This window comes from Schistocerca serialis, chromosome 12 (assembly GCF_023864345.2).
Source record: "Schistocerca serialis cubense isolate TAMUIC-IGC-003099 chromosome 12, iqSchSeri2.2, whole genome shotgun sequence".
Taxonomy (NCBI): domain Eukaryota; kingdom Metazoa; phylum Arthropoda; class Insecta; order Orthoptera; family Acrididae; genus Schistocerca; species Schistocerca serialis.
The window spans coordinates 150,026,739-150,098,827 of NC_064649.1; the positions used below are offsets into that span (position 1 = coordinate 150,026,739).

The 72,089-nt window shown below is 40.6% G+C and overlaps 1 protein-coding gene across 1 annotated transcript; it reads left to right on the plus strand.

Moving 5' to 3' along the window:
- Positions 1-5,709: 5,709 nt before the first annotated feature.
- LOC126428012 (uncharacterized) lies at positions 5,710-49,995 on the plus strand. Its single transcript, XM_050089894.1, has 4 exons — positions 5,710-5,853; positions 21,553-21,814; positions 32,203-32,347; positions 49,149-49,995. Exons 1-4 carry the CDS (start codon positions 5,710-5,712, stop codon positions 49,153-49,155), a joined length of 558 nt encoding a protein of 185 aa, XP_049945851.1. The 3' UTR covers positions 49,156-49,995.
- Positions 49,996-72,089: the final 22,094 nt, after the last annotated feature.

Genomic DNA, 72,089 nt, shown 5'->3' on the forward strand with positions numbered 1-72,089 from the left:
TTCATAACTAATCAAAAGAATGGCCTAACATTAATAAACTGCATTACTGAGGTAAAACTTTAGTCTAACTGGCTGAGCAAGGCAGGATGTAAGGATTAAATCATGCCTATTTTCATGATGAATAGTCCAGTCCTTGAAGTACATTCTATGCAAACACACTAAGGGTTACTCTACTGGAGTCATTAATGACATACTTTATGTGCTGAACTACAGAATCCCGAAAGATAAAGGTTCACCTCTGTGCAACAGATTTGGAATCTGTATTACAATTCAGGAGAATACTATAAAAATTACTGTATGTCATATATTGAGAACATATCGACTGGTACATTGTTAAGCTGAAGGCTATTGGAAGTCAGCTTTGGAACTAGAGGATAGGAAATCAGACACAAAGCAGATAGCAGGCAGAGTGACAGTATTTAGAATACCAGAGGTAGATAGTATTGCCTCCAAATAGCAGGCACTAACAGTCCCAGGGTAGAATCTTCAGTTCAGAAAATTAAATGGCAGCTCCATCCACTGCCTAAATGCTGCTGAACAGTGTCACTTTAGAAGATGGCTGCCTACACACCCACCCACTTACCACCCACAAACACATAAAATGTCTTATTATGGGCAAGTATCAAACCTGCTGCCTATGCTAACTGCAATTTAGTTTGTTTACACAGGTTAGAATCTGATGAGAAAGGGGAACAGTGCTGCAACATCACTCCCCACTCATGAGATGCCTCAGGGTAGTGCCAGGTGACATAGAACATGGTTGTTGCTAGTCGTAATACGAAGTGCAGTGACCTTCAGCATTCGTTGCTACAAAACTTGGAGTTAATTTAGTGGCCAGATCGTCACCACCTACACAATAGGAGAAGAGAAACGATACAAAGTTGCTAGCCCGAGACACCAGGGAAGTACAAAGCCACAATGCACAATGCATGTGGTATGGGTGGATTGGTTGGCGAACTACAGATAAGGAGAATTAGTGTGCTGCCACTATCCCTTAAAACCCCATATTTTTTATTCAGGGCAAGTTTTCGATCTGACCATTGGGGCCCCAACTCCTTGTCATTTATAGCCAGCCTCTACTTCTACATTGCCCCAGCAGATTGCCACAACTCTGGATCTCTTATTATATTGGCCACAGTAGTGGAGAGGAGATGGTCCACTTCACATACAAGTGGTGGAAACTAGGGTCTCCATACCTGTACTGAGGGATTGCCAATCAACACTTACGTTTACTGGAATAATTTTTCTCTTGTTTTTCAAGCACGTGAATTGTCTCAATTATGAACCTTGCAAGAATGCCAGGGTTCTTGGCTTATCCCAAGCAGACGATATCAAGTACTGATACTGCCTGGTCTCTATCATGACCTCTCTCTCCAGACATTGGAAACCTTTCATATGCACACTAACACACAGTGGAAATTACAATGGGTTTATTACTGAAGTTAAATGAGAATCAATCATATAACAAAGTAATTTCCACTAGAAAAACATCATATGCTGCCAGCTGACCCAATCTAACACTTCTACAAGCATAGTTGATAATGCACTGCCACTAAGTCTTATTTTTTCATCCTATGCAGTACCAGTTCATTCAACACAAGATGGTATGTGCAAACTTGCAACCAGTGAGATCTGAACTTATGCATATTTGACAGAGTTGTCAAGTCCTAATGGTCTGTCTTATATCTATGATGTGCATCTTAGGTGGCTTTCCGTACCTTCACTTCTGCAAGATACCAAACGGCAACCCTCCAGAATTATGGAGGGGTACAAAGTTTAACAGAAATTATCATTGTTCAGAGCCAATAACTCCACTGACACTATGATCTCAAATAATAAGGAGAACAAGGCTACATTATCACATCTCCTCCACACGGATCAGCCAAACAGTACAGGTACAAGGCTGTAGACATTTCAAATACTGAAGTTGAACAACAGTTGCATTGCCCCATATTTGGTTCTTAATAACTAATACCTCGAACAGATACTTCTCTGAAAATGCACCTGTTCTGGTGAGAGAATTTTTTTTTACCACCCAGTCTCACAAGCTATTAAAAAGATTTCTCTAATGAAATTTTTGTGTTTTTCAAGCTTTTTGGCACTAATATTGCAGATATGATAGTATCCCTTACTACTAAATATACTGACAACCTTGAAAAAAAGTAAAAAAGTACAAGAGATTGTATAGCCATGGATAGTCATGAAATTATGCCAATATTTGGCATTTTGCATTTGACAAGTATAGAGAAAGGTCAGCATGTAAATGCAAAAGAATTTCGCGAGTCAGGCAGTACACATATGAATATCCTGAATGCCATAATGAGCTACGAGACATTTCTGCTTGTAATACATTGTATGAGATTTGGTGACATTTCCACTCCAAATGAAAGGAAAAAAATTGACAGCATAATTGACTGCAAAGGAATGTGGACATTTTCTGACAGCAACCTGAAGTGATTCTATAATCCTGCTGATTATGTTACAGTCCATGAAATGTTGACTCTGTTTAGAGGCTGCTACTCCTGGACCCTATATATACACCACACAAACCCACAAAATATTCAATTAAAATATGTGCCATGAGTGACTGAAAAAAGTTTTATACCAGTAATATTGAAGTATATGTAGGAAAGCAGCTAGATGGACCATTTCTAGTAACAAACAGCCCAGCAATAATTGTAGGAAGGCTTGTCAGTGACATCAAAGATACACACAGAAATGTCATCATTGACAATTGTCACACAAACTGCCAGTAGTGGAGGACACGGAGAAAAAATTGACCATTCTAAGCACTCTTCACAAGAAGTTAAGGGAGATACCTCTTGAATTTTGCATCTAAGAGACCAACCTGTGCTGTTTGGTCCCTTTAACCTCAAACAACCAACCAACCAAGACCAACCTGTGGGGTTTCAAAATGTTGCTTCCAAGCTAATAAATTCATTTTTTGTACCCAACCAAGAAGTAACTGTTTGCTGATACTCCTATCTACAATGCATGACATGGATGATATCAACCCCAAAACAGGGAAGCCAATTATCATTATTTTTTTACATTCACACTGAAGGAGGAGTGGATACTGTAGATAAAATGATTACAGGTTATTCTGTTTCCAAAATCAGAAAAAGTTGGCCTATGGTGTTATTTTATAGTAAGGTAAACACATCTGGGATAAATTGCCAAATTTTGTATTCACTTTCAAAACCAAAAGGAACCATAAAAATTTGATGTAATTTCCTGAAGAATTTAGCATTTCCATTAACAAATGAACACTTAAAAAATAGATTGGAAATCATATCACTCAGGAGTAAAATTCGGAGTAGGTATTAAAATCCATGGAGAAGAAATGAAAACTTTGAGGTTCACCGATGACATTGTAATTCTGTCAGAGTCAGCAAAGGACTTGGAAGAACAGTTGAACGGAATGGACAGTGTCTTGAAAGGAGGATATAAGATGAACATCAACAAAAGCAAAACGAGGATAATGGAATGTAGTCGAATTAAGTGGGGTGATGCTGAGGGAATTACATTAGGAAATGAGGCACTTACAGTAGTAAAGGAGTTTTGATATTTGAGGAGGCAAATAACTGTTGATGGTCAAAGTAGAGAGGATATAAAATGTAGACTAGCAACGGCAAGGAAAGTGTTTCTGAAGAAGAGAAATTTGTTAACATTGAGTATGGATTTAAATGTCAGGCAGTCATTTCTGAAAGTATTTGTATGGAGTGTAGCCATGTATGGAAGTGAAACATGGACGATAAATAATTTGGACAAGAAGAGAATAGAAGCTTTCAAAATGTGGCTCTACATAAGAATGCTGAAGATTACATGGGTTGTCACATAACTAATGAGAAGGTATTGAATAGAATTGGGGAGAAGAGGAGTTTGTGGCACAACTTGACAAGAAGAAGGGACTGGTTGGTAGGACATGTTCTGAGGCATCAAGGGATCACCAATTTAGTACTGGAGGGCAGCGTGGAGGGTAAAAACCGTAGAGGGAGACCAAGAGATGAATAGACTAAGCAGATTAAGAAGGATGGAGGTTGCAGTGAGTACTGGGAGATGATGAAGATTGCACAGGATAGAGTAGCATGGAGAGCTGCATCAAACCAGTCTCAGGACTGAAGGCCACAACAACAACAACAACAACAACAACAACAACAACGACGACGACGACAATCCTTTCAAATTAGGTTTTGAGTTAAAGTTTTGGGAACTATTTATTAATAGAATGTATTATTTCCTTTGAAATTTTCATCCTAGTGGATGGATGATTGTTGTATCTTCATTTCTACGAAAATGTACTCTTTGTGCCTCCTACCAGCAACGTGTGAACCCATTTGTTTAACTACTGTTGCATTTTTAGCAGTTACATGGAAGAATGATTTAGCCAACAAGATTGCAAAGCATACTCAATGTCAAGAAATAAAGAAATTCAAAAGCAGATTTCCATATCCACTCTGTGAGGAAATATACTGAAGATGCACATATATTCCATCAAAAATAGCTAGTATGGAATTTTCCCTCACAAATGAGAAAATATGAAAATCCAGTGCAAAAGAGAACAGTGCCAATATGAGCAATTTACGTACAATGCATTTAAATCTTGCAGTCCAAACACAGATTTCTGAGCAGGAACAGAAATACACGAGAACACAGATCATGTGGTGAAACCATATACGATTTCATTTCGTATGATACAGAATCTGAAGTCTGTAGAAACCCTTACACTGCTGCACCTCCACCACCACTATTGCTCATTAGAGTAGTGCACTGTTCACTTGCTCTGTGTCCCATACAGAAGCCACTGATCTCAATCCTGCACCTCTACTGCCTGCAGCTGAAACAGAGATGTCCTTGGCAGGCAAATGTTTCTCATGTAGCTACCTACCTCATACTTATGCTGACACGTCCTTACTCACTAACTAGACCATTTCTAACAGCCACGCATTTTATTGGGTCCAGAGTTAGAAAACAAGTGTAACCAAGTATAACTTTCAAACACTCAGTTTGTGTGACTGTTTCTTCTTGTATCTTACCTACAAATGTGGTACCTCTACCACTTGTCTGGCACCAGCAATTTACTATAGCCACCTCGGAAAAACTAGTGGCTACATTGATGGTTCAGTTTCCACCATCACAGGTGCTACCCACGATGGTTTATATCATACGACGACTCTGCTGAAGAAGTGAAACATGAAAACTGGCTACACCAACACCTCATTGCATTCAGGATAATTGACACATAAACTTAAGGGTTTGTTGGGGATTCCTGCCATGTGTCCAACAGTAGTTGTGCTTTAAATGAACTGGCCTCACACTTTTGATGAAACGTGTAGTTTGTCATCACCTTATAGCCACAAGCGCATTCAAATCAGTGTCACTTGGGTAGAGTTTTACCAGTAACACAGGCAGTCACATCAGTCTTATCAGGATTAGGTAGCAGAGCTGAAGGGTTTTAGGGCCGTAAGTGTCACTTTGCTCCTAAAAGCTCCACAGAATCTAACGCAGACTTTGCAGTTGATGATATGATCATCTGCCTAGTGCCGAATAAGGATATTCATCAGAGAACCCCTTGAAGTGAAGATGTGTCTTCAGAAAAATTTTTAATACTGGTCATTCTCTAAGTCCCCCATGCAGTAGCCTACCAAATCAAAGAACCAGGCAACGTCACCATCATTTACAGTGAACAACTTCTGCACATGGCACAAGATGATGAAGACATTGCTGCTCAAGCTGGGAAGCCTAGCTGAGATGGATAAACCCAATGATGATGCTGACAAGGAAACCGTGTGGCACTTGCAACAAATCCCTCTCACTTTGTGCGGCGTGAGGAGGCTGCTTGCCCCCCAGATGGTGAGAGTTGTGGGACAACAAAAACTACATGGCTTCAATTTGTCACACCCAGCCTTCCTCAATATGAATGGACCTTGACATTCATTCCATTTCATTATTGTCTACAGGTTAGAATGAACTTTTTATTTCAGTGTTGGCACTGAAGAAACCGTTATCTCCAAAAGTGAACAGCATATCAACTGTTTCACTCCTCTGCTCTCAGACTCGCACACAGATCAGCTCCCTCCGTCAGCAACCATCAAATGCCATGTGCTAAACTACAAACGAGCAGCATACTACAATTCTCACTCTGTTTCTGTCCACCACAGCTCATATGGTTGAACGGACTGCAGATGTGTATTCGGTTATTAATGAAACTGACACCAAAAATTTGTTTGGGTTCCATGCTTTTGTTACTTTTGAATTTTCTATAAATTAAAATATGTATCTTTTGTCAGATCTGGTTCCTTATCAAGACCTAGATTAATTGTGTTCTGAATTTTTGGATTTGTTTTCTGTGGGATTATGGTGTGTGAACAACTTCACAGCACAAATCAATGTAATAATTTGGCTTGACTGCATTTTTTTCATGTCCTTACATGAGTGAGTACAACTGAATCTCGAGTCACCAGGCATAATTCAGTTGCTTTAGACAAGTGAGTGGGCTACATGATTATTTATTTATTTAATGATAAAAAAAAAAAATAAATAAACAGGTGTGTCACCTCCAACTTTGTGGAGACATGAAATTTATCACAGTCATGTTATCGGCACATATCAGCTCCTGGCAGAAGGTGAGTTACTTGCAAAATTGCACTAATCCTTTTCCCAAACTGACTGGGGTATGGTCTCCCTCCAGGTTCCATTAAAAGACCAGACACTGCAGCTTTCCAGTTCACAGTACCACTCTCATGGAGGAGGCCAGCAACTGTGCATCTCTGCACACACGACTTTCACTCCTACTCAGCAGTCCACACAAAATTCGAACTGTTGACACCTGTCATGACCGCTTCAAAACTATGGATGTGTCAACTTTAGTGCACCACAGAGGTGCTGGCATCTGGTCACTTTTCCCCCCGAAGCAATGAGAGTTTGTAGTAACATACACACTACTGTACCTTTGCCATCACTAATGTACAGTGTGTTGGTATGTGTGCTGATTTGGGTAGCATGCTGTTCAGCTGTTGTGTGCCCCCACCCGAGAACCCTGACCTCTGTCCAACACCTTTATCACATGCAGACAAAAGCCTAGTGCATGGCATGTAGGAGCTCCAACTGGAAAACTTGTTTATGGTCTCTAAACTGTATTGTACTTATGCCCTCACACCGTGACCTAATAGGTATTAGGTTGGGGTATAATTTTGTAGCTTTTGTGTTTTGCATGTTGTTATTCCAATTGCTATGAATTTATTTATTGCTTTTTTTTTTCTGAGGTTCACCATTGCTTGTCAAGTTTATATATTGTCATTTTTTCAGTTAAAGGCACCTTAACCCATGATGAACTACATCAGTGTACTTGAGAACAGGGAAATACGATTAAGTGTGATCGTTTTACCATATGTTACATTTGCATGCAAAAGGGGAATATTCAAAAACTGTTTTTACAGGTATCGTGTGCTCCAAGCCAAAATCACAAAAATCGGCAGGGGTACATCTGTGCCTCACTGCTTGATCGGATTCTAGTGGTTCATTAAGAACACCAATGATTCCTATCCTGTATTGTCACTGGCCTTGAGAAATGGTGTGTCTATGCTAACACAAGGAAAAGAAAGGAATGACTGCGTTCAGACAAAGCAGCAACTCCCCATACAAAGATCTGCACACATCAACAAAAGATTTACAAAGAAAATACATTCATTTTAAACAACTACCACTTCTTGCAGATGCAATCTAAGAACAATGACCAGGAAGACTGTATGAAGTGATGCTGCTCCATGATAACAGCCTCTATCATTCTGCTAGACTGACAAAAAATATTGTACAGGAGTTTATTTTAGAAGTCATTCCAGACCAATCTGGTTCACTTAATCCTGTGCACTCACTCAGATTATCACCTTTTTTGCTCTCTGCATAACAACCTTTGAGAGACTTACTTCCTTTCTTTCTGGATGAAAAGGCACTGTGAACATGGATTGGTGAGTTCTTTGCCTCAAAACCACACAATTTCTAGTCACAGAGTAGTAAAGTTGCCCCAGTTTTGGCAGACTGTTGTAAATAGTGAAGAAAAACACATTACTGGTGACTGAAATCTCTTATGTGTGTGTCTTGTGTTTATCAAAATTGGAAAAATGATATGAACATATACACCAACCCAGTAGTTGCTTTCTTACTGCCATGACTTTCATCAAGTTCACCATACACACTATCATGTTCTCTCTAACAGATGTAAGTGAATGTCAAGCTCAACACACGCAACATGTTAACAGTTCAATTTGGAGACTGTAAGATGCAGAAGTCCTAATCACATACGGAGGACAAGAAAAAAATCACACAATGAGATCTACACATTGGACTGAAAAACGTGGAGCACTTCAAATGGCCTAAGAGCATACCAGAATTGTGTTTCCAGAAGTCCCTGCACGAGTTTCAGTCCCCCTGCTGTCATGCACAAATGGAAATTGCATCTTTCATTCTGATATCGAAACTCCTGCTTTCTACACATTAGTTTGTGTGGTGTTTGTTTCCTTTTCTTTTGTTTTGTATTTGGGTGCAAAAGCAACTATAATGATATGCGCCCATATCAGAACTATACAACATGAAGACTAAGAGAGGAGGTAGAAATGACTACACTCTATTCACAATCGATGGAACAGAAGAATGCTAAAACAAAGATGTGGAGAAAAGTGTATAAAGTATGCCATAGAGTAATGGAGGTCCTGAAATAAAAATTACATGGTCTTCGCCATAATGCTTTTATGGATAAAAAGTAACACGCAGTCAACAGCTCGCTTGTCGTTCGCTAAAACGGGCGATAATTCCGATGGAAAACTCAAACAGGCACACAAACTATTAAAAAAAAAACTCCATTCTGCCAGGAAATGCCTGACATTTTAACATTGCACCCAATGTCCACAACATGCTGGGGGAGCGCCACTTAACAAATGGCAAAGGCTGAAAAGGCAGTGCAAAATACGCAGCCTAGATAAAATGACCTCATGAAGGGAGGGCTGACAGGAGTTTGTCCAAGCCACAGGGAGAATCTTAATAACCCAGAGCTTATTCCATTGAGTACCGAGCGAGGTGGCGCAGTGGTTAGACACTGGACTCGCATTCGGGAGGACGACGGTTCAATCCTGCGTCCGGCCATCCTGATTTAGGTTTTCCGTGATTTCCCTAAATCACTTCATGCAAATGCAGGGATGGTTTCTCTAAAAGGGCACGGCCGACTTCCTTCCGCATCCTTCCCTAATCCAATGAGACCGATGACCATGCTGTCTGGTCTCCTTCCCCAAACCAACCAACCATTATTCCATTGAATGGAGAACCAGTGAAGCTAAAGTGACACCACCTCCTGACAGATGGCAACACAGTAATCATTAGAGGGAATTTATGAACCAATGGGCTGAGGTAAAATCACTGCAGCCTTGGCACCAGTATCAGTAGCTTTGTTTCCTGCCACACTGACATGGGCGTGAACCCACACAAACATCTGAGGGGCTCTATCACGAGTGATCAAGTGACAGTTTTCCTGTAACGATTGCACTAAGGGATGGGTGGTGTACAGCCCACAGAGGCTTTGAAGGGTGCCGACAGTGTCTGACACATCTAAAAAGCCTGTGTCGCCAAATGTATTCAGTGGCCTGATACAGGGTGAAAAGCTACACTGTAAATACTGAGCAGTGCACCAGAAGCCAATAACTAAAGACGTTGGCACCAATGACAATGGTGTACCCAACACCATGGTCAATCCGAGAACCATCAGTATACACAAAGGTACAGTCACTGAGGAAGGAATACTTGGGAACACTATCTTCAGGAATAAAGGTGATTGACAAGAGAGAGGACACTTGGGCCTTGAAAACTCAGTCTTTGGAAAATTCCTCAAGGAAATAGTTCAGGCTGCCATGGAAGTCACCTGTGTAGAGAGTGCACAGGATACCAGTCACGGAGCAGGTGTCGTAGGTTTTCTCCAAATCATAAAATATGGTCATAATCTGGGTTTTCTGCAGGAAACCATTCATAACACGGGTGGACATAGTGACGAGATGGTGATTTGCAGAACAGCGTCCTCGATATCCACACTGTGCAGTGGTTAGTAAATTGCGAGACTCGAGCCAACATACCACCCAGGCATAAATCATATGCTGCATCACCTTGCAAACAAATCTGGCAAGAGAAATTGGGTGATAACTAGAAAGAATGCGTTTGTCCTTACCGGGCTTAGGTATGGGTATGACAATGGCTTCCCACCAGTGACTGGGAAACGTGCATTCTGGTTGTCCACAAGAGAGTATTGCTCTCTCATATCACAGGCAGTACTGTGCCTCACAATTCAGAGAAGGGAAGGGTATCACTAGAGCCACCTCCATTCATTTCTGATGGAAGAAGGCCGGGTGACAGTGGGAAGAGCTTGAAATTTCCGCAAAATGATGACCTAAGGTGTTTGACATGCATTGTATAGACGAAGAGCAGGGAACAGAACGTTCTGCGGTGATACGGATAATGTTTGTAAGATATTCTACCTGGCATCACAATTGGGGAAATGTTGGTCATTGTAAGGACAATCACGATGAGGATAAAGGTCAAGGGGTTTCACCTCAGTGCTCTGGTGGCACGGAGGCTGGCCAGGTGAAGGTAGTACACGATGACACCATCGAAGAGTATCTCCGAGTCAGTTTAGGAGAAGACCGTTTGCCTTTGTTGGATTTCTTGAGCCTTTCCAGTTGGCAGAGGAAGTGTTAGATGTTGGTTGACTGAAAGGAGATAGGAAGTCTTCATGGGAGTATTTCATCTGTCCTTTCCAGCAGGTCGGTTGTGTATCTGGTGACTTCTCCCATTGTGGCGAGGGTTTGATGGCTTGTTGCACAGCTGGACAAGGGGCTGGTGATACTACCATGACAATGGGAGATTTCACAATCTCTGAGATGTATTTGAGGTCACATGTCTGCATGGCCATGTCCTTCATGGAGCAAGATGAAGCAAGAACCACATTATAAGTGCCTGACAGTAGGACACAGGGTTTTTAACTAGCCAGTAACTTGCGAGTGACCGGGTAAGGAACTTTTTCCTTTACCCAGATCTCCTAGACAGCTGCTCATCAAAACATAACAGATAATTACGACAGGAGGTGGCATGATAACCATTGCAGTAGATGCAGCAGCAAGGTGGTGGCAGACAATAGGTCTGGTTACCTTCCCTACATCAAGTTACACAGTTGGCCGCTTGTCAACAAGACTATAAAGTGTATCTAAAAACAAAGATGATGTGACTTACTGAACGAAAGTGCTGGCAGGTCGATAGACACACAAACAAACACAAACACACACAAAAAATTCAAGCTTTCGCAACAAACTGTTGCCTCATCAGGAAAGAGGGAAGGAGAGGGAAAGACGAAAGGATGTGGGTTTTAAGGGAGAGGGTAAGGAGTCATTCCAATCCCGGGAGTGGAAAGACTTACCTTGGGGGGAAAAAAGGATGGGTACACACTCGCGCGCGCACACACACACACACACACACACACACACACACACACACACACACACACACACACACACACGCGTCAATCCACACATATACAGACACAAGCAGACATCTCACAAGCAGACATATTTAAAAACAAAGAGTTTGGGCAGAGATGTCAGTCGAGGCGGAAGTGAAGAGAACAAGGAGATAGCCTCGACTGACATCTCTGCCCAAACTCTTTGTCTTTAAATATGTCTGCTTTTGAGATGTCTGCGTGTGGATGGACGTGTGTGTGTGTGTGTGTGTGTGTGTGTGTGTGTGTGTGTGTGTGTGTGTGTGTGTGTGTGTGTGTGTGCGCGCGAGTGTATACCCATCCTTTTTTCTCCCTAAGGTAAGTCTTTCCGCTCCCGGGATTGGAATGACTCCTTACCCTCTCCCTTAAAACCCACATCCTTTCGGCTTTGCCTCTCCTTCCCTCTTTCCTGATGAGGCAACAGTTTGTTACGAAAGCTTGAATTTTGTGTTTGTGTTTGTTTGTGTGTCTATCGACCTGCCAGCGCTTTTGTTCGGTAAGTCACATTATCTTTGCTTTTAGATATATTTTTCCCATGTGGAATGTTTCCCTCTATTATATAGCCTATAAAGTGTGGTTGAAATGATGACACTGGGAGCAGCACTTCAGGTTCATAATCTACAGTCAGACTGTGATAACTTCATAGCCTGCTTTGATCCTGGACAGATTCTCCCACTGTAACAAAGATGGGAAAAATAGTGCTTGTGGGCACTAAGGAGGCATCTACCTTTTTTTGTCACCCAATGGACTGCAATGCCACCCTGATCAGACATACATTTGGATTTAGGCCTCTGTTAGACTGTTGAGCAGCACTGTGATGCAGCTGGGAGGGTCTTTGAATTGGGAGCTTCATTCCATCTATGTTTGGTAGACGTGGACTGCAAAGATGATAATTGGCTCACTTTGAGGAAATCTCCCATGACTGCCAGCATGTCTGATGGCTTGCTCCTTCCAACTGGGTGCCCCTTTCAAATGGGCACACAGCAGCCTTAGGTGATTGGTCCCTGTGCCAGGTGCTTGGGGCATGTGACTTAGGAGTGAACAATCAGCAATTTAGGAAGGTAGCAGTTCAGGCAATCGCCCCTCTCTGGGCCTGGCCTGCACCAGGTGGTACATGCAAACATTACCGGTTGGCCCAAGGCTGGGAATTACATGTTACCCCGTCACCTACAACATTTTAGATGCATTGACTGGCCTTCGCGTGGACAAAGGGAGGAAGAAGGAAAAAGAGGAGCCTCAAATATTGAAGAGGGGGAAGGATAGGAGAAGGTGAACGAAGGAAGGAAAATAGGCATGAAAACCAGTGGTGAGACTGTTTGTATGTCAGCTATGGACAGTGTGCAACATTCCCAAAAAAAAAACACCAGACATGTTCTCCAAGGAAAGGGAAAAATGATACTAACATGATAGACATGCAGCACGAAAGGGAAAAGATGCTGCAAAGGCTGGGAGCCTGTGGTAGCCAAGCATGAACCCACCAAAGAGCGGCGAGTCCCCTGGAGGTTGTGAGCTCAAGGTTGAAGTGTAAGGTGGGCATTATGTTGTGAGCGGAGAGTACTGTTAATGGATGTGATAGGAGTTGTTAGTAAACAAAATGCACAGCACACATCTTCAGCATTGGCGGTGTTGTGATATTTTTAGTGCAATACAGATACTGAGCAATCTGGCATGAAAGCAAATGGAATGCAATAACTCTGAAATGAGTTACTGGAGAGCGCAGACCCCTTATGCCAAAATACTGAAAAGGTAACCCTAAATAACCTCTGAAAGCTGGTTGGCGGAGGACTGTTTCACTGTACATGTGGAGTGCTGCTGGATCTGTCTTACGACAGATTTAAACTGGAGTCAGTCTGTCTGTCCTGTTCTGACTATCTTTCTTCATCTGTTTCTATGCACATCTTCTCCTATGTCGTCCATCACTTCAATTCTTTGTTATAGACAATTCCCACACAGTATACATCAGAGGAATACTACTAACTGAAGAAGTGAAATTGATGGATGGATGGATCAGTGAATAACTGCTGATGAGATCCAAGACAGTCAGAGTGGCAGCAGCTCTAACAGATGCAAGAGCTGGGAGACCCCGATGCTGTACATTAGCCACCCTTCCTTTCGCTGCCCCATTCAGCCACTGATTGATACAGGTGCGGTATGGTACATATGCGTGTTCGTGGGCTCAACCACAGGTGCTCAACCATATGAAAAAAATGTGGAAGTCGGGAGATGCTTAAAAACTGTCAATTAAAACATAACTGACAAGAAGAAAACTAGGAGTCACAGGGGTGTATGTGGCTGGCTGACCATTTACAATATACACTGAAAAAGTATTTATAGGTGAGAGGTCCTTGAGGAGCAGAAGTTGGTCATATAGTAATTTAATAAAGCAAGTCAATTTTGTAACTCCCCATGAAGGCTCTACAAGTTATTCATCCAAAGAATGATGAAGTCAGATTTTATTTGGGGGGGGGGTTATGAAACAGTCTGGCTTCCAAGTATTCCGTAACCCCCTTGATGTTCACATGGATGTTTAAATCGTAATTCTTGTGTTCAAAGCGGTTTCTGGATGTTACAGTAAAATAGTCTGGGTATTACTGAGCTAACGAATAACATGGGGATTCTAGTAGCAGTCACAAGACATTTGTGTCGCAGGACCAACAGCAACAAAAGAAACTGGATTCTGATCAAATGGCTGTTAACTTAGTGGGGAATGGAAAATGCAATATTTTAAAGCTGCCACAATGTCCCTCGGATGACACTTTTGGTTGGCTAAGTCAGAGAAGGAGGCAGCAACAATGAAATTAGCATGTTGAACTATGTTACCAGCGAATCTCCACCTAATGTAATGTAATTAACTGTCAGAGATAAAGTTTATCTCATGCGAAAAGTACGATGCCCACAGTAGAGAGTTAAGGTAACTTCATTATGTTGCCATACAATGTGTTTAATTTATTTATTTATGAATATTTTCTTTTATGATAAATAATGGATTTGTTTGAGATGTTAAATGTTGTATATTTATATATATTTATTTATAAGTGTCTTTGGAGAGTATTAAGGTCAGAAGACCAAAGAATCTGGAATGCAGGAATGTCTGCAACTTCCGGGCACATGTTGGCTTGCCCGCCACTTCTTTGTCGGTATTGGAGGGAGATGGACGTGTTTAAGTGACCAGTACAGTATAATGCATTTTTAGAGTATCAATGTTCGTAGTGAAAATATTGTAGTGACTAAACAAAAAGTACGAATAAATATTATTTTTAGCCGAAAGTAATTCGTATCCGGTAGTGTTTATTTCAAACAAGAAGAAAACCCAGACCATGCTTGTTAGAGTAATGATTTTGCAGACAAAACTTCGAAAACCCCTAGACAAACGAGATCTGCAGTGTGTAATCTTTCAGCAGCTACTAATAAATAAGCCTTGCTGAATTTGTGCTGGAACTACTCGTACTATTCTCAATTACATACACGTGGTGCGAATGTGGTCCTACCACAATATACCGCGAAAGATTTCACATTATTCAGTTATCAAGAAACGAGATAGGTAACAACCAGTACAATATGGTGGCGTCGTCCGGGATTATTCAAAATGTTACCGAAATAAACTACCACCGAGATTGCGAAGAAAACGACAGAATTCGTACATCCTGGCTGAAAATGTTAAAGGAAGTCGAATGCTGATACCTTCAAGACAAAGGAAGTCGAATGCTGATACCTTCAAGACAAAGGAAGTCGAATGCTGATACCTTCAAGACAACGGGATGCAGTTACTGGAGCAAGAATAACGGCGCAATAAGTCACGAAAGAAGAAAAAAGTGTAAAGTGTTGTGCAACCAAAAAAGCAATATTCATATAAGTGTAGTGTTTCAGTGTTGTGAATTCCATCACGCACCAATCAACAAAGAAGACCTTATAAGAAAATAAGTAAACTGTGAGTAAAATAGTTTAGTATCCTTTAGAAAAGATAAATTTGTTGTGTTTTGTTTATTCCTGTGTAAAAAGATGACTATTGTAAAAGAGGAAAGTATTGACGACGGTGTCGCCAATGCTAGTACAGAGGTCATCCACATGAATGCTAAAAGGAACTTGTTAAACTTCAGTTAAATGATAAATCAGTCTAATCTAAAAGCCGTACATTCAACTAAGTAACTAGGAGTTACATTTACGAACAACTTAAATTGGAAGTAACACATAGAAAATGTTGTGGGGAAGGCTAACCAAAGACTGCGTTTTAATGGCAGGACACTTAGAAAATGTAACAGACCTACTAAGGAGGCTGCCTACACTACGCTTGTCCGTCCTCTTTTAGAATACTGCTGCGCGGTGTGGGATCCTTACCAGATAGGACTGATGGAGTACATTGAAAAAGTTCAAAGAAGGGCAGCGCGTTTTGTATTATCGCGAAATATGGGAGAGTGTGTCACAGAAATGATACAGGATTTGGGCTGGAAATCATTAAAAGAAAGGCTTTTTCGTTGCGACGGAATCTTCTCACGAAATACCAATCATTAACTTTCTCCTCCGAATGCAAAAATATTTTATTGACACTGACCTACATGGGGAGGAACGATCACCACGATAAAATAAGGGAAATCAGAGCTCGTACGGAAAGATATAGGTGTTCATTCTTTCCGCACACTATACGAGAGTGGAATAATAGAGAATTGTGAAGGTGGTTCGAAAAAACCCTCTGCCAGGAACTTAAATGTGATTTGCAGAATATCCATGTAGATGTAGATGTAGAAAATCGATCAGATGAGTGTTTTGTAAGCCTCTTCTTTTATGCCGAATTCTTGCACTAGATTTTGGCATGGTGCTTACCTTCCATACGTCTAGTTTCCTGTGGTTGTTCCACTTTATTTCATTCTGTTTATTGGTAAATTTAATCTGCCAAGATTAGGGTCAGCAGGCTCCCTTACCTCTTATTTGGTACTGTTATATCCGTGAGCAACCAGATACCAGGGCATGCATCTGAACACAGGAGGGAAATGGATGAAGCTGCGAGGTGGAAGGGTCATCTGCAGAAGAGAAAATGACACCAAGCGGTAGTTGAGCTAAACGAGGCTCACAGTGAGCAATCAGGACACATACTAGGACAAACCCAAAGCAACCTATGTGACAAAGAGGTGCAAAGCAGAAATCTTTGGCACAATGATGCCAACAGGTCACAAGCAAAGAAAGAAACAGTTTGAATTGGGGCTAGAGAGAAAGACAAAGTGCCAAGTGAGATTGTCATCAAATAGTCTATAGTACAGCAAGGATAGTAATGGAGAATACGAGGTGCGGCTAGAAAAAAACCGGACTGATGCTGGAAAAAACATTTATTTACAATTATTTACAATTTCATGTTATCTCCTTCAATGTACTCTCCTCCTCGGTCTCTACACCGCTCCATACGAATTTTCCACTGTTCATAGCAATGCTGCAGATCATTTTCGGTAAGTCCATACATTACTTCCGTCGCTTTTTCTTTTACTGCTTCAACAGTCTCAAATCTAGTTCCTTTCAAAGCTGACTTGACTTTAGGGAAAAGAAAAAAGTCACAGGGGCCAAATCAGGTGAGTAGGGTGGATGATCTAAGATGGGAATGTTGTGTTTTGCCAAAAACGTCTTCACTGACAATGCACTGTGAGCTGGGACATTGTCTCGGTGAAGGATCCATGACATTTTTCTCCACACATCGTTCCGTTTTCTCCGTACTCACTCACGTAGGGTAGCCAGGACGCTAATGTAGTAATGCTGATTCACTGTTTGTCCCTCTGGTACCCAATCAATGTGCACAGTCCCTTTGATGTCAAAAAAAAAACAATCATCATTGCCTTGAATTTCGATTTTGACATTCGTGCTTTTTTTTGTCGTGGAGAACCAGGAGTTTTCCAATGCATCGATTGGCATTTAGTTTCGGGATCGTAAGTAAAAAACCACTATTCATCGCAAGTAACAACATTTTGTAAGAAGGTGGGATCACTTTCAATGTTTTCCAGGATGACAGAACAAATCATTCTTCGGCGTTCCTTCTGTTCAATTGTGAGACACTTTGGAACCATTTTCGAACACACTTTGTTCATGTTGAAACTTTCATGAAGAATCTGCCTAACACTTTCCTTGTCAACTCCTGTTAACTCAGACACTGCTCTGATTGTTAAACGACGATCTTGTCGAACAAGTTTACCGATTTTTTCAATGTTTGCATCAGTTTTTGCTGACAATGGTCTGCCAGTGCGAGTGTCATCACTGGTGTCTTCGCGGCCATCTTTAAATCGTTTAAACCACTCAAACACTTGTGTTCGCAATAAACAATCATCGCCGTACACTTGTTGTAACATTACAAACGTTTCCCTTGCAGATTTTCCTAGTTTGAAACAAAATTTGATGTTAACGCGCTGTTCTTTCTGTACACTCAACATTTTCCGACGCACAGACAAAACGTCAACTACTTAAAACAGACGCCACGGGCAGACTGAGTGCAGGAGGCAGATGAAACTCGAGCAGTAGGCGGAGCGAGAGTCACGTGACAGGCCACGCGACTTTCAGCCTTATTGCATTCGTTTTATTGTTTCACCAGTACTAGTCCGGTTTTTTTCTAGCCACACCTCGTATAAGATAGGAGTACAGAACTGGCTGACGTTTTTCTGGGTGGTCGTATCTATACTGGCTGTGAGGAATGCTATTGGTTGACATAGTCACATGGCAGGATGAGTGGCGTACTTGCTACGCAAGCACAGAACTGTGGCAATACTGTCCCCTCTAATGGCCATCTAAGTCAATTTCTTCTATCGAGCAGAGGGCAGTTGTTAGAAATAACTCAGTGGAAGAACAACTCACATAGATTTGATATCAGTAAGGGCTCAACCTTAGCCCTCCTCCTCTTCCTTCTTTTTGTTAAAGATCTCCTAGAAATCTGCCATCCACAGTACCTGCATTATTTACATATACCCACAGCAGATGAGAGCTCACTTGGTTGACTGAAAGGAACCTGTACTGGCTTTATGATCACAACCTCATACTTAATACGGATAAACCAGCTCAAATGGTCTTCCACTCATCACAGAACCATACAGCACACTTAGAAACAGTAGTCATAGATAATCAACTAATTTAACTACTCACTGGGACTAAATTCCATGGGCTGTGGGTAGATAAAATGGAATATACACAGAAGCAGACTGCTGTGCAAAATGATTAGCTTCTTTTATGCTCTTAGTTATCAATCAGAGAGTGACTTGGCCACTATTAGAACTCTATACCTTGCTCTGGTTAACACAGTCATTTTATACTGTATTCCTTTCTGGGGTCAATACAGCAAAGTATTTCTCATGCGAATATGAATTATGAAGATCACAATACGATTGTCATCAATTTTCAAAGAACTGGGAATATTACCTGTGCCATGTATATACATCTTAGGAGTGTGCTAGTCCTGTTCAGTTTTCTTCATCCTTAGTGGATTTAAATGTCAGTGTTCAGACCTTTGTTTGCTAAAGTAGTAGAACACAGTTCTCAAAAATGCTATTAAAAATGGAAAAAAAATCACATTTGAGGAGTAGAAGATTTCAGTGTGCTGTAAAGTACTGCACATTTCCAACATTTTAACAGGCTCACCTATAGCAGAGTACATAGTCCTGTAATCACGAAGCCCCTGTTTCAATCCTTGTTAGTAACCACATTTTTATTTAAATTCTGTATTTATTACCAAAAGGAAATGTTATAAGTATTGAATAATATTTTTAAATAAAAATAACATTCTTTCTTTTTTTGAAAAATGGAAGGATTAGAATATTTCTGATCAGTGTTAAGTACAAAAATAGTTGCAGGTTGCCTAATGTGTACCATAAAAGTCTTGGAATCATGTAATCGTCCATTCTAAAGTCAGTAGTTGCTACATCTTTATTAAGAAAAACATTAAAATCTATACTTTTTATCAAATGCAAATGTTAAATAACAAATATTAAGTCATAATGTTTTGATAAAAATAACATCGTTTTATTTTTAAGTAATGGTCATACAAAAATAAATTAGAATTTTGTACATATGCGCAACACCATAGTGTTAAATTAAAAAATTATGTATAGCAATAATACTGTTCAGATTGTAGAAAAAAGAGAGTATTTCATTTTCAATTTGAAGCCCCAAACTTTTGTATCAAATTTTGATTTATTGTGAATATTTGCATTTTCATGTGATTGTTAATTAAATGTACCAATATGTCATTTTTATTAAAAAATTATCGTTCAGTATCTGTCAGTTTCCATTTGTTACATAAATATGGAACTGAAATAAAAGCAAAATAAAGTTACTGCTAGTGAGATTTTAACCATTGACATTACGATTACAAAACTCTCAAGCTCCGTACTCAAATACCGGTTACTACAGTATTTAGAGGGAAATATTTTTTGCTTAGCAGCACTCAGAAATTTTCTAATCTCGTATGAGAGGCAAAGGAGGCAGTGGCATACGACCTGCAGGACAAGAGAAGGATGTAGGACCACAGGATTTCATGTATCCTCTCTCTCCCTCATTATCTGACCTACCTCCTCTATCGTGCCTCTCCCCTCCTTCCTCCCACCCCCTCCCTGTTATCACCATATTTGGTCCACCATCTCCTTCATCATGGATCTATATTATCAAAATGAAATTCTGATGGTATGGGGAAGCTCATCTGTGGTGTAGTAGTATTTTTGTACAAAGCACCTCACATAAAACTCCTGTCCATTTGTGCAACTTTTTTATTTCATGTTTGTAAACTGACATTAATCATATTTTTGTGAACATAACACTATCTCAAACTAAGTCTGTAATATGAATATAATAGAGGGAAACATTCCACGTGGGAAAAATATATATAAAAAACAAAGATGCTGTAACTTACCAAACGAGAAAGAGCTGGTATGTTGATAGACACAATAAAAAAAAAAAAAAACACACACACACACACACACACACACACACACACACACAAATTTCAAGCTTTTGCAACCCAAGGTTGCTTCATCAGGAAAGAGGGAAGGAGAGGGAAAGACAAAAGGATGTGGGTTTTAAGGGAGAGGGTAAGGAGTCATTCCAATCCCGGGAGCGGAAAGACTTACCTTAGGGGGGAAAAATGACAGGTATACACTCTCGTGCGTGCGCGCGCGCGCGCCCACACACACACACACACACACACACACACACACACACACACACATCCATCCGCACATATACAGGCACAGGCAGACATATGTAAACGCAAAGAGGTTGGGCAGAGATGTCAGTCAAGGCGGAAGTACAGAGGCAAAGATGTTGTTGAATGACAGGTGAGGTACGAGAGGGGGCAACTTGGAATTAGCGGAGGTTGAGGCCTGGTGGGTAACGGGAAGAGAGAATATATTGAAGAGCAAGTTCCCATCTCCGAAGTTCGGATAGGTTGGTGTTGGTGGGAAGTATCCAGATAACCCGGATGGTGTAACACTGTGCCAAGATGTGCTGGCCGTGCACCAAGGCATGTTTAGCCACAGGGTGATCCTCATTACCAACAAACACTGTCTCCCTGTGTCCATTCATGCGAATGGACAGTTTGTTGCTGGTCATTCCCACATAGAATGCATCACAGTGTAGGCAGGTCAGTTGGTAAATCACGTGGGTGCTTTCACATGCGGCTCTGCCTTTGATCGTGTACACCTTCCGGGTTACAGGACTGGAGTAGGTGGTGGTGGGAGGGTGTATGGGACAGGTTGTACACCGGAGGCGGTTACAAGGGTAGGAGCCAGAGGGTAGGGAAGGTGGTTTGGGGATTTCATAGGGATGAACCAAGAGTTTAAGAAGGTGAGGTGGACGGCGGAAAGACACTCTTAGCGGAATGGGGAGGATTTCATGAAGGATAGATCTCATTTCAGGGCAGGATTTGAGGAAGTCTGTAATATGTTTTCCAAGTGCTTATACATATTGTAGCTGAAGACTAGCTCAGTACTTACATCCTACACTGAGCAGCTGTAAAATAGTGGGTCTATACAGACTTTTTATGCCGACGCAACTTACTGGTACCGTTGCAGCTGAAGCCCACAGTGGAAGTGCAGGCAGAGGCTACACCTGCCAGCTTCGTGTCCCCCGAGAAGCCCGTCGCATACTGCGAGGAGGGCACACCCTGTTTCTCCCGCGTGAGCTCGCTCAGCTCCCTGGCCAGCCACCCCGCGGCACCGGACGACCACAGGCACCTGGTGGGCACCGCGGCGTCTGCCCAGGCCGCAGTGCCGACCGGACGAGCTCTACACCCGCAGGAAACGGTTGTGGAGGAGGCCAAGGAGCAGAGGGATGGTGAGTGAAACTGTCTGTCTGTGTGAGTGATGCTTTCAGTTGCTTCTGGCTTCAGTACTTTCCTGTTATCAGATTTTAACTTACACTTCAGTCAACTTTTGGCACCGACGGTTAGCCGCGCGGGGTATCCGTCAGTGCGATCTGAGGTGCCTCGCCACGGTTCGCGCGCCACCCACCCACCCTCCGTTAGAGATTCGAGTCCTCCCTCGGGCACGGGTGTATGTGTGTTGTCTTTAGCGTAAGTTAGACTGAGTAGTGTGTAAGCCTAGGGACCGATGGCCTTAGCAGTTTGGTCCCATAGAACTTACCACAAATTTCCAATTTCTGCACCAATGGTTACTCTTATTAATGGCATTTCAGAAATTTATCAAGGAATTACTAATTTACATTTCATACGTATTTTGTTGTTGTTGTGGTCTTCAATCCACAGTCCAGTTTGATGCTGCTCTCCACACTAATAAGTAATGCAACACTTTTTTTTGTGAAAACAGGTTGGTTGTATCCTGAGTTTGAATGCTCCATATTATTCCCCACTCTTTTGGCTACAGAATGCTATTTTTCAACTCGGTCTCCCGTGAGCTCACAAGGTATCTACTTGTAGACGTCGGAGCCGACATCTCGCTGCACCGATAACCTCCCCCGTCATCCACATGCTGCTTCCCACGGAGTGCGTACTTCATTAGGCCAGGCGGATGGGAGTTTGAAAGTGCAGGATCCGAGCTGCGTGGTGGATGAGGAAGAACCATCCAGTGAAGTTTTGTGAGCTTCTCTCGAGCTCACAGACTTGTGTGGGGCTTCACATTGTCACGGGTAAAGAGCAGTCATTAGCACTTCTGTGGCAACGGACATGCTGAAGTTATTTCTTCAGTTTCCAGGGTAGCAGTATAATTCAGAGTTGGTCATTGCATAGTGAGTGAGGACATCAACACGTTCAGAGTACCAGAAGACTGTCGCCGTGACTTTACCGGCTGAGGGCGTGGCTTTGAGGTTTTTATTTGGAGGGGAGATGGTGTGGCGAAACTCTCTAGATTGCCTTTTTGTTTCCAGTTTGAAATGATGAAACCCTGTTTGATTGCCAGTACCGATTTTTGACAAAAAATTGTCAATCAACCTCGTAATGCACAAGCGGTTCTGGACATATGGTCCTCCAATGGCTATTTACGGTCTTCTGTTTGGTAGCAAGGAATACTGTTGGCACGCACCTTTGAGTACCACAGCTGGTGGATGATTGTGTTAGCACTACCAACAGAGATGTTCAGTTGAGTGGTGGGGTGGTTGATTGTGATCCTTCAATCAGCTCAAATGAGAGTGTCTGTGTTTTACAAGTTTACAGGAGCCTCAGCTGTTAGCGGCCAGCCGGCACACGGGAGATTAGACCGGTTTGTGTGACCTTGTTCTGACGATGACAGACGCCTCGGCGAACAACTCGTCGTGCTTTTGTTCACTGCCAGGTCTCCATAGACATTCTGCGTATGCTTACGAATACATGCAGTGCTCTGGTTTTCTGCCAAAGGAAACCCAATGACAGCTCTGTTATGAATGCATATCTGCTACAAATGCTATTTTGAAGGCTGTGTACAGTGCCGCCACCTATCAGAACATCATGGAACTATATGGAGTGAAGTGAGAATATTCTACGATGTCCCACAACAGTTGGAATGCCCCTCATACGCCCACATTTAAGTATGTATTCTGCAATTCACACTTAATTTTTTGGTAAGGTGGTCTTAGAACTTTTTTCAGACAGTTTCCAGACCGTTTCACTATTGAATAGCAAGTAGGAAAAAGCAGTGTTTAAACCTTCCTATGCGAGCTGATGTTTCTTATTTTATTGCAATGGAGAGTTCTTGCTATGGAGGTGGGAATCTGCAGAATATTTTGGCATTTGCAGGATAAAGTTGATGTTTCAGATTTTGTGAAAACCACACAAGGAAAAACATCTTTGTTTTAATGATTACCACCCTAATGTGCTTATTCTATCTGTAATACTGTCTCCCCTATTCTGTGATAATACAAAATTAATTGCCCTTCTTTTAGTTTTTTTAGTGTCCTCCATCAGTCTTATGATGTAAGGATATTGTACTGAGCAGCAATAATCCAGAAGAGGACAGACAAGCATATGGCACTACTCTCCAGGCAAATACATTCACAAAAGACATCTTGACATTTACGTTTGTATTTGTTGTTAACGAATTTCCCTTTTGCAGAAAGGCCTTTATTGCTAGTGTGAGTGCAAATTTTATTTCCTCTCAATTTTATCCATTGCTTTACAAATCACAGAACTTTTTTAAGTGTCTCATTTCTTAATCCAATTACCCGCCACGTTAGCCGAGAGCACTAATGCGCTGCTTCCTGGACTCAGGTAGGTGCGCCGGCTCCGGATCGAATCCGCCTGGCGGCTTAACGACGGAGGCCGATGTGATGGCCAGCCTGGATGTGGTTTTTAGGCAGTTTTCCACTTCCCACTAGGTGAAAACTGGGCTAGTCCCCACATCCCGCCTCAGTTACACGGCTCGCAGACATCTGAACACATTCGCACTATTCCATGGATTACACTAGGTGCAGACAGTTGGGGTACACTAATTCCGTCCCGGGGGGTACGGGGTGGCGGCAAGAAGGGCATCCGGTCACCCCTTAAATTAACCTTGCCAAATCCGATTAACCATGCTGACCCTGCATCATTGCTGGAGGAAGGCACAACCATAAGAAAAAGAAAGAAGATTTCTTAATCCAATTATCTTAGCCTACCCTGCATTTATTTGGATATCCTTCAGTACCCTTGATTAACATACCTGTATGTTGATGTTCATGTTCGAATGTCTTTCAAGACACTATACATTCCATTCAACTGCTTTTGCAAGTCCTTTTGCTGTCTTTGACAGAACTGTAGTCTCGTTGGCAAACCTCAAAAGTCTCTATTTCTCCTCTGATTTTTAAGTCCTTTTCCAAGTTTCTATTTGGCCTCCTTTACTGCCTGTTCAATGGTCAGATTGAATAACTCGAGATATAGTAGTTTATTACACATCTTTAAGTCCTCAGGCTAAAATGTTAGTGACATCTAGAGGAACATACCAGACGGCAAGTGTGTTGCATTGTTATAACAACAATGTTGGTTAAGTGAGGTGGCACAGTGGTTAACTCTTGAGACTCACATTTGGGAGGATAGCGGTTCAGATCCCTGCCCAGCTCTCCAGATTTCGAAATTGTGCAAGGCAAGTGCCAGAATGATATGCTTTGAAAGGATGTGGCTGCCTTCCTTGACATTCCTTGCCTTGGTCTGAGCTTGTGCTCCATCCCAGTGATCTTGTCTTCCACAAGATGTTCAGTCCTATCTTCCATCCTTCAGGTGACTGTGCAAATAGTGTATACTAGTAAACCCCGATGCTTTAAAAAAATCAATCTCCCGTTTATAAAACAGCTTCAAACATCTGATTACTTTACAAGTGAATTAATGTGTTAAATATGAGGGTGAGGCAATAAATAAATCACAAATGTCAGAATAGCACATACTGTTTTACATTTCGTACCTGTACATATCTAGAAGGTGGTAGAACACATTGTGTGGAAGGTAGCCGATAAAAAGTAATAATGATCTCCAGCCAGACCAAGAAGGCAGGAGTGCTATGAGTGTGTACCCGACAAGAATGCAGTTCCTGTGAGTGGAGGGAGTGCCCGCAGAGCGCATCCAGAGAAAAATTTGTCCTGTATATGGCTAGAACTTTATTTCATGGAAATTTGTGTTCAACTGGATATTGGAATTCAACAAAGAACAAGAAAAAGTCACAAACAAGGAATTTCCTGGCCATCCTGCTTATCGAGTAGTGGTACATTCATCTCCTGTCTAGGGGTATTTTGCTACTTCCCAGGACATACCGTATTTACTCGAATCTAAGCCATACTCGAATCTAAGCCGCACCTGAAAAATGAGACTCGAAATCCAGGAAAAAAAATTTCCTGAAACTTAACAAGGGAACCTCCCCATCGCACCCCCCTCAGATTTAGTTATAAGATGGCACAGTGGATAGGTCTTGAAAAACTGAACACAGATCAATCGAGAAAATAGGAAGAAGTTATGTGGAACTATGAAAAAAATAAGCAAAATATACAAACTGAGTAGTCCATGTGCAAAATAGGCAACATTAAGGCTTATATGAGCCCAGGAGCGCCGTGGTCCCGTGATTAGTGTGAGCAGCTGTGGAAGGAGAGGTCCTTGGTTCCAGTCTTCCCTCGAGTGAAAAGTTTAGATTCCTTATTTTCGCAAAGTTATGATATGTCCGTTCGTTCATTGACGTCTCTGTTCACTGTAATAAATTTAGTGTCTGTGGTTTGCGACCGCACCGCAAAACTGTGCGATTAGTAGACGAAAGGACGTGCCTCTCTAATGGGAACCGAAAACCTTTGATCGCAAGGACATAGGTCAACCGATTCCTCCACAGGAAAACACGTCTGATATATTCTATACGACACTGGTGACGGCATGTGCGTCAAATGACAGGAATATGTTGTTGACCCACATAACTTGTACACTTGGAGAATGGGAAAAAAGATTCTTCTACCTTGCCCGGTTTAGGTTTTCTTGTGGATGTGATAATCACTCCCAAAAAAGTGATGAAAACATAAGAGTTTGTCACATAAACTGCAACAAATGAATGCAACAGTTTCACAGTCACACAGTTTTCCCTGTGCTCTGTCAAAACATATGTTTTTAATGTTTTCAAATTTTTCCGTGTGTAGACCGTCAAATCCTGCATATGTCCAAGCAAATCTGAACATGTCCTGGAATTTTGGAGAGCGAAGTTGATTATGTGTGAGTGCCTGAACTTTGATAATTGACACACGATCACGTAAACAATACTGCTCTGTGTACCTGTGCAGCTTCGCAAAATAATTGTCTGAAAAATAAGAAATTAAACTTTCCACTCGAGGGAAGACTTGAACCAAGTACCTCTCGATCCATAGTTGCTCACACTAACCACGAGACCACGGCGCTCCTGAGTTTACACTATCCTTTATGTTGCCTATCTTGGGCATGGACTACTCAGTTTGTATATTTTGCTTATTTTTTTCATAGTTCCACACAAATTCTTCCTGTTTTCTCGATTGATCTGTGTTCAGTTTTTCAAGGCCTATCCACTGTGCCAACTTATAACTAAATCTTAGGGGGGTGCGATGGGGAGGTTCCCTTGTAAGCCGCACCTGAAATTTGGGACTCGAAATTCAAGAGGAGAGAGAAGTTTTAGGCCGCACCTCCAAATCAAAACAAAGTTGGTCCATTGTAACACGAGACACAATTTAGGTCGAATGAATGATGATACACCTACAGTAGTTTGGTTCGAGTCGTAAGCTTAGCAGTTAAGCTTTACCAGATAGCCATTGCTATGCGTCAGGCCCTCCGTCCGTATTTATACGGGTACCCTTCCTTTTTCACATGCTTCATCTGGTTTGAATTGATTGCTTATTTTTCTTTGATCTGATAAGTGCCGTTCTCTTTGTTATAGGTGTTTACGTCACTCTAAGCTGAAAATGCATTACTGTACTGCGTCATGCATTGTTTGCCGCATTCTGATAATGAGTGTTTACGGCCTGTGACAGCTCGCGGCATGGGTTGCTTTTGTGCATGATACCGCCGCTTATAAATAAATAAATTAAAAAAAAAATTGTCTCATTATCGAAACAATGGCAAGAGACTGCTATTTCTTGTTACTTACACTGCTGCTTTCTTTGATAATGATCAACAAGAACCAAACAATAGACTGCGTATGATAGAAGATGTTCTGAATGAGAGTTTAGCAAAAATTTTTCTCATTTTGAAAATCTTTGCAGATGCCTCTCTAGTACATTACATTCTGCACAGAAATTAGAGTCAACTTAGATTTAAAAATCTAGTCTATTGCCGTGCTTCAATTCTGACTGTACCACTATTAGGCATAAGAATAATACGAATATAAACATGACATGATATGTATATTATTCCACATTTGCTGTTGTCTCTCTCTAGTTTCGTAGTTTATTAGGCAGACAGGATTTAAATGAGATAGCAGCAAACATAAAAGAATACATGGCAAAATGTTTATATTGATATTATTCTTATGGTGAAGAGAATACTGCATGTGATATCACAATTCATAAAAGTTCCTATTAGCAACCATCTCTTCTGACAGATAGGAAAAAATTCAGAACGTAGAGTTGGCCATATTGACAAACATCCCAAACAGTCTTGCCAGTTGGATTTTCGTAGTACATTGAAATGCTGCTACATTCGAAGATAAACAATACAGAATTTGTATTTACTTTGTTGGGTAATTTATGAAAATGCAGTGGTCGAAACTCGGGGCGGAGAAGAAAGCTCATCTTCCACCTTTTCTTTTTTTTTTTTTTTTTTTAATTTATTTACTGACGCAGAGGTTTTGGCGCCAGTATTTATCTTTGTGCCTGAAAAGCACGCCTGTGTAGCGCTACATATATTCGACGGCAGAAGTTAGTTGTGGCAGCACTTACCAACATTTTTCAGAACTTCCGCTTACTTTGCACTCGATTCTAAGCCGCAGGCGGTTTTTTGGATTACAAAAACCGGAAAAAAAGTGTGGCTTAGATTTGAGTAAATACGGTATCGGTCTTGTGGGTTGCAGAAATTTAAGGAACGAAATAAACTTATATCCTCAGAGATAGATCTATTCTGCTTTTCAATATACTCCCCTTGTAAACTTAAATACTTACCTCACTATTTGACAAGGCATTATAAACCTACAGCACAGAATTCTTGTGGCAGTGTTCGCATCTAACGAGAGCACGGAGACCGATTAACACATCTCCAGGACCGCGAGCATGAGCTAACAGTGTTGAATTCACCACTGAAGATGCTTCACAAATAAAAGAAGTAAAATGCATATGGCAATAAACAAGCTGACTTTAATTAGTTGAACTTCTTGTCTGCTGTAACAAATACACCACCTCCATTTTTCATTAGCCTATCCTTTCGATATGCACTTAATGCTCCCCAAAAATCTCAGTGCTATCAGTATCACCCTGCAGCTCTCTACCCTGTGGCGCAAGTGCAGGAAGCCGAAGCCTAGTTTGTCACAGAACTTTTGACGTCTCTGGTTCATTCCTACCACTCGACTCAGAATCGAGGGGGCACGATCAGTTCTGGGGACAATGCAGGAAATTGCAAGCTTCCTTGAAACTCCTCATGTGAGGTTGCTCTTCCCAACCTTCTCTGCCAGTTGTTGGAATGATCCAAGTACGACCTCAGAGCCCCTATGACAGGCATCATTTGTTCCAACATGCATCGCAATCTGCTGTTTCCAGATTGAGATTTTCACTCTGCAGCAGAGTGTGCGCTGATCTGAAACTTCCTGGCAGATTAGAACTGTGTGCCGGACCAAGACTTGAACTCGGGACCTTTGCCTTTCGCGGGCGAGTGCTCTACCAACTGAGCTACCCAAGCATGACTCACGCCCTGTTCTCACAGCTTTACTTCTGCCAGTACCTCACCTCCTACCTTCCAAACTTAACAGAAGCTCTCCTGCGAACCCTGCAGAATTAGCACTCCTGAAAGAAAGGATATTGGGGAGACATGGGTTTGCCACAGCCTGGGGGATGTTTCCAGAATGAGGTTTTCACTCTGCAGCGGAGTGTGCGTTGATATGAAACTTCCTGGCAGATTAAAACTGTGTGCCGGACTGAGACTCGAACTCGGGACCTTTGCCTTTCGCGGGCAAGTGCTCTACCGACTGAGCTACCCAAGCATGACTCACGCCCTGTTCTCACAGCTTTACTTCTGCCAGTACCTCACCTCCTACCTTCCAAACTTAACAGAAGCTCTCCTGCGAACCTTGCAGAACTAGCACTCCTAGAAGAAAGGATAATGCGGAGACATGGCTTAGCCACAGCCTGGGGGATGTTTCCAGAATGAGATTTTCACTCTGTAGTGGAGTGTGCACTGATCTGAAACTTCCTGGCAGATTAGAGCTGTGTGCCGGACTGAGACTCGAACTCGGGACCTTTGCCCATCGCGGGCAAGTGCTCTACCGACTGAGCTACCCAAGCACGACTCACGCCCCGTCCTCACAGCTTTGCTTCTGCCAGTACCTCGTCTCCTACCTTCCGGTAGAGCACTTTCCTGCGAAATGCAAATGTCCCGAGTTCGAGTCTCGGTCCAGCCCACAGTTTTAGTCTGCCAGGAAGTTTCAATCTGCTGTTGCTTGCACCTCATTCTCTCAGTTTCTGCCAGAACAGGCTCTTCAACATGTTGAATGAGGCCCTCAGGCATACACATTGAGTGCACCTGACATTCTGTCCTCTCCCTTGCTATCATTTCCTTCAGAAGTACCGTCGCTCACCACAAGTTTCAACTGCGGATGATTAAGAGACCTCTACTCTTTTGCATTTGCCTCCTGTTGACACCGACCAAAACAAGTTTTCCCAAAACAGGTTAAGTGAGTCCCACTGGCTCAGTTTCAGTGAAAGACAGCAGCTCAAAATTGTTGGTTAGGGGGATCAGTACAACACCCTGAGCCGTCCATAGTCCCCATGCACATCGTACAGATTGCCTAGAGCTACCATTGAAATGCCACTTGCAGTCGAGCTGATGAGTAATGACACATCCCGTACTTTCTGCAAAGGAAACAGGATCCACAGGAGAGGATAGTACTTAAGGCACCTTTGGTACTGGTACCACAGATACATGACTCTCACTGTCAGTGATGATGCCTCAAGAAAATAGAGTTTATAACTAATACTAGTCTTACTGAGTTAAACTTTTAATGTAAGATTAGACCTCTTAGTGAGTAGACTACTGCAGGATTTTAAATTGAGTCAGTGATTATGAAAAGTATAGAAAATCAAATTTTCATTGCCCCTGGAAGTCATTAAAGAGGCAACCTGCAATTGGTACGGTATTCTGGGTTCTGGGATAGCTGCTTAGTAATATAGATATCTTTTACAAAGTACATTTGTTATATTACAGTAGTATTTCTCAGTGGATTTCTTCACAGACTAGTCTACTGAACTTTTTTTTCAGGCAATGTGAGCGTGCTGTCTGGAAATCTGCAACTGTCTATTTTACAAGACAAATTAGAATAGCTACCTGTATGTGTGATGCAGACAACTGTTTTAAATTTATTTTCTATTAAAAACTGATGTATTGTGAAAAAAAAAAAAAAAATCTGCAACTGTCTATTTTACAAAACAAATTAAAATAGTTACTTATGTGTGTGATGCAGACAACTGTTTTAAATTTATTTTCTATTAAAAACTGATGTATTGTGAAAAAAAAAAAAAAAAATCTGCAACTGTCTATTTTACAAAACAAATTAAAATAGTTACTTATGTGTGTGATGCAGACAACTGTTTTAAATTTATTTTCTATTAAAACTGATGTATTGCGAAATTTATTATCACCAGTGCTGATTACTGGTACACTGTATCATTACACAACTTGCTTCACATAAAATGTATAGCTTTTGTGTTTCAAGTAGTGGGGAAAGAGTGGTGCGATGTGACTATCGTGGCTGTGGAAGTGAGTGGATTGATTGATTTCTCTATTACAGTTATTCTGGTCGGTAGGTATGTGCCTCTTCTTTTGGAAAATAATCTAGTGTTGATGTCTGAAGCAAATAACATTTATTATTCTGTGGTCTACTATTTGTTGAGCAACTGAAGGATCTAAAAAGTAGGTGGATAGTCAGTACTTGCAGTCCACAGCTATCATCCTAGTCCCTTGGAATAGCCCTCACTCTCATTCCTCAGCTGCCCTTTTTTGATTCTGTCTTGGCTTTGACGCTGGTCATGCTGAGTCTGATAGTAGGAGCCAGCCCCCAGATAACACTGTACTTTATTTAACTCGAATCACGACTTTGAAACTGGTTGTGAGTCTTTTTGAAGTTTTGTAATCCACACCTTGAATGGCCTTTCTTTGGAAATGGGGAACTCTTGAGGTGTTATTCATATGCTGTATATGTGTTCAGCAGGTGGATGGGTATTGTAATGCATTAGCAGCTATTGTTGCATCCATCAGTGGGCCAATTCTTACTGTGGGAACCTTGTGCGATCATTAGTATCTTCAGTTTTTGTTTTAATTGTTTATTTTTTGATGTAGTTAAATGTTATGAGAATGAGGAAACAAAAATCACCACATTTAAAACCATTCTTTTCATCATCTGTGTCACTCCAAGAAGTCTTCACGTTCTCTGATTCAAGAGATATGGTTCAAATAATTTCACAACACGCTTTGCGATATTCTATATATTTTGCTTGAATATTCATTTCATTTTTTGGTTTTTGTTTCGTAGTTGAGATATGATGTTATAACTTCTCTTGCACAGGTCATTTGTTTGATATGCAAAAGAGTGCAACAGGCAATGCTTTGACTGAGTAACAATTTTCAGGTGCATGTGCTAACAAAGTCGTCACCTTTGCTGGAGCAGAGGAGACACCACTGATGTTTTCTCGATGCAGTTCTCTCGGGTCACTGAGCAGCTTCGAGCAGCATTCGATACACGATGACCGCAGCTCTGTCATAAGTGATTTCAGGTATGTCTCTTAAAATGTGTAGTAAATTTTCTTCTGACTGTAGTTTTTGTAGTTTTGAGGCAGAACAGGCTGAAAATGGGGGAGTGCAATAAATTAATTTTCCACAATACAGTAAAAAAGGGTAATTATGAACTTGTGGGACAGAATTGCTGGCCAATTCTAACCTACAGGAGAAATGTTGAGTACTGCCAATAGACACACACAAAAATACTTAAGTTTACTAGATTTAGGAACTTATGAGTTGTACCAGTAGGAGGGAAGATGGCTATGGTGGGGAAGGTTAGAAAGGAAGGGCAGCTCATGCAGCTTGCAAGATGAGAGGGATCACCACAAGAAAGTCTCATTGGCTGCCTTTGCTTTTTAACCTGTGTCTTGCCTGAGAATGGAACTATCAGTCCCGAAAGTTAGAATAGTGTGTGTACTCCTGTAAATGTCTACTAGTAAACCCTCGCTTCTGTTAAGGATCATACTCTCATGTACAGAACAGGTTTAAACTACTTCTGATTACTTTTCAAATGAGTTAATATGTTAAATATTAGATTTTAAGAATGCGCTTGCCACTTCTCCTGATATAAATGGGAGACTTCTGGTTTTCTACTTTTTATCCCACCTCCTGAGTATTCCACTATTTCTCCATATTTTTAGTTAATTATCGTCAAACCTAAGACATTTGTTTTGAAAATGTGCCATTTGATTTTTGGCTAATAGGCCAGCAGATTCTGCACCGAAATATTGCGGCAGGAAGTTGCAAACATCTGGCAGTTCGCCCAAAGCACTGGGCGAGTTCATTTGTTTGTTTCGAAGGGAACCTTTTGGCACCGAGCGAGGTGGCGCAGTGGTTAGACACTGGACTCGCATTCGGGAGGACGACGGTTCAATCCCGCGTCCGGCCATCCTGATTTAGGTTTTCCGTGATTTCCCTAAATCGCTCCAGGCAAATCCCGGGATGGTTCCTTTCAAAGGGCACGGCCGACTTCCTTCCCCGTCCTTCCCTAATCCGATGAGACCGATGACCTCGCTGTCTGGTCTCCTTCCCCAAAAACAACCAACAACACCCAACCAAACCTTTTGGTCAACAGTGTCTGAAACCTTTCGGCTGGTCGGCCATGACAGAATCGAGGTGCACGCCCTGCAGTCTTTCTCAAACGATTTTACACAAACCAGTTGGTAAAAACATTCATTTTTGCTTTACTAATAGCTTTGTACGTCATGTTCATGGTGATGTGCCCATCATTTCATTCATGGTCATAGTTATTGTGATATTTATGTGGAAGTAAAACACTGTGTGTGAAATTCTAAATAGTTTGCAATGAAAAATAGAGGTTGCTACGAGTTTGCGTTTGGTGCATATTACATAATAGGTTACAGCGTATGAAGTTTAGCTTATATATTGAATTTTTCTTTAGAATTGCTTTGAGGTATTTGTCACCAATCTCCAGAAAATTGATCTGACGTAGCACACTCATTTCTGATCGCGCTGTGCCAGGAATAAAGCCTGAGTGAAATATTCACAACATTCCTCATATGTAATAAACAGTGTGAGATACTGAAATGAGATTGTGGCAAGTTATAGCGCCCAAAAAGGAGAGTATTTTGCCATATGGGTATTATGCAAAACTTCATTATCTGTCATGTTCTTCCACTAACTACAGGTTTTTTGGATCAAAGAATGCAATTTTTAAGGGCCATCGATAGCTGATGAAATGAGAAATGCTATGTGTTTTGGAACAGCATAAGTGAAGACATTGCACATTTATTTTGTACTGAGAACGTGCTTTTTAATAAGCTAACCACTTTTTCGGAATTGTTTTCCAATTACTTTTGCACGACATATTAGTGAGGCGAGATTGTGTAAACTCTGCTGTGTTTTGGGAAAAGAAGCAAATTTTAACATGACAACCAGAGAAATGTGTAGGTTTTAATCAAAATTCGCCACTCATTACCCTTCTCTGAAAGTTACAAATGGTTAACTAGCCAGCTGAAAATAAATCACTACATTTTCGGCAAAATTCATATTAGTACTAACCAAAGCAAAAGTGACAGTAGATCCTTTCGAATGGTCACCGTGCAACTGTGACCGAGGAGGGTCTCCCACTTAATATTTACAGAAAATGTGAGCGTAGGCTTCAGTTAAGAACGGCACTCTCGCTCTCCAGCACTCGGCATTTCACGTACAGCGGCTGTCCGTAGCCCCCACCACTACCGCTATCCCCACGCACGCCCTGCCATCTGCGCATCTACCAGCCACAGTATTCTGCGTGCCCTGTACACGAGCATTCATTGTCAGTTCCAGCCTACGTGAGCTTTTGTATCAAGTCATTGGGGAATGGCATCACAATGGCCAAGATGGGGAGTACTGGGGTCTCTAAGAGCTTCTTTTTAAACTCAAAAGGAAATACTTTTTTATATTTCTGTAATGAGTGAAACAATGCTGAAGGTTTCTTACAGACTGCAGATGTGTGCTCAGTCTCACTGACAGATTTGCTTGCATTTTAGATGGGTGAAGTTTCAGACCTCTATTCTGCACCCACTCTGATAAGCAAGTAAGTCAGCATTTACGTGCTAGATGGCTGTGCACAGGTTTGTCAGACTTTTGCTCAGGTATAACTGAAGGTTGTCGGCGTATAAGAGATATTTAATGGATTCCTTCCACCTCGCTGTGCTTCTGTGAATATGACGAGTCTGAGAACGGTGGCACAGTGGTCCACGATTGCACAATCTTGCTGTTGTAAAATAGCACTGAAGGACAAAATGATTAGTTGTTGGGATTGGATGGCCCCTAAGAAAACTGTTTTGTGAGATTATGGAGGGTTATAACACAAAAATTAAGTGATGCAGTTTATACAATTTCAAAAATGTGTTCCATAAGATGAAGAGTGATGTCTGGAAAAAAGTTCAATGCTATACTCTATATATGCAACACATTTTTTATCTGTGTTCATTTATTTTATAGTTTCCTCGAGAGAACTTTCCTCTGGGACAATGAAAAGAGTAAATCTGTCCTTAAACTGTAAGTTATTCGAATACTACATGTTCAGCTGGACCTGTTGGAATTGGTATACCCGTATCAGGAATAACTGTTTGCATTCAGCCACTTTAACAGTACTTGATAAAACACAGTCTACATCTACATCTATACTCTTCAAACCACTGTGAAGTGCATGGCAGAGGGTACATTCCACTATACCAGTTACTATGGTTTCTTCCCATTCAGTTCACATATTGAGTAGCAAAAGAATTATTGCTTAAATGCCGCTGTGTGTGCTGTAATTAATCTAATCTTGTCCTAACAACCCCTGAGTGAGTGATACATAGGAGGTTGTAGTATATTCCTGGAGTCATAATTTAAAACCGGCTCTTGAAACTTTGTATGAGGGTGGTTTAAAAAGTTCTCGGAACGTAATAGAAAAAAGTACTTACATCACTGAAACTTTTTTTATGTTTCAATGTAGTCTCCTTGTACCTTAATGCACTTGGCGCAACGATGTTCCAGTCCCTCGATCTCATCTCGAAAATGAGTATCCTCCAGGGCTGCAAAATAGTTGTCAACTCCAGCTATCAATTTTTCGTTTGAAGTGAATCTTCGTCCACCAAGAATAGTTTTCAGTTTTGGGAAGAAATGGGAGTCTGATGGAGCAGTATCAAGTGAATAAGGCGGGTGTGGCAACAATTCATACCTAGTGTATTCTGGAAATCAGCATGAATGTCCTTTGCTTTCATACCTTTCTTTACGAATTACTTAATCTCTGCTATCAAAAAGAATCCTCCGATTTAAGAAAATCATAACTTTTATGCTATTTGAGAAGATATGTGCGTGAACGGTGTACTGTTGGAAAGAACAAACTCTCAAGTTTCACACAGTTCCCTCTTGGTAGCAGCAGTGTGTGCTCACTTCAGTTCTAGTAAAAATGGTGTTGGGACAACAGAAAGCATTTTGTGTTTGACGTTTTGCACAGTCTGAGTCAGTAAAAACTGTTCAGCGTGACTTACGTACTAGGTACGGTGCTCTTACATCTAACTTCAAGACACAGCCAGCTCAGTTTCTTTAGCATCTTTGTGACACTCCCCCATAGGACAAACATACCTGTGACCATTCATGCTGCCCTTCTCTGTATACTTTAAATATCCTGTGTTAGTCCTGTTTGGTGCAGGTCCCACACACATCAACAATGTGTCAGAATGGGTCTTACGAGTGATTTGTAAGCAGTCTCAGCCAATAAACCGAACTCTGTCACTTACTTTACACATGACTGAACCTATGTGATCATTCCATTTCATATCCCTGCAAAGTGCTACACCTAGGTATTTGAATGAGTTGACCGATTCCAGCTGTGACTCGTCGTAGGATACCTTCTTCATTTTCTTCCTCTCTCTTTCTCCTTTATATTTTTTTTAGATGTGACTGAATGTGTATGCAGCATCATCTGCAAAAGTATTAGTTTATTATTAATATTGTTTGCAAAGTAATTAATTAAGAACTACTGCACCTACTGACTGCCTTGATCCAAAACTTTCAGTATGTCATGTGAGAAACGTGTGAGTCAGGTTTTGCGTGATCAGTGTTTTTGTGATCCACGCTGGTTGGGACGGAGGAGGCCATTCTGTTCGAGATACTGCATTACGTTTGAATTCAGAATATATTCTAAGATACCACAAAAATTTGATAACAAGGTATTGGATTGTAGTTTGGATCTCTTCTGCTACCCTTTGTATAGACAGTTGTGACCTGTGCTTTCTTCCAACTATTGGGCACAGTTTTCTGTTTGAGGGATCAGTGATAGATTACAGGCATCAGAGGGTCTAATTCAGCCCAAATTCAGTATAGAATCTGATCGGGATTCCATTGGACCCTGGAGCTATGTTCATTTTTAATGATTTCAGCTGTTTCTCAGCGCTATTAACACTAACTCTTAAACCAGGGCAATTGCCCTGGAATTTCTTATGTAAAGGACCATTTGAAAACAGAGTTAAGCATTTCAGCTCTTGCTTCACTGCCTGCAATGTCAGTTCCTGTCTCATTCACGAGTGACTGGATGTTAACTTCAGTGCCAGTAACAGCTTTTACATACAACTAGAATTTCTTTGGGTTTTGTGAAAGATCATTTGACAGTATTGCATTGTTCTCTTGACAGCGAAACATGTTCCATTCAACATCGCTCTTTCTATATTCCTGGGCTTTGTTCACACATATTATGCAGTATTCTCCATTTCTTTTGAAATTTCTTTGTAGTAACTGTATATGTGTACCATGGTGGGTTGTACTGGGTACGTATCTGTGGAATGCATTTAAATTATTCCCGTACATGCTGTTATCATGTCCTGAGAGTTATTCTTTGTGCTTTGGTAATTGTTTTTGATACGACAGTGCCATAGTCGCTAATACCAGCTTTGATGTGAACATCCTCAAAGAAGTCAGTCCTATTTATAGTCATTAGATCTAATATATTTTCTTCATGAGTGGGGTTCTGAGCTAGGTAGTTTTCAGAGAAGGCATACAATTTTTAGAGGATGTCTTATAGTACTCACCACTAACGAAACTATCGGTTTCCCCATTGATTGTTGGATGATCAAATAACATATTTCAGGAGACAATCCTCTCATCTTCAGGTCGTTGATAGCAGTTTGTGGCATTTAATGTATTTAATGAATGCTACAAACTGAGTGTCAACAATCTGATGATGAGTGTATTGTCTCTTGAAATGTGTTGTTGTATTATATCTAGTACTATTAAAGTGGCTGAATGCAAATAATTATTAGTAATAAAGTAGAACTATTACCTTAAATCAAATATTAAAGATGATATGCTGTTGCCTTTCTCCTATCTGTGAAATGACTTACCCAGTCAGTTTTTGGGTGACGCGAGCATCATGTTTAAAGTGTGCAGATTATCCTTTTTCACGTAACTCATGAGTCCCCAAGTTAAAAAAAGAGGTAAGCAACTGAGAAAAATCCTAGAATGAACTGGACTGTCGAATTTGTAGCAAGGCATCTATCTACGGAACCACATTCCACAATAAAGATGGATTAAAAATAATGGTTTCCCTTTTTTCGGTGTGGTTGCTGAAAACTCCATACTTCACTGGAAGAAGTGGAACTTTTTACCTGACACTCCATGTGATTTTCACCATTATTAGAACTTTCTGTAATGCAAAATGAACTGTGAAACTTTTAATTGTCAGATATCATAATTTTTTAAATCATTTGACTAAAGTATTAGGGACCAAGTGAGGTGAGACAGAACACACCAGAATCTCATAGGAGAAGAGCAGTGTTCATATTCTGCAGTTACTAAGTTAGGTCTTCTGTAGTCGGGGTCTCAGTTAAACCTCACTTCCTTTCTTAAACTACTCGAGCCCCCTCAAAAGTGATTAAGTTCATTACTATTACAGGTTGTATACGACCCGGGAGATCCGGGAAAAACCTGGGAATCCTTTCATTCGGGATAAACCCGGGAATTTTTCATTGTTTTAGTTTTCAGTTAAATTTTTCTGATTTTGACGGGTAAGAACCAATACTCTAACAAAGGATATTACTGTATCCCGCTTCTGCAGTATAATACTGCAGCAAAAAACGAAAATAAAACTTAAGTCGCAAAAGAAATACGCCATATACAACAACAAAACACAGTGTTCATACAAGCGTTTGCCAACTGCAAAGTGTGTCAAAGACTTTGGGAAGACTTCGCAATGCTTCCTAACAACAAATTGTCTCCGATGAGCGTGACGTCACAACTGTTTACTTTAGATACGTTTGAGCAGTTGTGGGCCAGCCCTTGTGCGTGTGCAGTTGAGTCACGTATGAGAAGTACCTTTTCCCACTTCTCGCTGCAGACGTATGGTTGGGCGCCACTATCAAATATTGCCCCGGTTCGGAAATATCGGAGATCCGGGGCTGATTCACAGAGCAGTCTGAGTTCTAGTGGGGAGTCTTCACATGACCTGTGTTTATGTTTAGTGATTTTGCTGTTTCCTCTTCATTTATTGCTCTCACATTAAACAAAAACAAAACGGATATCTATGGCCGTGAGCTATCAAATGAATTAAAATACGTTTGCATAATTATGGAAGGCTAAAATATGTTACTCGTTCCAGGTTTTATCTTCACCTTTCTGACAGTCAGGCATTAATCGCCTTGCAGAACAATGAAGTTATTTTTGTCGGTTTGCAAAGAAATTTGGCTTTTATTAATCTTTTCCGCTGGGGCAGTCAATTTATTTGAAACGAAGTGTGTAATTCCATACTATGGGCTAGTTTCAACTGTTCGCTGCATTTCAAAAGTGCATGTTTTCATCTTCTAGCACGTATGGCATTATGCCATAATAAAGAACCAAACATGAGATAATACAGTACCGGCACTCAAGAAAATTTACGTCAGAATCTGAACATTCGAATGTGCACTTTAAGCCAAATTACGCATTGTGGTATGGTTCACGGAATTCCGATGTTCTTGGAGTATCCTCTGATGTCTTGTTTCTTTTATGACACAGTGTAAGATCTTTTAATGTTTTAGACCTACAAACATACAGGCTTCCTGCGTCATCGTTGCTGTGCAAGCACGGTGATTCCTGTTTCTGGCGCTCTCTGGCAACTACTGAAACGAACCTATTTCTAACAGGTCACGGGAAAATATTTCGAATGGTTGTTTGAAAAGTGTTACTTTCAAAGTAAATTTCCTTTTATGCAAGATGAATTATGTGTGAGAATGTACAATGAATTTCTTAAATCACAGGGAGTTTGACTCTCATTTAAAAATCAAGTCTTTGAGGATGTACATTTAGAAAAATTTTGAGCTCAGGAGACCAGACATTTATGTCTTTATTAAAAATTTTACTGACACATTTGTGTGTTGTATCTTAAAGTGTAACACGCGCAAAAAAGTCAACATTATATGCGAAAGCTTAGCTTCTCTTGCAGCTTATTAATCTCCGAGACCAATATTTTATGTGAAAGCTCTTTTTTTTCTTGTAGTAACGCTGTGTATGTTAATTTAAACCATTAACTTTTCCTATTTGTGTGTATGCACTACTTAACAGTGATATTGCTATTGGCTCACTACATCACGTATCCTACGCTAGAAGATCTGCTGTCATCGGCTGGTGAGATCACGTGACGAACTATGACTGGCTACAAAGGCGCATTGCACTCTTGATTTCAATGCGTCGGAAAGTAACATGTGGCGTATGGTGGAATTTAAATTTACACTTTTGTAATATGAAAATATGCACCGTACATGTTGATGCACATCAGAGATCTTTCCAAAACGGGTTTTGTACTGTAACCATTCAAAGGATTGATAAGTTTTACAGTTCTGAGGAAACGTATACCGTCACTTGACAGGGAAGAAGTGTATTTTCACCTGGGAGAAAGTGTAATTTTAACTGGGAAATCCGGGAATTTTTTTTCTTGTCCGCATATACACCCTGTATTAAGCTACAGTTAATTTTTGTAGCAGCTACCCATATAGTGTGCACCTCTATATGGTACAATTTTGTGACAGCCGGAGGACGAGCGGTGCCGTATCCCCGAGCGAGCTGCCAGACTCGCCGACACAGACGGTGCCTCCAAGTCCCGGCCCCCACCACTCCGGGCCGGCTTCCGTCACCGGAGCGCCTGCCCGGTCCGGCCACAGGGCCGGAGACTTCGTGGGCCGCCTTCCCGAGAGGACACACCTGCTGCCGGCTGCCAGACACCACGGTCAGTGTACGACATTAACAGACCTCACGAGCAACAGTGGGTGTGTATGTGTGGGTGTCTGTGTGGTGGTGTGTGTGAATGTGAGTGCTTTTTCTAGAGAAAGTGCAAGAGCTCGAAAACTAGTATATACTATTCTCTGTTGCACATTTCTGTGTGCCACGCATGGGTCAGCTACAAGCATCCAGGATTCGCCATTGTTACGAGTTCTTTTAGTCATGACAACTTGTATTTATGGGCTAATAGCAAAATGTGTAGCTTATCACTCATTTCTATAACTTTTTGAAGACTTCTATAAATTTATCTTAATATTTAGCACCATTTAGAGAACACACTTCACCCTCAAATGGCTCTGAGCACTATGGGACTTAACTTCTGAGGTCATAAGTCCCCTAGAACTGAGAACTACTTAAACCTACCTAACCTAAGGACATCACACACATCCATGCCCGAGGCAGGATCCGAACCTGCAACCGTTGCGGTCGCCTGGTTCCAGACTGTAGCGCGTAGAACCGCTCGGCCAACCCGGCCGTCACACTTCACCCTCATGTCCTACTTTCTTGTACTGTTGTCACAGACTCAATAAATGTTTGTCAATGTATGTGTTAGACATTGTCGGAACAGAGATTAAACGTAAAAAAAAAAAAAAAAGAAAAAAAAAAAAAAAAAAAAGTAATCTCTGAAACGATTTATATACATACATACATATATCTAAAAACAAAGATGATATTAATATAAAAAATATCTAAAAACAAAGGTGATGTGACTTACCAAAAGAAAGCGCTGGCAGGTCGATAGGCACACAAACAAACACAAACATACACACAAAATTCAAGCTTTCGCAACAAACTGTTACCTCATCAGGAAAGAGGGAAGGAGAGGGAAAGACAAAAGGATGTGGGTTTTAAGGGAGAGGGTAAGGAGTCATTCCAATCCCGGGAGCGGAAAGACTTACCTTAGGGGGAAAAAAGGACGGGTATACACTCGCGCGCACACACACACACACACACACACACACATACATATCCATCCACACATATACAGACACAAGCAGACATATTTAAAGACAAAGAGTTTGGGCAGAGATGTCAGTCAAGGCGGAAGTGCAGAGGCAAAGATGATGTTGAATGACAGGTGAGGTATGAGTGGCGGCAACTTGAAATTAGCGGAGATTGAGGCCTGGTGGGTAACGGGAAGAGTGGATATATTGAAGAGCAAGTTCCCATCTCCAGTGATCGGATAGGTTGGTGTTGGTGGGAAGTATCCAGATAACCCGGACGGTGTAACACTGTGTCAAGATGTGCTGGCCGTGCACCAAGGCCTGTTTAGCCACAGGGTGATCCTCATTACCAACAAACACTGTCTGCCTGTGTCCATTCATGCGAATGGACAGTTTGTTGCTGGTCACTCCCACATAGAATGCATCACAGTGTAGGCAAGTCAGTTGGTAAATCACGTGGGTGCTTTCACACGTGGCTCTGCCTTTGATCGCGTACACCTTCCGGGTTACAGGACTGGAGTAGGTGGTGGTGGGAGGGTGCATGGGACAGGTTTTACACCGGGGGCGGTTACAAGGATAGGAGCCAGAGGATAGGGAAGTTGGTTTGGGGATTTCATAGGGATGAACTAACAGGTTACGAAGGTTAGGTGGACGGCGGAAAGACACTCTTGGTGGAGTGGGGAGGATTTCATGAAGGATGGATCTCATTTCAGGGCAGGATTTGAGGAAGTCGTATCCCTGCTGGAGAGCCACATTCAGAGTCTGGTCCAGTCCCGGAAAGTATCCTGTCACAAGTGGGGCACTTTTGTGGTTCTTCTGTGGGGGATTCTGGGTTTGAGGGGATGAGGAAGTGGCTCTGGTTATTTGCTTCTGTACCAGGTCGGGAGGATAGTTGCGGGATGCGAAAGCTGTTGTCAGGTTGTTGGTGTAATGGTTCAGGGATTCCGGACTGGAGCAGATTCGTTTGCCACGAAGACCTAGGCTGTAGGGAAGGGACCGTTTGATGTGGAATGGGTGGCAGCTGTCATAATGGAAGTACTGTTGCTTGTTGGTGGGTTTGATGTGGACGGATGTGTGAAGCTGGCCATTGGACAGATGGAGGTCAACGTCAAGGAAAGTGGCGTGGGATTTGGAGTAGGACCAGGTGAAACTGATGGAACCAAAGGAGTTGAGGATGGAGAGGAAATTCTGGAGTTCTTCTTCACTGTGAGTCCAGATCATGCAGATGTCATCAATAAATCTGTACCAAACTTTGGGTTTGCAGGCCTGGGTAACCAAGAATGCTTCCTCTAGGCGACCCATGAATAGGTTGGCATACGAGGGGGCCATCCTGGTACCTATGGCTGTTCCCTTTAATTGTTGGTATGTCTGGCCTTCAAAAGTGAAGAAGTTGTGGGTCAGGATGAAGCTGGCTAAGGTAATGAGGAAAGAGGTTTTAGGTAGGGTGGCAGGTGATTGGCGTGAAAGGAAATGCTCCATTGCAGCGAGGTCCTGAACGTGCGGAATATTTGTGTATAAGGAAGTGTGGCATCATACAAGGATGGTTTCCGGGGGTAACAGATTGGGTAAGGATTCCAGGCGTTCGAGAAAGTGGTTGGCGTCTTTGGTGAAGGATGGGAGACTGCATGTGGGTTGAAGGTGTTGATCTACTTAGGCAGAGATACGTTCTGTGGGGGCTCGGTAACCAGCTACAATGGGACGGCTGGAATGATTGGGTTTGTGAATGTTAGGAAGAAGGTAGAAGGTAGGGGTGCGGGGTGTCGGTGGGGTCAGGAGGTTGATGGAGTCAGGTGAAAGGTTTTGCAGGGGGCCTAAGGTTCTGAGGATTCCTTGGCAAACTTTGTATGTGGTGTTGTCTGAAAGCTGACGCAGTCCCTCAGACACATACTCCCGACGATCAAGTACCACGGTCATCGAACCCTTGTCTGCCGGAAGAATGACGATGGATCGGTCAGCCTTCAGATCACGGATAGCCTGGGCTTCAGCAGTGGTGATGTTGGGAGTAGGATTAAGGTTTTTTAAGAAGGATTGAGATGCAAAGCTGGAAGTCAGAAATTCCTGGAAGGTTTGGAGAGGGTGATTTTGAGGAAGAGGAGGTGGGTCCCGCTGCGACGGAGGACGGAACTGTTCCAGGCAGGGTTCAATTTGGATAGTGTCCTGGGGAGTTGGATCATTAGGAGTAGGATTAGGATCATTTTTCTTCATGGAAAGTGATATTTCCAGCAGAGAGTACGAGAGTAGGACAGTAAATCTTTGACGATGGCTGTTTGGTTGAATCTGGGAGTGTGGCTGATGGTGAGGCCTTTGGATAGGACAGAGGTTTCGGATTGGGAGACAGGTTGGAGGAAAGGTTAACTACTGAATTAGGGTGTTGTGGTTCCAGATTGTGTTGATTGGAATTTTGAGGTTTTGGAGGGAGTGGAGCTGGGAGTGGGAAATTGAGTAGATGTGAGAGACTGGGTTTGTGTGCAATGAGAGGAGGTTGAGGTTTGCTGGAAAGGTTGTGAAGGGTGAGTGATTTGCCTTTCCGGAGGTGGGAAACCATGAGATTGGATAGTTTTTTGAGGTGGAGGGTGGCATGCTGTTCTAATTTGTGGTTGGCCTGTAGGAGGATGCTCTGAACAGCCAGTGTGGATGTGGGAGAGGAAAAGATTAAGGACTTTTATTAAGGATAGGAGTTGATGGGTGTGTTCATTGGCTAAGTTGATCTGGACTCACAGTGAAGAAGAACTCCAGAATTTCCTCTCCAACCTCAACTCCTTTGGTTCCATCAGATTCACCTGGTCCTACTCCAAATCCCACACCACTTTCCTTGACATTGACCTACTTCATCAAAGACACCAACCACTTTCTCGAACGCCTGGAATCCTTACCCAATCTGTTACCCCCGAAAGCCATCCTTGTAACCATTGATGCCACTTCCTTATACACAAATATTCCGCACGTCCAGAGCCTCGCTGCAATGGAGCACTTCCTTTCACGCCGATAACCTGCCACCCTACCTAAAACCTCTTTCCTCATTACCTTAGCCACCTTCATCCTGACCCACAACTTCTTCACTTTTGAAGGCCAGACATACCAACAATGAAAGGGAACATCCATGGGTACCAGGATGGCCCCCTCGTATGCCAACCTATTCAGGGGTCACCTAGAGGAAGCCTTCTTGGTTACCTAGGCCTGCCAACCCAAAGTTTGGTATAGATTTATTGATGACATCTTCATGATCTGGACTCACAGTGAAGAAGAACTCCAGAATTTCCTCTCCAACCTCAACTCCTTTGGTTCCATCAGTTTCACCTGGTCCTACTCCAAATCCCACGCCACTTTCCTTGACGTTGACCTCCATCTGTCCAATGGCCAGCTTCACACGTCCGTCCACATCAAACCCACCAACAAGCAACAGTACCTCCATTATGACAGCTGCCACCCATTCCACATCAAACGGTCCCTTCCCTACAGCCTAGGTCTTCGTGGCAAACAAATCTGCTCCAGTCCGGAATCCCTTAACCATTACACCAACAACCTGACAGCAGCTATCGCATCCCGTAACTACCCTCCCGACCTGGTACGGAAGCAGATAACCAGAGCCATTTCCTCATCCCCTCAAACCCAGAACCTCCCACAGAAGAACCACAAAAGTGCCCCACTTATGACAGGATACTTTCCGGGACTGGACCAGACTCTGAATGTGGCTCTCCAGCAGGGATACGACTTCCTCAAATCCTGCCCTGAAATGAGATCCATCCTTCATGAAATCCTCCCCACTCCACCAAGAGTGTCTTTCCGCCGTCCACCTAACCTTCGTAACCTGTTAGTTCATCCCTATGAAATCCCCAAACCACCTTCCCTACCCTCTGGCTCCTATCCTTGTAACCGCCCCCGGTGTAAAACCTTTCCCATGCACCCTCCCACCACCACCTACTCCAGTCCTGTAACCCGGAAGGTGTACACGATCAAAGGCAGAGCCACGTGTGAAAGCACCCACGTGATTTACCAACTGACCTGCCTACACTGTGATGCATTCTATGTGGGAATGACCAGCAACAAACTGTCCATTCGCATGAATGGACACAGCCAGTGTTTGTTGGTAATGAGGATCACCCTGTGGCTAAACATGCCTTGGTACACGGCCAGCACATCTTGGCACAGTGTTACACCGTCCGGGTTATCTGCATACTTCTCACCAACACCAACCTATCCGAACTCTGGAAATGGGAACTTGCTCTTCAATATATCCTCTCTTCCCGTTACCCACCAGGCCTCAATCTCCGCTAATTTCAAGTTGCCGCCACTCATACCTCACCTGTCATTCAACATCATCTTTGCCTCTGCACTTCCGCCTCGACTGACATCTCTGCCCAAACTCTTTGTCTTTAAATATGTCTGCTTGTGCCTGTATATGTGCGGATGGATATATATGTGTGTGTGTGTGTGTGTGTGTGTGTGTGTGTGTGTGTGTGTGTGTGTGTGTGTGTGCGTGCAAGTGTATACCTGTCCCTTTTTTCCCCTAAGGTAAGTCTTTCTGCTCCCGGGATTGGAATGACTCCATACCCTCTCCCTTAAAACCCACATCCTTTCGTCTTTCCCTCTCCTTCCCTCTTTCCTGATGAAGCAACCGTGGGTTGCGAAAGCTTGAATTTTGTTTTTGTGTTTGTGTTTGTTAGTGTCTCTATCAACATACCAACGCTTTCGTTCGGTAAGTTACATCATCTTTGTTTTTAGATATATTTTTCCCACGTGGAATTTTTCCTTGTATTATATTCATAGATACATAAATATAGGTGTACTATATGGTCAGTAGAGTAACTTGTGGGTGAAATGGTACATTGTTATTTTTCTGTAGCATTTTCTAATTATCGCATTGCTAGTCAATCGAATTTGTACTTGTCACATTGGTTGCCTTTAGGATTTTTACAAAGTCTGCAAGCATCCACTATTGTCGAACACTTCTGTGTTTAGCAAATGTTGTTAAACTCCTGACAGACACTTATTAATTATCTGTAAATGTGCAACTCTATTAAAGAAGCAGTCCAACAACTTGAAGATCAACAAACAATTAATTTGTTGTTGTCTTAACGTACAGGTCCCCGAGAGAAGAAGACTTTTCTTGTTACTGAGGTCACTGTACTTATTAACAGCCAGTACAGCTATTAAATTTCCTTGTTCAAATTTTATGTTCTGTACATGTTCTGTTTTATGGTACAGCTTTTCTTCTACGATTCAAAGTCATTCATCTATTTTGGCAGCATTACTGAATTCTTGGTGTAATCACTTTTCCTACCTATTCATTCTACCATTAAGATGGGAAATTAAGTCTTGTAGTTTACTTTTTATATCATCTAATCTGTTCTCGATCTTTGCAAAATTTCTGTCCATTTGTGTAAATCTGTTATTCCTTTGAGAAAATTGGTCTGATACTGATTGCGTAAACCCTTCCGTGGTTACATTATCCTTAATGAAAGCCGTATTATGTTATTTGATTATGCAGATAAATCTAAAACCTAGAAGTGAAAAAATGTTCATTATTAAGTATATACCATTTGTAATTTAACGTGTCCTACATCTTAACATCACATTAGTTGTGTTTGAAATTCCCTGTATCGTGTATGTAGTGTCGTGTTGTTGGCTGCCGCTGCCAGTGCGTATTGTGACTGAGACTGTCGGATGCAGTCTCCTAGAGACGCACTGTAATCCAAACCCACTGGCTACCAACCTGTGTTGAAACCCTCGAAACGCTGATGTGGTAGTCGAACCTGTGTTGTTAATTTGTTACTGGGCGATGTGATTTTATGTATAATTATGAGTGTAGCACAGTATCACACAAAATCGTGATTCGTTGAATCCTAATTTATCCTTGTACCCCACAAAATATCAACTAGTGTCCACATATTGCTTATCTGGTCAGTTTTTATTATGAATCAAATATCAAGTTTCTTTGTTCGCATGTATCCCCGTGTTTAATTGTGTAACAACCGATTTGTTTAATGCATTCCTAATTGTATTTTTAAAGGTATAATCTTGTAAAATACTTCTTAAGCGACGATTAACTTGTCAGCATATGTTTTGAAAGAAGTTTGTCACTTTTTTGATGATCTAATCGTGGTGTCAGAATTTTGTATTTTAAGATTACAATCCTTTGGGTTCTTTATCTCTGTTTCACTGCCCAGAATTACACATGTGAACTTAAGTTTTCTGTATTTCGTCTCTGTAGTATTCGTTTTCTTGTCAGTAGTGTTGGATTGATGTCAAAATTTGGTTGCTTCTTCTTTTTGCATCTTGCTGTCATTGTTAGTATGATTCTATTTCTGATAACCATTTGTTTTTTGGGCTTGCACCGTGTTCCTTGTAGCAGTATTCCTCACTGAGGAGTCTCCAAGAGTGAGAGTCCACGACCGTCAAAACACTTCTTTATTTAGCAAAAGTTGTTAAACTCCTGACAGGTTCTCATTAGTTATTCATTAATTTGCAACTCTATTAAAGGAGTAGACTAAGAACTTAAAGATAAAAAAATAACTTATTCTTCTTTTAACATACAGTGAGTTGTCTTTGTCTTAAGTGATAAAACAAATGCCATTACCAATCACTTCAATTTAGTTGTCATTGTCTGTCGGATGTTCGGGTCGTCGATATTTCTTGGAGCAGCGTACTGCATGGAGGGTCTGTTAGCTTTACTTGTGATAATGTAATGTGCAGCTCGGCTACTCTCATTACCGTAGAAAGCCCAAACAAACAGAGCAGCAGCAGAACTTGACCGAAAGTGACATGATACAAAACAAAAATAGCTTTAATTCTTGAGAGGATGATGTTATCTGACTTAACCAACTTCCCACTAATGCAAAATTTGTCACACTTTTTCATTTAGACACAACTACAGTAAAGTAGTTTCTGATCAGCCAACTAACTTTATCCAGAATTATTACCAATAAGACCACAGAAAGAATTATATCCTCTAAAGTAGCATAATTTGTGTGTTTAATTTTTGTAACATTCCTTATTTTTGTTATTTTGATTTTATTTTAATTTGTAGAATTGCACCACACAGAAAGGTATGGCTTATCCTATAGGTATAATTTCCCTTTACTTATTTATTTTTGTTTTTTCATATTTTTAGACATTAAAATCAACATGTCAACAATTCAACAGTCCCAGGACCCACTCGGAGATTCCGAAAAATAGTTTTAATTGCCAAGACACAAAAGACTGAGGACTATCCGGAACCAGAAAGTGTGCTTATGATGAAAGGAACAGGTGAAACTAGAAAGGAATGTTGTAGTAAGCATGTTTGCTTTAATTTTATCAGAATGTTTGACTGTCTTGCAATTATGATTGTGCTCAGTACTTGCAGACCAGAAGTAAGCAGGACTTGATTCCTTCTTGAAAAGTGTTTCTGCTATCTCCTCCTTTAGTAAAATGCTCAAACAGAAGGATGTGCATCAAACTGAATGACAATAAGTATAAACTTTTTCGTAACAGCATTGATAGCATAGAAGATCGTGATCTTGCTATGAATGAAACAATATTTCTACATCTGAAGAAGACAAAGGTTTGTCTAAAGACCGTGCCAATAACAAAAGGAAGTGCAGCAGAAAAAATTACTGGGCTCCTGTGAAGTTTCCACTGAAGAGTACCGAGAGCATTAAGCTGTTTACTTCTGAGGACCACCAACTGAATATGATTTTCTATTGGATGTATAAAAATGTAAAGAAGTCTTGCAGTGAAGATTATGGAGCAGTAGAACTATGCAAAGGTGAAGTCTGTGTGGAAAGAAAAGATAGGTCAAATCAGGAAAATGAGAGGAAATAGAGAAGCTATTCAATTCACGAAAAACAAAAATGTAATTCGCTAGAAAATAGGAGACAAATCATTTAATGACCGGAAATAAGTCAAGCCCACAGACTGCCACAAGGAACTCCAACTATGAGAAAGAACGACTTGATGACTCCAGCTTGTGAGAAATACTTCCCACTGAGCTGAAAATCTTATGGAATAGTAAATATCTATTAAAAACTAAATTACATAACTTTCTCTTCAATCACTATGTTGTAATATATGTTTATAAACTACTTATCCAACATAAGATATACTTTTATTAACCTTCTGTCAGTTATGAAGCTTGTTAGCTATATCAGGGGTCAATGTAGCTTCACAAGTGCACATGTCAACCTCAAAGGACTTTCCATGTGATCCCTGGGTGGTACTACAAAAGAGAACACAACTGGCTAATCTCCCAACTACATGAGAAGTGCATACGTCAGGAAAGCAATGACTCATCAATAGCTCTTTACCTGTGCCAAACATCTACAGAAGTGAGACCAAGTATTAAAACATGTCAACTAAACATTGAAGCATTAGTTGAACCAAAGGCCTAATTCTAGGAAAGATACTCTTTATCCATGTTATCAACATGGTTGTCCAACAATGAAGTCATACAAATAATGGAGATCAGCTATGTGCAAGAAGAAAGTGACTAGAAAGTGATGTCATAGTTACAAAGTACCACTGTAACTAATGAAGGGAGCAGTACCCATACATCTTTGAATCTAATATCCCCGACAACATTAACGTACAGTAGCACACATGGCAAAAAATGTCAATAGAGGTTGTGGGTGAGTGGTAGTGTGTACTGGAGAAAATGAAATCCACCAAGAAGTCATACACTATGAGGAAGTGTCGATGGAATAAATAGAGGGCTTCTACTGCACAACATTAATGCAGCATTAAGCAAAGTAGAGACTAACATTGATAATGCAACTCAAATAATTGTAGATAACGCAACTTTCAGGACAATCAGAAAAGGCCACAGGATGTATGCCATGGTTGGGTTCAAACAGTTCAGTTCATACATTTATTTCAGAGACATTAAACGAAACAGGGCAAAATAGACACATGCATTAGCCACATGTAATGTTAAGCACATATCTGGGTCATTTGTGTAGCCAAAAATTACTCCAAAGGTGAAGAACTTTAAGCCACATTCTTAAACAAATTTTGGTTTTGTGAAAAGCAACAGGACTAAAAACCAAAAATTCCAACATATGCCGGAGAAAGAGTGCAAAAATAATGGCTAGAATTTCCACAAGTCCAAGTCATAATATGAGAAGTCGTGATTCAGCAAACTAAATAAAGTTTTGGAAATGGATCACTCCAAAATGAAGTAGTTGGAAATGGATCAGAAGTCACAATGAACACTACCAAGTGCAAACCTTTCACTGAAGTTAAAGAAGATTTATAGAGGGAGGAAACACAGCATCATAAACACATTTTAATGCCTTTTGTGGAGGTCCAAATATGCTGAATTATGGATGTAACAGCCATTTTGTTGGGCAGAATGGGAATTATTATGGAAAATATACCTCATTGCATTTTCGGTATTTCCTGTTAATATATTGCCATTGCTGTAAACAATCAAAGTAAACCCATTAAGGATACTGGGTTCTTTTAATTGGTGGAAAAACCTAAATTTTTAATGACTTTATTAAATTCTATAGTCTTTCCCAATTACCTTGATATATGTACATTATAGAGTTTCAAATGAAAAATGAACCACATATAGCAAATTTTAAAGTTATGGACACGTATGCCACCACACCCCCTTTATTTCTGTTGCAAAAAACAGTATTATTTTAGGAAGAACAGTGGACTTTCTGTTTCCAGTGACTATTCGTATGATGCATTGTATATGTTAGTAACAGCGCAGGTTTCTAGTGTCTGTAAATGATTATCTTTGTTAGTATTTACCACTGTTCTGCTGAAACAGTTCACCCACGTGTTACTGAATGTCTGTTGCCCAAGTGCTACATATATGACAAAGCAAGCCACACTGTTGAAAGTAACTTATGTATCATTTCTTTGGGGAGAAATTCCCACCAGTGATTAAAATGTTTTGTTAACAATGATGCTGTCTGTAGTGGATTTGTTGTTGGTGATGAGGGCATTTTTTCTTCTTTGATAAAGGAAGTGGGGAAATGTAAGCAGTGTGATGGTGTAGGCTGTCTGGAAATAACTGAACAACAAGGTAGCAGGAAGGGTTTAGCATCAAAAGTAGCTGTTCTGTGTACATCCTCCAATAAATAACCTCAAAAATGACTTTGAACATTGTGCATAATACATATGGTGTGAATCTAAAGTTTGTGCCTGCATGTGTGCAATACAAAAAGGGAAAAGGCTACTCAAACATTTTGTGGTTTGATTGACCTTCCTCTTCCTCAAACTAGGTTCAACAAGTACATAAAAATACTTTTAGGTGTCTTGACAGTTGCGCCTAAGGCATCTACAAATGTGCAGTTAAAGAAACTGTAAATATTAGTGGAACCAGGGACATTGCCATGTCCCATCAAGTGCAACAGCAACGTCAAGGACATGGTTTCTTGAATGGTGTTTTAAGTGGTACTTCTCTGGAGAATGGAAAAGTTGTTGATGATGAGTGCTTATCTAAGAACTGCCACACCTGTGATGGTAACACTGAAGTATGTATTGAACATCAGTGTTCTAAGAATTATGGTGGTTACAGTGGTGGTACGGAGTGTTATGGAGCTCTAAAAAATATTTCAGAGGTCGGTGCCCACTTATAAGGTTACATATACGAAGTACCTAGGCGATGGGGACTCTAAAGCTTTCAACAAAATTAATGACTTCAGTGTCTATGGTGACACCTTAGTAACAAAACTGGAGTGTTGTGGAAATATGCAAAAGAGGATGGGTGCTAGATTGAGGAAGCTATGATGAGAAACAAAAGGAATGTTGCTATCGGATGGAAAATCTCTGTCTGGCCAAAGCAGATTGACAGAAACTGAAATAGACCTTCATTCAGAGGTGCATGTCATCTAATGGTCAGTCCATAACAACTCTGAAGATGTTACAGCAATGAGAAAAGCAGTATGGGCTACCTACTTTTATGAGTTGCCCACAGATGACAACCCTGTTCACGGACTTTGCCCTAGAGGAGCAGATTCTTGGTGTGGTTACAATAAAGCAGAACAACAAAAAAATAAATAAATAAATAAAAATTTTTCAAATATATTGTTATAAGCATTCTCTTCCTGAGCCTGTTATGAATAAAATAAAACCAATTTTTAGAGATGTGAGTGACCTTGTTTTGCTTAGTAAATGTCTTCATGGGGGCACTCAGAATAAAAATGAAAGTTTCAACCATTGCATATGGGAAAGATTACGCAACAATGTTTTTCTAAGACTAAATACATTAAAAATGGTGTACTAGATGCAGTGATATGTTTCAATGATGGAGTGATAGGAAGGTTGGAAGTTCTGAGAAATTTAGGCATTAAATGTGGATCTAATATGGAAGATCAATTGCTTGTGTGTGACGGACAATGGGTGCATGAAGCTGAAAGATTCAGCTCTTGGAGTTACCTAAGAAGCAAGAAGTGCTAAAAGGAGGGCCAAGAGGGAGCTTGAAGATGAAGAAATGCTGCAGGGTGAAGAATATGCTTCAGCAATGTTCTGAGGCACGATTTAATTGGACTCATCTTCATTCACAATTTCCCACAACCTGTATTTTTCAGATTTCAGGTACAAATATTTCCTGAAGTTATATACCATTGCTCTAATATTTTTCTTTAACTTGTAATAGTCGATAGTTAGGTAGTAGGTATAAGGTATATTGCAGAATCAACTAAATTATAGAAAATGTAACATTTTTATTAGGATAAAAATTGTAAAGGTTAAAATGTAAGATACAATGTTTTCATACTTGTAATATACATTATAGGTGGAATTAAATAGGTCTAGCACCTCAGCCATAATATCATGCATATCTGGTAAAAATTTGGACTCCTTCAAATGTGCAACATTGGATTAAAATGGCATGTCAATTTGAGGAAGCATTTTGGGAAAAAAGCGTTGCATCAATTTCTATGTAATCTTTTTGAGTAACCCTAAGCAGGTTCAAAAATATTGAAAATACTTCTAATTTATTTAGAAAGTGTGCTGCATTATCTGATATCAACAAAAAAAAATCTGTGAAACATATACAATATAAACAGTGCCTGAAAGAAATAGGTGTTGATTTTCACATAATATGGAGTCGGAAAAGTACCCTGTATAATTGAAGACCAGGCACTGTTAAAATTCAGAATTCAGGAAAGTATGTGTGAGCAGAGGGTATTCAATTTTGGATCACTTAATATCAGTTTATTTCTCAGAATTGACCGATTCTGAATAGCTTTGTAAATGCATTCCCCTACACTTCATTTCTGTCTGACTAGTGGAGGGAACAGAAGAGAAGAGTGTTTCAGGATTCAACAAGGGAGATGATTAGGGAGCTGCAATCATAAATATGAGCTTATTCATTTTTGACAAAAGGGGGAACTGCAACTTTAAGTAAGTCTGAGGAAGATGCTGAGTTCCAGGAGAATAATATTGATGAAGATGCTCTGACTAATCCTCACAGTATGATTCAAACATTAGTGGACATGCCTCTAGCTAAATGGAAGAAACAGGTAAAAATATTAAGGTGTTATGTCTATGTATATTAAAAACACCTGGTCTGATCAAATGTTGCACTTGTAAAACTGTAGTTAAGAATCATGAGTCATTCCATAGCATACTGTATCCAGTACCCTTGCCCTAGAAAGCAGTAGTTAAAGTAATTAAGGGGCACTCAGAATAAAAATGAAAGTTGGAGAATCAGGTAATTTAACACTCAGATAGTGAATGTTCTAATCCGATCCACACTGTAGCACAAAGGGATGGCAGTGTGAATTTACTAACTGATGCTCATGGTGCAGTGATGTGGTTTACTGTGCAATGTGACCAACTGGAAGATGAAGGTATAGCTGGAAAAACACAGGCTTTCTGTTGAATGGAACATGTTACGTGTTTAAACGAATACCCTTCAGTCTGTCAGGATCATCAGTGGCCTTTATGACAGAACTCACAGAAGTTCTAACAGAAGAATTGACACACTCAGCATTATGTAGGTCATATTCTAATTGGTGCTGCCTTTAGGGAGAACATTTAGACACACTGTGCTATGTAATTTAAGCATTTAGTGGAGCATGAGTCACATTAAAGATGGATAAAAAAGAATTCGCCAAGTCACAAAACAATTTCCTTGGGCACATTTCTTTGTGCAGGATCATATCTGATCTGACAAAAATAGAACCAGAGGGAAAATTTCCTGCGCCAAAATACTGTAGACAACTGAAAGTCACACAGTATATGTAATTTCTATCACAGTTTTCAACCTCAAAGTTGTTCATCTTCACAAGTCGATAGTCCTTATTCCATTTCCAAATGGAGATCAAGAAGCATTTAAGTTAATTAAAAAACCAGCTGTGTGAGGCACCGATACTTCATCATTCTAATTTAAGCAAAATTTCTACATTGGTTCTGATTTTGTTTATTTTTCCCTTGGTGCAGGAAAGTGTGAGGGTAACTGAGTCATTGAAAATTTCACTGTAGCATTCACAATTAGTGTACTCACAAACTCAATCACTCACTGGGAGACGTAGTACATAGTTACTGGAAGAGATGCACTTTCCATGGCAAAGTTTTGCTGTTACTGGGATGTCATATTGTCACATGTAATAAAACACTTTGATTCTTACTAAATTGGTGACTACTATCCAGCAGACCAAACCAATTGAGAGTTAGATGTTGAAGGTTGTGATTTTTAAATTCAGTGTATACCAGTACAACAAAAATAATATCTCAGCAAAACCAAGTGATAATTCTTGTTGAGAGAAACTTAGGAGGTGAGCATCTTAGAGAAAATTTTGTATGTAATACCAGATGGGAGTAGGTGGTGGTTGAAATTCTTAAGAGGAATAATACAAATATGGTGATCCTGATGCAGAAAATGGTTTTAATGGAAGCATTAGTTTCTTGTTGGGGAAAAAAAAGAAAGAAAAAAGGAAGAAAAAAGAAAAATAAAAGAAGAAAAAATAAGAAAAAAGGAAAAAAAAGAAAAAAGGAAAAAAAAGAAAAAAGGAAAAAAAAGAAAAAGGAAAAAAAAAGAAAAAGGAAAAAAAGAAAAAGGAAAAAAAGAAAAAGGAAAAAAAAGAAAAAGGAAAAGAAAAGAAAAAAGAAAGCAAAAAAAATTGTGCTCAATGATGGTAGAAGAGCAGGTGCTTTCAAAATGTGGCTGAACATTTTACATCAACTGCATTCACAATCACCCCCCCCCCCCCCCTCCCAAAACGACGAAGTGTGGGAGCCTAATTAGCAAAAGTAAACCACAAAAAGTTTAGCTCTCACCTCCTCCTTTTATTTTGAAACCTGGAAGAAGTAGTAGCATTTATTTCCTGTCTCTATGGTGTTTGACCTGTGTCACTACCGTGTTCAGGTCACTGGCAGGACCTCCATTATTTACAGAATTTAACCTGTTTTTGCTTTTATATTCATTCAAACAGCAATTTGTGGATTAACATTTACAAGAAAGATAAATGAATAAAACAAGAGAAGAGTAAAAATGATCTATAGAGCAGCTATCACATTTTCAGTTCATGCAGAATATAAAATGTAATATGTACCTACAAATAATGGAGATACAAAAAGGTATCAGATTATATAATGGTAAGACAGAGATTTAGGAACCAGGTTTTCAATTGTAAGACATTTCCAGGGCCAGATGTGGATTCTGACCACAATCTATTGGTTATGAACTGCAGATTGAAACTGAAGAAACTGCAAAAAGGTGGGAATTTAAGGAGATAGGACCTGTATAAACTGACTAAACCAGAGGTTGTACAGAGTTTCAGGGAGAGCATAAGGGAACAATTGACAGGAATGGGGGAAGGAAATACAGTAGAAGAAGAATGGGTAGCTTTGAGGGATGAAATAGTGAAAGCAGCAGAGGATCAAGTAGGTAAAAAGACAAGGGCTAGTAGAAATCCATGGATAACAGAAGAAATATTGAATTTAATTGATGAAAGGAGAAAATATAAAAATGCAGTAAATGAAGCAGGCAAAAAGGAATACAAACGTCTCATAAATGATATTGACAGGAAGTGCAAAATGGCTAAGAAGAGATGGCTAGTGGACAAATGTAAGGATGTAGAGGCTTATCTTACTAGGGGTAAGATAGATACTGCCTACAGGGAAATTATAGAGACCTTTGGAGAAAGGAGAACCACTTGCATGAATATCAAGAGCTCAGATGGAAACCCAGTTCTAAGCAAAGAAGGGAAAGCAGGAAGGTGGAAGGAGTATATAGAGGGTCTATACAAGGGCGATGTACTTGAGGGCTTTATTATGGAAATGGAAGAGGATGTAGATGAAGATGAAATGGGAGATATGATACTGCGTGAAGAGTTTGACAGAGCACTGAAAGATTTAAGTTGAAACAAGGCCCCGTGAGTAGACAAAATTCCATTAGAACTACTGACAGTCTTGGGAGAGCCAGTCCTCACGAAACTCTACCATCTGGTGAGCAAGATGTACGAGACAGGCGAAATTCCCTCAGACTTCTAGATGAATATAATAATTCCAATCCCAAAGAAAGCAGACATTGACAGATGTGAAAATCACCGAACTCTCAGGTTAATTCGTCACAGCTGCAAATTACTAATGTGAATTCTTTACAAACAAATGGAAAAACTGATAGAAGCTGACCTCGATGAAGATCAGTTTGGATTCCGTAGAAATGTTGGAACATGTGAGGCAATACTGACCCTACGACTTATCTTAGAAGAAAGTTTAAAGAAAGGATAACCTACGTTTCAAGCATTTGTAGACTTAGAGAAAGCTTTTGATAATGTTGACTGGAATTCCCTCTTTCTAATTCTGAAGGTGGCAGGGGTAAAATACTGGGAGCGAAAGGCTATTTACAATTAGTACAGAAAGCAGATGGCAGATATAAGAGTCGAGGTGTATAAAAGGGAAGCAGTGGTTGGGAAGGGAGTGAGACAGGGTTGTAGCCTGTCCCTGATGTTATTCAATCTGTATATTGAGCAAGCAATAAAGGAAACAAAAGAAAAGTTCAGAGTAGGTATTAAAATCCATGGAAAAGAAATATAAACTTTAAAAGAATTACAATGTCATCGGCGAACATCAGGGACAGCAAAAGACTTGGAAGAGCAGTTGAACAGAATGGACAGTGTCTTGAAAGGAGGATATAAGATGAATATCAACAAAAGCAAAACGAGGATAATGGAATGTAGTCGAATTAAGTGGGGTGATGCTGAGGGAATTAGATTAGGAAATGACACTTAAAGTAGTAAAGGAGTTTTGCTATTTGGGGAGCAAAATAACTGATGATGGTCGAAGTAGAGAGGATATAAAATGTAGACTAGCAATGGCAAGGGAAGAGTTTTTGAGGAAGAGAAATTTGTTAACATCGAGTATATATTTAAGTGTCAGGAAGTCGTTTCTGAAAGTATTTGTATGGAGTGTTGCCACATATGGAAGTGAAATGTGGGCGATAAATAGTTTGGACAAGTAGATAATAGAAGCTTTCAAAACGTGGTGCTACAGAAGAATGCTGAAGATTAGATTGGTAGATCACATAACTAATGAGGAGGTATTGAATAGAATTGGGGAGAAGAGGAGCTTGTGGCACAACTTGACTAGAAGAAGGGATCGGTTGGTAGGACATGTTCTGAGGCATCAAGGGATCACCAATTTAGTACTGGAGGGCAGCGTGGAGGGTAAAAACCGTAGAGGGAGACCAAGAGATGAATAGACTAAGCAGATTAAGAAGGATGTAGGTTGCAGTAAATATTTGGGAGATGATGAAGATTGCACAGGATAGAGTAGCATGGAGAGCTGCATCAAACCAATCTCAGGACTGCAGACAACAACAACAACAACAACAACAACAACAACTAATGGTGTTCAGTTACTACTATCTGAACAACTGTGTTCTTCACATTTGCGATATTTGAAAATCCATATGAAATTTGGAATGGTGGTCAGGCATGCGCTAACTGTGGATGAAGTATGTCATTGACAAGATAGTTGAGGAGGGAGCAGGTCGAGCATGTGTCATCGTCTTTTGGTCGCTGTTCTTGCCTGGGTAATGCAGTAAGAGCTTCAGCGTATGATGCGTCATCTGTGTGCTGAAGTGGTCAGTGCATCGGTTTGGAACTTGGTAATGTATATTCATTCTGAATACTGATTTTTGGTACTGAATAGCAATTCAGCAATAACTATTAAAAGTGATTAATTTTTCCTGTCAACATTGTGGCACACAGCACAAGGACACTAGCATATGTTCAATGCTGCCTGTACACGCTCTGCTTCTTCTGACTGCACTGCTATTTCAAATCACATTTATTACACTAACTATAATATTAACCTCTGTAGTTGTCAGTACATCCCTATCCCAATAGCCTGTTACCATATCATCTGGTTTAATATTTGACATTTATTGGTGTTTTGCAATTTAGTCATTGACTTTCCCTTGTGATTCTCATATTTCTTTAGGGCACAATGGAAGGTTACGCAACCAGACACCTACGTTAGTAGTGAAAACACTAAAGCAACATAATTTACTCGAGTGGAACTATATAGTTCCAGAGGCCTCAAACACCAATGATATATACATGGAGACTCAAAAGAATGAAAATTAATTGTGAAAGGCAGGATTTGAACCCAAGCCCCCTGCTCATTAGGCAGATGTGCTAACCACTATAGTTAATAAGATGGCAAAGTGGTTTTGCATAACCTCACCAATTATCCTGCATGCTTCACTCGTCAATCTGAACTGCGATTCATGCCACAGCCCACTCAGTATTCCCCAAAAACTAACAGCACTTCATAGAGTCTCAGTATGTAGGTTGTTACTATAAAACCACTGGAGAACACATACACTACTGTAGTTTCATTTGCTTATTTTCGCTTTACAATTTTGTTACTATGAACAAAAGCATTAGGTTGCACAGTAACCTGACAAATGCCAATAGATGAATGAGATATGGACAACAGGTCCCACAGCTGCTGGTTCCTTGTCAGATCCTACTGCTGCAGCAGGTAAGTCCTCTAATGCTCCAGTACTTTAATTACTTTAAAGAGTAGTAAAAGGAGTGACCTCAGGAGAATTCTACCCCATGATGATGCCAGGGGTGCCAGATCCCCCCATGCCATCAGACTCAGAACCCAATTTAATCAACATTCTTCTAGTTCAATTGATAGAGGTGGAACAAAATTTTGGTCATCAACAGAGGATAGTACAGTGGTAGCAAGCAATGATGGGTGCCGTAATGAACAACACGACTCCCAACATTACGACGAGCTCCTCTGAGTACGATCATTTTCAGAGGCAAAATATTCGTCGTACAATTCGATAGATCACAAAAAACTTGCAGGTAAAAGACTTCAATGGCTCTCTTGTGCCCAACCTGTCACAATATTAGGGTTGATGTGCAGCTCCTCAGAAGTGGAATTGTGTATCAGCATGTGGCCTCTTCCTTATATATCCTGTCATGTGTTACTTTCGACCTACTGATTACAACCAGTGTAAGTTGATACCAAACAACATCACACTCAGAAATTTCCAACAATCTGACTTTTTAGAAGTCTTGCCCATTTCCTCAGATACATGGTTCCAAAGAAATAATAGTCTCCGACAATCCATGTAGTCCTGCACAACTGGTTATCACATATTTGACTAAGTTACTTGTAAGTCTAAGACACATGATATCAGAAAACCATTGCATGGGTGATATTTAAGCATTCCATACCCTTCTACAAGAACCAGAATTTGTTAAATTTGTTTCCTGAGTGATAACATCGAGTAGCTATGGAGGGCACTCAAATGTCTTGCTTCAGCCATACAGACCAAATAACTGAATTTCACTCGGTTATGGTATTTATATACCATCAAACTGCCACACGCATTGGCTCTGGTACCCCCACAAAGGAATAAAAGCAATTATGTCAGTTAAGTTCAGCAAAAACAGCCATTACTAGCAGAGATCAGTGGCATATAATGATAAGATTGTTAAGGTTACATTCATGACCCCAGGAAATAATCATTTGAGAGAAAGTCTCTCCCAACAGTGACAAGCCAAGTGGTAATTGGCAACAGTGAGGACAGAGGGCAGAGATAATGAATAACTAGTTTCGCTCTTTTAGTGATATTGCATATGGTAGGTGCGAGAAAGATGGCATCTGGCCAAATCAATTACAACCAATAATGAAATTTAAGAGAACAATTGTGAGGGAGGAGGAAAGGTTGAATGTGAATTACTTTGAACTACATGTGGCAATGACCTAAGTTAGCAGCAACTTTTCTCACTATTGCACTCCTTACCCAACACACAATTTTAAGGGTAGATTATTTAAGTGAACAAGAAGCCCTAATCAATTTCAGCGGTTCAAAAATAAAGCTCACAGTAAACGGTATCTGTGTGTTGTTAAAGAAAGCTGCATCAAACCATACTTTCGACTGAAGACAACATGGACAAAATCTGGAAACTGTGTTTTGTGACAAGATATCTCAATTATGGTCAGATTAAAATTAGGACAGCTTACATTTGTCACTTTCTGCTGCACTGCTGTCACATTGTCAGCCTGCTGCAGCTCATTTATGGGCTGCACACAAAGATAGTGTGACACTTCACAAAGGCTGTTAATGTGTAACAAGAGCAATTTTCAAAATAGGCTCACGCATCTTAGGCTCATGGGCAGAAATTTGTATGTCGGTGCATGTACCTTGTAAGTAAATTTTTGAATGTCTCACCTACAGTTAAGGCACATTATACAAGCAAGCTATTGCAAAGATAATATGTAAGCATTTCAAAGGTTTCTACTAAAACTGGAGTATTACAACTTGAATTTTTGATCGTGATTCTTCCGCCACTGATGGAAGCTAGAGGTGTTGCCACAGCCATACAGACCAAGTAACTGGAAATCAAAGACGAAGATTTCTAAATGAGTACGATTCAGAGATCAGTAGCCTCAGATGCCAAAAATGCACAATGACAACAATTATGGCAGTAGCTTCAGTAGAAATGGCTATGAGTAGAAAAAAATTGTCGATATTGGATCAGCAGGATGAGGAAATAATCCTATGGGAGACAGTACCTCACAACAACAAAAGCAGCAACACCAATGACAACAATTACAAAGATGGTGACACAGGTGATAGTTGAGTCAACAGTCAGTGTAGAACACATGATGATGATGATTTGTTTATGTTGTGATCAACTGGGCAGTTATCAGTGCCTGTACAAATCCTTAAATTTACTCAATCCAATCTCACCACTTTCATGAATGATGATGAAATGATGAAAACTATACAAACACAGTCCACATGTGGAGAAAATACCCAACCGGCCCAGGAATCGAACCCAGGACCCTGTAATCCAGAGGAAGCACCATTAGCCACTAGACGGGTTAAACAGAGCAGACTTTGTAGCTATCACTTTTTACATCATGATGATATATGGGGATGGTATCTGATACACGTTGTTTCATTTTGTATACATCTACACCTACATACATACTCTGCAAGCCACGGTGTAGCGCATGGTTGAAAGTATCCCGTAACTCTAGTAGTCGTAACTATTTCTGTTCAACTTGGAAACAGAGCAAGGGGAAAACAATTATCTGAATTGCTCCATTCAAGCCCTAATTTCTCTCTATCTTACGTGAAATGTATGTTGCCAACAGTAGGATCGTTGTGCCGTCAGCTTCAAATAGTGGTTCTCTAAATTTTTTCAACAGTGCTCCTAAAAAAGAAAGTTCCCTTTCTTCCAGGGAGTCTCATTTAACTTCCCGATCTCTATAATACTCACATGCTGTTCAAACCTATGGGTAAAATATCTTGCAGCATGCTTCTGGATCTTTCTTTAATCTGACTTTGTACAGAACCCGCAAAGTCATTCACCCTTTTATTATTTTTTTAGGTGAGGTCTTGCTGTTTTGCATGAAGTGGTGTTCAGCAATATCATGTGTCAAGATGAGAAACCTCACTATTTCAATCACAAAAAATAATTGACGTTTGAATTGTGTGAAGGAGAAAAATTCAGTGCTAATTAGGTTGGCCCAGACATACCGAGGACATAAGCTGTCACACACACACAGTTGTAGGAGAAGATCTTTAAAATTAACACCAAGCAGTATTGAATTTCAGTGGTGCAAAAACAGACTGAGTGTAAATGGAATTTTTGTGTTATTAAGAGCAGCTGCATCAAACACGTATTTGCACTGAAGCCCACAACAAGAAAATGGTTTGAAAACTGTGTTTTGGGAAAAGATATCGGAACAGATTGACTGATGTTTCTCACTCCATCTAGATCATGAACTGAACTAGGATTCTTTGAAGGGGGTACAGGTGAGATCGGAATGTCATCCGGTTGAAAGTTCTTTAGATTCAGGCAGACTGTAACTTGTTTATATTTTGGGATTCCAACGTCACGAGAAAGGGAGGTAGAGAAAGAACCGGCACTAAAAGGATGCAACGTATTGGCGGAGGCATCGAATTCCTTTGCCATGCAGTGCAACACTTTGCAAATCCATCCAAAATTAAATGCCAACCTGGGACCCTCATAGATTTCTCGCATTTACCACTGGAGGGCATACCAGTAGGCTGGCACTGTGATGTTCATGAAATGTTTTCACTGTTTCAAATATGAACAGCCATCAGTTGTATAATGGAATGACAATCATGAAAATTTCTGCCGGACCAGGACTCTCAGCCAGATTTCTCCTTATTGCACAAGGTAGTCTTACCATTATGCTATCGAAGCACAATTCATGGGCAAACCCAGACTTCCACTTATTGTCAACCATGTGTCTTCAACTCTCACTCTTACATTCACTAGGTACACTCCTGTATGGGTGAAATATTGTGATTGAAATGCACATTTTGATTCAAATGTCACTTACCTGGTGTCAGGGGAGAGACATGCTCTGTGTAGTTAAGAAGTACAGTCCAGTGTTCCTTCGGACAGGCATGCATGTCCAAAGCAACAGTGCATCATAGTTCTGAGCATCACTAGCACTGCGTTACCCCACTCCAGTGTTCAGATTGCCACGCTTCACACACTGTATAAGGAACCACAGATAATTGCAATTACTATACAGGTATGACTAGCAGCTTTATTCTGACTTCAATCAAGGCTGTCAAAGAATGTGCAACAATTTTTGTAGCTGTGACATAAAATATGGGTGTAAAAAGTATTCAGGTATGTGTTGATACAAATACAACAGTTTTTTAACCAAGACCAGAGGCTTTTTGATCAATGTCACATCTGTGAAAGTTGTTGCAGAGCTATTTCACAGATAAAGGTATTGTGCTATGTAATGGACTGAAATTAAGAAGTTTCTGTACCATGTTCTTCATAACTAATCAAAAGAGTGGCCTAACATTAATAAACTGCATTACTGAGGTAAAACTTTAGTCTAACTGGCCGAGCAAGGCAGGATGTAAGGATTAAATCATGCCTATTTTCATGATGAATAGTCCAGTCCTTGAAGTACATTCTATGCAAACACACTAAGGGTTACTCTACTGGAGTCATTAATGACATACTTTATGTGCTGAACTACAGAATCCTGAAAGATAAAGGTTCACCTCTGTGCAACAGATTTGGAATCTGTATTACAATTCAGGAGAATACTATAAAAATTACTGTATGTCATATATTGAGAACATATCGACTGGTACATTGTTAAGCTGAAGGCTATTGGAAGTCAGCTTTGGAACTAGAGGATAGGAAATCAGACACAAAGCAGATAGCAGGCAGAGTGACAGTATTTAGAATACCAGAGGTAGATAGTATTGCCTCCAAATAGCAGGCACTAACAGTCCCAGGGTAGAATCTTCAGTTCAGAAAATTAAATGGCAGCTCCATCCACTGCCTAAATGCTGCTGAACAGTGTCACTTTAGAAGATGGCTGCCTACACACCCACCCACTTACCACCCACAAACACATAAAATGTCTTATTATGGGCAAGTATCAAGCCTGCTGCCTATGCTAACTGCAATTTAGTTTGTTTACACAGGTTAGAATCTGATGAGAAAGGGGAACAGTGCTGCAACATCACTCCCCACTCATGAGATGCCTCAGGGTAGTGCCAGGTGACATAGAACATGGTTGTTGCTAGTCGTAATACGAAGTGCAGTGACCTTCAGCATTCGTTGCTACAAAACTTGGAGTTAATTTAGTGGCCAGATCGTCACCACCTACACAATAGGAGAAGAGAAACGATACAAAGTTGCTAGCCCGAGACACCAGGGAAGTACAAAGCCACAATGCACAATGCATGTGGTATGGGTGGATTGGTTGGTGAACTACAGATAAGGAGAATTAGTGTGCTGCCACTATCCCTTAAAACCCCATATTTTTTATTCAGGGCAAGTTTTCGATCTGACCATTGGGGCCCCAACTCCTTGTCATTTATAGCCAGCCTCTACTTCTACATTGCCCCAGCAGATTGCCACAACTCTGGATCTCTTATTATATTGGCCACAGTAGTGGAGAGGAGATGGTCCACTTCACATACAAGTGGTGGAAACTAGGGTCTCCATACCTGTACTGAGGGATTGCCAATCAACACTTACGTTTACTGGAATAATTTTTCTCTTGTTTTTCAAGCACGTGAATTGTCTCAATTATGAACCTTGCAAGAATGCCAGGGTTCTTGGCTTATCCCAAGCAGACGATATCAAGTACTGATACTGCCTGATCTCTATCATGACCCCTCTCTCCAGACATTGGAAACCTTTCATATGCACACTAACACACAGTGGAAATTACAATGGGTTTATTACTGAAGTTCAATGAGAATCAATCATATAACAAAGTAATTTCCACTGGAAAAACATCATATGCTGCCAGCTGACCCAATCTAACACTTCTACAAGCATAGTTGATAATGCACTGCCACTAAGTCTTATTTTTTCATCCTATGCAGTACCAGTTCATTCAACACAAGATGGTATGTGCAAACTTGCAACCAGTGAGATCTGAACTTATGCATATTTGACAGAGTTGTCAAGTCCTAATGGTCTGTCTTATATCTATGATGTGCATCTTAGGTGGCTTTCCGTACCTTCACTTCTGCAAGATACCAAACGGCAACCCTCCAGAATTATGGAGGGGTACAAAGTTTAACAGAAATTATCATTGTTCAGAGCCAATAACTCCACTGACACTATGATCTCAAATAATAAGGAGAACAAGGCTACATTATCACATCTCCTCCACACGGATCAGCCAAACAGTACAGGTACAAGGCTGTAGACATTTCAAATACTGAAGTTGAACAACAGTTGCATTGCCCCATATTTGGTTCTTAATAACTAATACCTCGAACAGATACTTCTCTGAAAATGCACCTGTTCTGGTGAGAGAATTTTTTTTTACCACCCAGTCTCACAAGCTATTAAAAAGATTTCTCTAATGAAATTTTTGTGTTTTTCAAGCTTTTTGGCACTAATATTGCAGATATGATAGTATCCCTTACTACTAAATATACTGACAACCTTGAAAAAAAGTAAAAAAGTACAAGAGATTGTATAGCCATGGATAGTCATGAAATTATGCCAATATTTGGCATTTTGCATTTGACAAGTATAGAGAAAGGTCAGCATGTAAATGCAAAAGAATTTCGCGAGTCAGGCAGTACACATATGAATATCCTGAATGCCATAATGAGCTACGAGACATTTCTGCTTGTAATACAGTCTATGAGATTTGCTGACATTTCCACTCCAAATGAAAGGAATAATATTGACAGCATAATTGACTGCAAAGGAATGTGGACATTTTCTGACAGCAACCTGAAGTGATTCTATAATCCTGCTGATTATGTTACAGTACATGAAATGTTGACTCTGTTTAGAGGCTGCTACTCCTGGACCCTATATATACACCACACAAACCCACAAAATATTCAATTAAAATATGTGCCATGAGTGACTGAAAAAAGTTTTATACCAGTAATATTGAAGTATATGTAGGAAAGCAGCTAGATGGACCATTTCTAGTAACTAACAGCCCAGCAATAATTGTAGGAAGGCTTGTCAGTGACATCAAAGATACACACAGAAATGTCATCATTGACAATTGTCACACAAACTGCCAGTAGTGGAGGACACGGAGAAAAAATTGACCATTCTAAGCACTCTTCACAAGAAGTTAAGGGAGATACCTCTTGAATTTTGCATCTAAGAGACCAACCTGTGCTGTTTGGTCCCTTTAACCTCAAACAACCAACCAACCAAGACCAACCTGTGGGGTTTCAAAATGTTGCTTCCAAGCTAATAAATTCATTTTTTGTACCCAACCAAGAAGTAACTGTTTGCTGATACTCCTATCTACAATGCATGACATGGATGATATCAACCCCAAAACAGGGAAGCCAATTATCATTATTTTTTTACATTCACACTGAAGGAGGAGTGGATACTGTAGATAAAATGATTACAGGTTATTCTGTTTCCAAAATCAGAAAAAGTTGGCCTATGGTGTTATTTTATAGTAAGGTAAACACATCTGGGATAAATTGCCAAATTTTGTATTCACTTTCAAAACCAAAAGGAACCATAAAAATTTGATGTAATTTCCTGAAGAATTTAGCATTTCCATTAACAAATGAACACTTAAAAAATAGATTGGAAATCATATCACTCAGGAGTAAAATTCGGAGTAGGTATTAAAATCCATGGAGAAGAAATGAAAACTTTGAGGTTCACCGATGACATTGTAATTCTGTCAGAGACAGCAAAGGACTTGGAAGAACAGTTGAACGGAATGGACAGTGTCTTGAAAGGAGGATATAAGATGAACATCAACAAAAGCAAAACGAGGATAATGGAATGTGGTCGAATTAAGTGGGGTGATGCTGAGGGAATTACATTAGGAAATGAGGCACTTACAGTAGTAAAGGAGTTTTGATATTTGAGGAGACAAATAACTGTTGATGGTCAAAGTAGAGAGGATATAAAATGTAGACTAGCAACGGCAAGGAAAGTGTTTCTGAAGAAGAGAAATTTGTTAACATTGAGTATGGATTTAAATGTCAGGCAGTCATTTCTGAAAGTATTTGTATGGAGTGTAGCCATGTATGGAAGTGAAACATGGATGATAAATAATTTGGACAAGAAGAGAATAGAAGCTTTCAAAATGTGGCTCTACATAAGAATGCTGAAGATTACATGGGTTGTCACATAACTAATGAGAAGGTATTGAATAGAATTGGGGAGAAGAGGAGTTTGTGGCACAACTTGACAAGAAGAAGGGACTGGTTGGTAGGACATGTTCTGAGGCATCAAGGGATCACCAATTTAGTACTGGAGGGCAGCGTGGAGGGTAAAAACCGTAGAGGGAGACCAAGAGATGAATAGACTAAGCAGATTAAGAAGGATGGAGGTTGCAGTGAGTACTGGGAGATGATGAAGATTGCACAGGATAGAGTAGCATGGAGAGCTGCATCAAACCACTCTCAGGACTGAAGGCCACAACAACAACAACAACAACAACAACAACAACAACGACGACGACGACGACGACGACAATCCTTTCAAATTAGGTTTTGAGTTAAAGTTTTGGGAACTATTTATTAATAGAATGTATTATTTCCTTTGAAATTTTCATCCTAGTGGAAGGATGATTGTTGTATCTTCATTTCTACGAAAATGTACTCTTTGTGCCTCCTACCAGCAACGTGTGAACCCATTTGTTTAACTACTGTTGCATTTTTAGCAGTTACATGGAAGAATGATTTAGCCAACAAGATTGCAAAGCATACTCAATGTCAAGAAATAAAGAAATTCAAAAGCAGATTTCCATATCCACTCTGTGAGGAAATATACTGAAGATGCACATATATTCCATCAAAAATAGCTAGTATGGAATTTTCCCTTACAAATGAGAAAATATGAAAATCCAGTGCAAAAGAGAACAGTGCCAATATGAGCAATTTACGTACAAAGCATTTAAATCTTGCAGTCCAAACACAGATTTCTGAGCAGGAACAGAAATACACGAGAACACAGATCATGTGGTGAAACCATATACGATTTCATTTCGTATGATACAGAATCTGAAGTCTGTAGAAACCCTTACACTGCTGCACCTCCACCACCACTATTGCTCATTAGAGTAGTGCACTGTTCACTTGCTCTGTGTCCCATACAGAAGCCACTGATCTCAATCCTGCACCTCTACTGCCTGCAGCTGAAACAGAGATGTCCTTGGCAGGCAAATGTTTCTCATGTAGCTACCTACCTCATACTTATGCTGACACGTCCTTACTCACTAACTAGACCATTTCTAACAGCCACGCATTTTATTGGGTCCAGAGTTAGTCACACAAACTGAGTGTTTGAAAGTTATACTTGGTTACACTTGTTTTCTGTTTCTTCTTGTATCTTACCTACGAATGTGGTACCTCTACCACTTGTCTGGCACCAGCAATTTACTATAGCCACCTCGGAAAAACTAGGGGCTACATTGATGGTTCACGTTCCACCATCACAGGTGCTACCCACGATGGTTTATATCATACAACGACTCTGCTGAAGAAGTGAAACATGAAAACTGGCTACACCAACACCTCATTGCATTCAGGATAATTGACACATAAACTTAAGGGTTTGTTGGGGATTCCTGCCATGTGTCCAACAGTAGTTGTGCTTTAAATGAACTGGCCTCACACTTTTGATGAAACGTGTAGTTTGTCATCACCTTATAGCCACAAGCGCATTCAAATCACTGTCACTTGGGTAGAGTTTTACCAGTAACGCAGGCAGTCACATCAGTCTTATCAGGATTAGTTAGCAGAGCTGAAGGGTTTTAGGGCCGTAAGTGTCACTTTGTTCCTAAAAGCTCCACAGAATCTAACGCAGACTTTGCAGTTGATGATATGATCATCTGCCTAGTGCCGAATAAGGATGTTCATCAGAGAACCCCTTGAAGTGAAGATCTGTCTTCAGAAAAAATTTTAATACTGGTCATTCTCTAAGTCCCCCATGCAGTAGCCTACCAAATCAAAGAACCAGGCAACGTCACCATCATTTACAGTGAACAACTTCTGCACATGGCACAAGATGATGAAGACATTGCTGCTCAAGCTGGGAAGCCTAGCTGAGATGGATAAACCCAATGATGATGCTGACAAGGAAACCGTGTGGCACTTGCAACAAATCCCTCTCACTTTGTGCGGCGTGAGGAGGCTGCTTGCCCCCCAGATGGTGAGAGTTGTGGGACAACAAAAACTACATGGCTTCAATTTGTCACACCCAGCCTTCCTCAATATGACTGGACCTTGACATTCATTCCATTTCATTATTGTCTACAGGTTAGAATGAACTTTTTATTTAAGTGTTGGCACTGAAGAAACCGTTATCTCCAAAAGTGAACAGCATATCAACTGTTTCACTCCTCTGCTCTCAGACTCGCACACAGATCAGCTCCCTCCGTCAGCAACCATCAAATGCCATGTGCTAAACTACAAACGAGCAGCATACTACAATTCTCACTCTGTTTCTGTCCACCACAGCTCATATGGTTGAACGGACTGCAGATGTGTATTTGGTTATTAATGAAACTGACACCAAAAATTTGTTTGGGTTCCATGCTTTTGTTACTTTTGAATTTTCTGTAAATTAAAATATGTATCTTTTGTCAGATCTGGTTCCTTATCAAGACCTAGATTAATTGTGTTCTGAATTTTTGGATTTGTTTTCTGTGGGATTATGGTGTGTGAACAACTTCACAGCACAAATCAATGTAATAATTTGGCTTGACTGCATTTTTTTCATGTCCTTACATGAGTGAGTACAACTGAATCTCTTGAGTCACCAGGCATAATTCAGTTGCTTTAGACAAGTGAGTGGGCTACATGATTATTTATTTATTTAATGATAAAAAAATAAATAAACAGGTGTGTCACCTCCAACTTTGTGGAGACATGAAATTTATCACAGTCATGTTATCGGCACATATCAGCTCGTGGCAGAAGGTGAGTTACTTGCAAAATTGCACTAATCCTTTTCCCAAACTGACTGGGGTATGGTCTCCCTCCAGGTTCCATTAAAAGACCAGACACTGCAGCTTTCCAGTTCACAGTACCACTCTCATGGAGGAGGCCAGCAACTGTGCATCTCTGCACACACGACTTTCACTCCTACTCAGCAGTCCACACAAAATGCGAACTGTTGACACCTGTCATGACCGCTTCAAAACTATGGATGTGTCAACTTTAGTGCACCACAGAGGTGCTGGCATCTGGTCACTTTTCCCCCCGAAGCAATGAGAGTTTGTAGTAACATACACACTACTGTACCTTTGCCATCACTAATGTTCAGTGTGTTGGTATGTGTGCTGATTTGGGTAGCATGCTGTTCAGCTGTTGTGTGCCCCCACCCGAGAACCCTGACCTCTGTCCAACACCTTTATCACATGCAGACAAAAGCCTAGTGCATGGCATGTAGGAGCTCCAACTGGAAAACTTGTTTATGGTCTCTAAACACAAAGAAAATACATTCATTTTAAACAACTACCACTTCTTGCAGATGCTATCGAAGAACAATGACCAGGAAGACTGTATGAAGTGATGCTGCTCCATGATAACAGCCTCTATCATTCTGCTAGACTGACAAAAAATATTGTACAGGAGTTTATTTTAGAAGTCATTCCAGACCAATCTGGTTCACTTAATCCTGTGCACTCAGATTATCACCTTTTTTGCTCTCTGCATAACAACCTTTGAGAAACTTACTTCCTTTCTTTCTGGATGAAAAGGCACTGTGAACATGGATTGGTGAGTTCTTTGCCTCAAAACCACACGATTTCTAGTCACAGAATAGTAAAGTTGCCCCAGTTTTGGCAGACTGTTGTAAACAGTGAAGAAAAACACATTACTGGTGACTGAAATCTCTTATGTGTGTGTCTTGGGTTTATCAAAATTGGAAAAATGATATGAACATATACACCAACCCAGTATTTGCTTTCTTACTGCCATGACTTTCATCAAGTTCACCATACACACTATCATTTTCTCTCTAACAGATGTAAGTGAATGTCAAGCTCAACACACGCAACATATTAACAGTTCAATTTGGAGACTGTAAGATGCAGAAGTCCTTATCACATACGGAGGACAAGAAAAAAAAAATCACACAATGAGATCTACACA

Bases quoted from the DNA above. Each gene is read 5' to 3' on its own strand.
- LOC126428012 (XM_050089894.1), top strand. From the start codon at position 5,710: ATGATGAAGACATTGCTGCTCAAGCTGGGAAGCCTAGCTGAGATGGAT. The intron at 5,854-21,552 runs GTGAGAGTTGTG...GTACCGTTGCAG, and splicing joins GGCTGCTTGCCCCCCAGATG to CTGAAGCCCACAGTGGAAGT. The intron at 21,815-32,202 runs GTGAGTGAAACT...AACAATTTTCAG, and splicing joins GGCCAAGGAGCAGAGGGATG to GTGCATGTGCTAACAAAGTC.